General features: G+C 40.5%; 1 protein-coding gene and 1 non-coding gene across 2 annotated transcripts; both read left to right on the forward strand.

Annotated features, from left to right (window-relative positions):
- Positions 1-4335: 4335 nt before the first annotated feature.
- Positions 4336-4442, forward strand: LOC149005258 (small nucleolar RNA R71). The gene has a single exon (XR_016170020.1). It is a non-coding gene; the product is annotated as a small nucleolar RNA R71 (small nucleolar RNA).
- Positions 4443-17995: 13553 nt separating this feature from the next.
- Positions 17996-37349, forward strand: LOC149005259 (protein SRG1-like). Its single transcript, XM_089169202.1, has 4 exons — positions 17996-18244; positions 36037-36284; positions 36378-36702; positions 36791-37349. The coding sequence occupies exons 1-4, from the start codon at positions 17996-17998 to the stop codon at positions 37052-37054; spliced, it is 1086 nt and encodes a 361-aa protein (XP_089025328.1). The 3' UTR covers positions 37055-37349.
- Positions 37350-72089: the final 34740 nt, after the last annotated feature.

The following is a 72089-nucleotide window of genomic DNA, read 5'->3' on the forward strand; positions in this document are numbered from 1 at the left end:
AAGCTCTAAGACACCTTTCCCTTTGATGGAATATGATCTCCTTTTATAGAGTTTACATGAGATATGAAGCACGGCTGAATTTGAATAAAACTCAGGGTTTCTATCTGACTCAACCAATTAGGGTTTTGGTGTAGTAATCGCGCTAACTTAGAGAGATCAGATGCATAATTCCACTGTTGGATTGGAGGTTTAAGTAGTCGTGAAGATCTCCTCCAAAAATCAGCACGATCGGACATCAGATGACCGTTCGATGAAGGGTTTGATCAAAACTGGACAAAGGCATTCAAAACGGGATTTTTCCTCTTTTTTTTCTGAATATAATTCTTTTTCCTCTTTTTCTTTCTTTAATTAAATCCAAGATAGGAAATAAGATATTGAGGTATGCAAGGACTCTTTTCCATTTGGACTCTCTCAATAATATCTCTATAGATTTGATTTAAAATCTCAACCGTAGATCAGATTTGCCTTCTTTATCTCTTCAATATTTCGTAGTTGGCCCATAATCACACATCTATAGCCCATCATGCTCCAGATCAGGCCCATTTTCGCATTTGAGAATTTGAATGAACTTCTTGACGTGTAAAATAGCATGATTCAAGCCCAAAACTCCAAATATTTGCTTAAATCTTGAAAAGTCCTAAAATCTGCAAAAACAACATAAAACCCAAGGTAACTCCACTCTAAGTGTATAAAATGCATGCTTTATGCCCTAAGATTTCACACATAAATGTGCTCATCAGATTCCCCCACACTTAGACTAAGCTTGTCCTCAAGCAAAAATTAAAGAAAATTCAAATGCAAGTAAGAAACTAGTGCAACAAAATAAATCCTAACTCACTTTCGTAAGAATCACGGTTACACTTAGCATGTGCAACAGGCCTTTAAACCACTAGGTTACCCCTAGAGGACGAGTTTTGTCTCGTGGATGTTTGTAGTGAATGTACATCCAAAATTCCAATTTTAGCTCAAAATAAAACATTGCAAATTCCAACTCTAACAATTGGTAAGTACTCATACAAGATCAATAGCTATGACAATTTTTCTCACCATTGATTTAAGATGCCCCACACTTGAATTTTATTACCCCATATTGATTCTTGAGACTTAACATATATCTTAATCAAGGACTCACCTTATATCTTTCAAGTACACCTCTCCTTTAAGCAAAACCACTCATAAAGTAAGGGGACCAAGGACTAAGGTTTTGAAGTATTTTTGACCAAACAATTTTACCAAGGCATTGATGACACTTGTATTTATTTCTCTTTTTTTTTCTTTTGAGTAGTGAACTCTACATTACTCCACTACGGTTGGCTTGAATGACATGGTGGAGCAGACACCCACATAGACAGTGATGCGAGAGTTCTTTTCAATAATCTCCTTCCTAAGAGTTTTGATCAAGTCACCTCGATTCCTGAGTCGGAGTGCCCTGTCTAGTTCCAAGAAATTCAACTTTTACTTTCTACTCTATTTTTTTTTTTTTTTTTTTTCTTCTTCTTCTTCTTCTTCTTTTGTCATGCCATACACAAAATTGATCTCAACTTCTAGCCAAAGAAATAAGGACCCACAAAACTCATAGATGGTTCAATGCCTTAAGTTAAAGGCCTTTTATTTTTCTAAGGAAAGTCTCATCTCAACATATATACAAGTTACCTTCCTCTCAACAGGGTTTTTATGTGTTCATGATGGGTACCAAAATCACTCTCATTTCACACATCATAACAATTGAAAGAATATGTATAATAACCAAAAGTCAAAGTTAAAATCTACAACGCAGCTATACCCCCCCCCCCCCCCACACTTAAGTAATGCAATGTCCTCAATGCATGTATGCTAAACAAAGAAAACAAATGAGGGGTATACCTTTCAGTCAAGATGTGCTTATCATGGGAAGCTTTAGTCTTATCTTCAATATCAATGTATGATGGGGAAGGCACTCCAAATAAGAAAAATTGTGAATCGAAAAATCATCTCTAAAGATCTCAAGAAAAACATTCACAATGTTAAAAAAAATTCTCATCATACGTTGAGGTTCTCTAGAAGGTTTTGCATCTTTCATAAGATGAATATGATGTTGTTCAATGGAAGAGCTTAGACCTTTGATATGAGTGACAAACCAACCCAATGCTTCTCTATTATCATTCAACAATGTGATCAACTCTTCTACTTTGTCAGAAGTTAAATCAGAGACAACAATAACAGGAAGATGATTATCTTGTCTCAGGAAAGCACACTTTAAATTAGAAGGCAACTCTTTTAATTCTAGCTTGGGGGGTTCAATTATTGAGGGCTTGGGAATGGAGATGGAGATGGATAGAGGATTAATAGGCTCTAAAGGTGTGTGAAAATTTAAGACTTCGCAAAAGAAAGTTTCACTATCATCATCCAACATATCCATACATTCTTGAAATTTAGAATCAAAATCAATCTCAAAGTTGGTAATCACATCATTAGGAAAATCAAAAGATTCCTCAAGCATATTGATCTCTTCTTCTATTTGTGGTTGTTTCCCTATCCTGAACATATTAAACTCTACAGTTTGATTTCCAAAAGATAATCGTAAGAGGCCATTTCGACAATTGATTAATGCATTACTAGTAGCCAAAAATGGTCTTCCTAAAATTATTGGGATTTCATCCTTGATTGAAAAAGGTTTAGTATCTAGCACAATGAAATCAACTGGAAAAATAAATTCTCCCACTTTCAGTAAAACATCTTCAACCATCCCTTTAGGAATCTTAACTGACCTATCTGCCAACTGAAGAGTAGTTCTAGTTGCTTTCAATTCTCCCAATCCTAGTTGCTTATAAACATGGTAAGGCAACAGATTTACACTTGCACCAAGATCAAGTAAAGCATGTTCAATGTGTGTATTGCCTATGACACAAGCTATGGTGGGGCTCCCTGGATCCTTATACTTGGCTGCTACAAAGTTGAGTAATTATGGAACTAATGTTACCTCGCCAAGAACGCCTTTTTGGGAATGCTAGTGATTCTTTTATGAGTGCATAAATCTTTCAACACTTTTGCATAGGCGGGGATCTGAGATATGACATCCAAAAGAGGGATATTCACTTCTACCTTTTTGAAGACATCAAAAATTTCTCCATAGTTGCAGTCTTCTTCTTATTCACTAGACGACTAGGATAAGGAGCCTTAGGAACATAAAAACTCTCATTTGAAATTTGCTCTTTTCTCATAGTTTCTGATAGTGGTTCTCCAAACTTAGGTACTGCTAAAGCAACTGGCTCATCCTCAACTTCTATGGGTTTCTCAGACAAACCCTCATTAGGAGATACTTGAACATTCTCCTCATCACAGTGGTCACTAATCTCGCTCTTTTCATTAATATGTGATTCACCTGTTAGATACCCTTTCCCACTTCTCAATGCAGACACAGAATTAATTGAAGCTAAAGAAGAATGGGATGATTCAACTTGGTTGACTTGATTTGGTGGTCTTTGATGAATTTGAATCCTAGGATTTAACTCAGGTTGGCTAGGCATTTTACCTTTTTCTCGCTCAGACAAAGCACTTGCAAGAGTGGAAATTTGTTTTTCCATATTATGCATAGAAGTCATGAAGGTACTGGAAAGTACTTCCATATTCTTCTCTAAGGAAGAGAGATGAGAAAACTCTGGATTGTTACCTCTGTTGAAACCTGGTGATGATTGATTTTGTGCAATGTGAGGCATATAAGGCACAATAGGTGGATTGACAGGCCTAGCTAAATTGGCATTCTGGAAATTTGGGGCTTGAGGGAATTGGATATTTGGATTATAAGAAAATTGGGCATTTTGCTTTTGAGGGGCACCAAAGTGATTTTGTGTGGAATAATTGCTTAATCCATTTTGGTTTTGCCCTTGAGACCATGAAAAATTAGGATGATTCTTCCACCCAGGATTGTACGTGTTACTGTACGGGTTTGGAAACATCGCACTGACATTTTCATGTTGGCCTCCAGAATAGCTAGGGCATTCCTCAATTACATGTGTAGGAGACTGACACCATGCACACATAGCAATAGATTTGTCAATAAAATGTGTTTGACTTGGTGGTGCAGCTTTAACTACCAAAGTCTCTAACTTTTTCAAAATGTTATCTATTTGTACTTCCTTATGAACTTGGCTATCAACAAAATATCCCCTACTAGTCCTTTCAGACTCTTGGGTTGACTCCCATTCTCTAGTTCTATCTGCTAGGTCTAAAAGAAAATTCCAAGCTTCGGAATCATCAGTGAATGATATAAATCCTGTGGGGCACATTGATTCCAAAAGTTGCTTTGTTTGGTAATCGATACCCTCATAAATTATTTGGCATAAATGCCATAATTCTATACCATGGTGAGGGCATTCTTGGAGAAGGCTTTGAAACCTCTCCATTACCTTAGCAAAGGACTCATTGGGTTTCTGACGAAATTGAAGAATATCATTTCTTATTTTGTTCGTCTTAGAGAAAGGAAAGAATTTCTTCAAGAATAGAACAGTAAATTGTTCCCATGTGATAATGCTATCCCTAGGTAAGCTATAAAGCCACTTTTTGGCTTGGTCCTTTAATGCAAAGGTAATAAACCGTAGTCTTACGGCATCATCAGTAAGTTGTTGTACCTTCATAAGGACACAAACCTCCTCAAACTCCCTAAGGAACAAATATGCATCTTGATCAGGTAGCCCATGAAATTGGGGTAACATAGATAGATAATGAGAATTGAGCTCAAAATTATTCCCCCTCACTTCAGGTAAACGTATACAGGAAGGTTGTGCAGATCAAGTAGGATAAAATCTATCCCTAAGACTCTTAGGTGGAGGTGGTGGAGGTGGTGGAGGTAGACCTTCCATGGTCAAGGTAGACACTCGGACAATTCTATTTGTAGAATCACAAGTCCAGACATACATGCACTAACCACTTAATGCAATTAATGGCTCTTATGAAAGAATGAGATTTTTTTTTAAATAAATAAATAAATAAAGTACTAAAGAATAAAAGAAAAGAAAATAACAAAAACGAAGGGAAAGTAATGAATTTCCCACCACAAAGATTGAAACAATGATTCCAAAGCTGTAAGGTTGCCGTATAGCTGAGCGCTTATAGGTTTGACAGCAAAGGAATCCGTATAGTCTTCAAGGCCACCTACAATCGAATCCTGGGGATTCTGCAGTAGAGTGGGGACTACTATACGTTTTTGTTTCTACTCAAGCTAAGAGTAATATCTTTGAATTTTATTTTTTTATTTTTAAATCACTTCGATTTACCTAAGAATTAGAAAAACAAAGTGGACTAATACCTCCCCGGCAACGGCGCCAAAAACTTGTTTGTGAATTTTAGAAGTAACCGCAAGCGCACGGTATCGTGTAGCTAACGGGTCGATCTCAAGGAGATATGCCACTTATAATTCAACTTCTTAATAGTAATGCGAGAGTGGGATGATTCAATTTTTGTTAACTAATTAACTAAACTAAACGATCCTAATCTATACGTCTAATGCAATCGAATTGAAACGAAAAATAAATTAAACACAATCAATGCATAAATAAAAGACAGAAAAAAAAAATGCGAACAATAAAAATAAAAAGGAAAAAAAAAAGTAAAACTAGTTAGTATGTTAAAGCAGTCAGTAAAATTTAGTTCATAGCTAAAATGCAGATGCAACACCACCCGTCACCAGAAGCAGAGGCACGACTGTAGGCTTGCTCCGATTATGTGGTCCGAGATTATGAATGAATAGGCAGAAAATAAATAACAGAAATTAAATAACAAAGCAATAAACAAAGCAATAAAAGGAAAAGGAAACCTTAACCAAAGAGAGGCACGACTGTAGGCATCTCTGATCAAGGATCCAGGGGAAGGGAGAACAATAAATAATGCTGAAAGTAAATCCTAAATTAAGAATATGGAGGGATAGATAGAAGCGGGAATGGAGGGAGGAGTGGAGATTAATAAAGAAGGTTACTTACTTGCGAATTGAACAAATGATTCGAATCTCAACCAACCCTAACAACCAGATCTAGATCTAGAATGATCTAAATCTGCAATTGCTAGACCCAGAGAAAAACGAATCTAAAAAAATTGAAACTTGAACTTGAAGCTTGAACTTGAATTGCATTACATAAAAAGATTAAACCTAAACATTGAATTTAGAAATTTAAATCTCACTAATACAAGCAAAGAAAACTAGAGAAAACCTTAATAAACTAAAGAGAGAAGAAAGAATGCTTCTACTAAGCTCTAAGACACATTTCCCTTTGATGGAATATGATCTCCTTTTATAGAGTTTAGATGAGATATGAAGCACGGCTGAATTTGAATAAAACTCAGGGTTTCTATCTGACTCAACCAATTAGGGTTTTGACGTAGTAATCGCGCCGACTTAGAGAGATCAGATGCATAATTCCACCATTGGATTTGAGGTTTAAGTAGTCGTAAAGCTCTCTTCCAAAATTCAGCACGATCGGACATCGGATGACCATTCGATGAAGGGTTTGATCGAAACTAGACAGAGGCATTCAAAAACGGGATTTTTCCTCTTTTTCTTTCTGAATATAATTCTTTTTCCTCTTTTTCTTTCTTTAGTTAAATCCAAGATAGGAAATAAGATATTGAGGTATGCAAGGACTATTTTCCATTTGGACTCTCTCAATAATATCTCTATAGATTTGATTTAAAATCTCAACCGTAGATCAGATTTGCCTTCTTTATCTCTTCAATATTTCAGAGTTGGCCCATAATCACACATCTCTAGCCCATCATGCTCCAGATCAGGCCCATTTTCGCATTTGAGAATTTGAATGAACTTCTTGACATGTAAAATAGCATGATTCAAGCCCAAAACTCCAAATATTTGCTTAAATCTTGAAAAGTCCTAAAATCTGCAAAAACAACATAAAACCCAAGGTAACTCCACTCTAAGTGTATAAAATGCATGCTTTATGCCCTAAGATTTCACACATAAATGTGCTCATCAATGGCCCATAGTTGGCTTCTTCCTTTACTCCGGGTCAGAGTTAGGGTTAGGATAGGGCTGGATTTCACAGATCTACTCATTGATGCAACTGCAGGTCACAAGATGTTGAGTTTTATGGATGCCTACTCGGGGTATAATCAAATTTTGGTTTTAGCTTATTTTATCATTGAGAGTGTCTCCACCCATGGATCGAGGATGTGAAATCCCGCCTAATCCTAACCTTGCTACTGTGCCAAATCCATACCTACCATATGCATTATTCGATTTATTCTCTGTTGTATGAGTTGCCTAGTTTCATTGGGTGGAAGTTTATCTCGAAGCTGATCTTTTTCCCCTTCTATTTCTTCCCTTTGATGAGCGGGTGATCATAAGTCATTTCCATGACTGATCCTTCTAGCCCTGCTGTTCTAAAGAGGATCTCCATACACCCTATAACCTTGTGAACTCTTCACATGATGATTTCGAAGAAAAATCAAGTGTGATCTTCATGATTTGTTACTCCTTCTAATTGTTCCAAGAATTTAAACTTTTCATCTCATGTTCCTTAATCAAAGGTTAGTAATCTCTCTTGTGTTGTATTGATTTACTCTTACTATGTTTTATTCTTTATGATTGAGACTTAGAAGAAGATGCCGCATTCTTGCAACCATCTCTTCTACAATCTCCTGTCATTCTTATGGTTTTATGATCTTCATATTGATCTTCGCCATGATCCTTGTGAAGTCTTCATGAAACCATGATCATAGTTTTGATTTGATTTCAAAGCATGTTAGATTTATTCCTTGTTTCTTATAAAAGACTTATAGTTATTTCTTTTCCGAATATTTTGGGAGAAGAAAGGTCAAGATAAAAGCAATGTCCTCCATCTCTTAGAAGCCTAGTAGTCTCCCAATTTCGAGGACGAAATTATTTTAAGGGGGGGAGAATGTAACATCCAGCCCAAATCTAGCCCGGACACCCTATTTATTTTGGGATAAAGAAAGACTTGTTCAATGTTAGACCTTAAAAGTTGGACGCTAATTTCAATATTATTATCTTAGAAAATCTTAGGAAGCCATGTCAGACCTTTCCCTTAGAGTAGACCTGTAATATCTGGCCTTATCCTAACCTTGACCCGGCCCTGGACCTGTTATGTTTATAGGTCCGAAGACCCAAAGTGGGGGAAAAGATGCTTGTGGACCCTTTTGATTGATGATTTGGTGTCGGAACCCAAGCCCTTGGACATTGACGATGATGCCCCTCACTTGAGAGCATTGTTAGTGTTAGTTTTGAATCTGCGCACCGAAGAGGGGTGAATTAGTTGAAATACCAAATGAACTCCTGTGCTCAATCCAATTATATTTCCTGAAACTAGACTTCTAGATGGACTTGTAGGAGAAAACCCCACTCCATTTGACCCCATATAGCCCTCCAAATCCCTGTCCGAAGTTGCTGAACTATGTCTGGCAAATCCTGCTTGCGCATCAAAGAAGGTGAGCTTAATTGGTGGATCTAATGAACTTCCATGCTTGATACAAAGGTATTTATGGAAACTAGACTTCTTGATTGACTTGTAGGAGAAAACCTCAGTCAATTTGACCTTGTATAGCCCTCCGAATCCCTGTTCGAAGTTGCTGAACTATTTCTGGATTTTCTGCTGAAACCTGTTACCTGTTTTGGTCGATCCTTTTGGTCGATGCCATCAACCAAAACCATCGACCAAAGTTGCCCAGAATCATGAAAAAGATGCTTTTTGGATATTCCTTCATCTATTTAAGTTAAACCTCGAACCTAGAACGATATTTTACTCATTTCAACACCTGAGAACTTGGGAAGGCTCCTCTTAGGCTCTTCTTTGGCTTGGGTGATGATCTTCTACAATAATCATTGTCTCTTTCCTCCAACTATCATCTTCCAAGGTATGATTCCTTCTCTTGCTCTCTATCCTACTCACTTCCCTTCTTCTTTTACTGATGAGACCATGGCCAAGGTGCTGCAACCTTGCAAACACCTTGCCATGAACGTCTCTTCCCATTTTTACTTGCTTTTCCTTCATTCTTGCTATGCCTCACTTGCATCTTGATCCTTACATATACATTACCATGATTCCTTGCTTAACAACTTGATTTCTTATACTAAACTGAGATGTGGAGTATGATTAGTCTAATCTTTGGCTTGCAAATGATTGTAATCATGTTCCTAACCTATTCCCCAACTAATTCTCTAGCTTCCCTTTCAATTACATCAATTTCTCATGAATGCTAGGATTCTTGTCTTTAGAACATAAGACCTCAATTTGGGGGTTTTCATTTGGACCATTGGATTTTGATAATACTTGCTAGGTAGTGTTCTTACATTGTTATTAATCATCCCTCCAAGTTTCGGATCAATCCGAGCCCCGGTAGACCCATTTCGGACCAAAATCCCCAAAATCCATTATTCTGTCCCGAAGGAAATTTTGGTCGATCCTTTTGGTCGATACCATCGACCAAGACCATCGACCAAACTTGTTGCTGACAGCAACCTTGGCCAGTTTTGATCCAATTGACATCCGATCTTCCCGACTTCCTCTCTAACTTATTATTGATGTTTGTTTAGGGTCTTAACAATTCTTTTGGACTATTTCTTGGTATTCTCAATTCATCATCAATTCAACCTAAGGTAAGGATGGTCATCTCCATAAACATATAGATCATCAACTTATGGTTTATGTTCTTATTTATGAATAGAATCTCTTGATTTCTTTTAATCGTTATAAGACTGTGATATATGTGTTAGAACAGTAGTATTGAAATCTTTATACTCCTGTCATGTTACATTACTATTCTTGTTTACTTATGTCTATGATGATTCATTTCAATATCATGATTTAACTTGTATTATGAAGATGTATTGGATGCATGAGAAGTGATGAATTTGAATATGTGATTGCCTACGTATAACTTGGGATTGGGGAGTGTCCTATTGACGCTTCTGTCCTTGGGCACCGGAGGGAATAGTATGGGATGTTCTCCGAATGTGCCTATCGACTCTTTCCCGGGTTATTGGATGACATACATAGGATTGTCTAGTTGTTTGGCTAGGATGTCCCTGTCGTATCAGACCCGAATCGGAAGGGCATTGAGACCGAACGACCCGTGGTAGCAGTGGGGATTTGTGGGCACTCAAGACCGGTAACCAACCCGTGAGAGGTCATAAATCTCATTGTGGGAGCCATTTATTGGGAGGGTTGCAAATGGATAGACTTGGGCTCACGGGCGCTCAAGACCGGTAACCAATCCGTGAGAGGACGTGAGAGCTTCTCGTTTACTATTTGTGGATGACCAATAGGGTTGATGAATCCGTAATCCGGGATTATGCTGACTCTAGTGTGAAGGATACCGGAAAGGATCGTCGGGGGGGAGGAATGGACATATCTGGATCTGAGATGATATGACTGAGTAGATGACTTGCACTGGGCTAGGCTTTATTGTGACATGCGCCAATACTTATACCAAATGGTGATGTGAGAGAGCGGTGACCGATCCCCTTACCATGGTTTTTGAGATGACTTTACCGATATTCCCCTGGCATTCCCAAGATATGGAATGGGAGAGTGACAAACGACCCAAAGAAGTATGGTGCTATGACTTAAAGCATGTCTACCTTAGAGACCAGCATTCATAGAGTTAGAACCATAGTTGCATCATGTGTTCCATATCATATTGCATTATATTATGGCTTGTATCATATGGTTTATATTTTAGAACCATAGTTGCATCATGTGTTCCATATTATATTGCATTATATTATGGCTTGTATCATATGGTTTATATTTTATGGAATGACTACCTTGCTGAGTTCTTTGAACTCACTCCTTTTTGCAACATATTTTGTTAGACTTTTCTACAGGTGCTACCACTGTTGACTGTGGCAGTCAACCCTCTGGAGGCCGAGTTGAAGACTTGTATCATACTGGTGGCGATGAACCAGTTGATAAAGACGAGTAGACCGAGATCGGGACTTGTTTGTAGCAGTTCAGTTTTATATTTGTGTGTTAGGGATGGGATGTCGCCTCATTCCCTTTTTAACCTTTTATTTGAATTGTCGAGACTATAGCTTAGTTGTTTCACTTGTTATTTGGTGAATTGGTTGTAACCTTTACTTTTAGTCATTTCATTTTCCGCTAATATTATAGGATGGGTTTCCTCCCTCCTTTTCACACTTGATTGTTTATACTAATGAAATCCTTTCCGCATTCTGATGTTATTTGTGAATCCTTCTGAGGTACTTTCTCGACTTTTATTATTAAATTATTTGAATACAAGGAATTGTTCTTGCTTTTGATTATATTATTGTGCTAAGTGACTATGATCGTTCCTAAACTTGATCGGCGGGACTGTAATTCACTCCCCGGGTAATCCAGATAGGGTATCCCCTTGGTGGATTTAGGGCGGGATGTGACAGAGGAAATCCTAGTGAAATTCCTAGTAGATGGATTCTCTATGTTGACGGCTTGAGTCACTTTCAGGGATTAGGAGCAAGACTAATTCTTCAGAGCCTAGCTGGTTTTATTGTCCAAAGTGCACTTCCTTTTGAATTCCACGCTTCTAATACCGACGCAGAATATGAGGCTTTGATTGCAGGACTCTATTTACCCAAATCATTATGCATGTAAAACATTGAAGTCAAAAGTGACTCTAAATTGGTGGTTAGCCATGTCCCAACAGCCTATGAAGAAAAGATGACCGTATGATCAGTTATTTGAGGGAGGTACTCGAATGTAAAGCATAGTTCACACAATTCCAAATACTGAGCATACGGAGGAAGCAAAACACCATGGCAGATTCCCTAGTAAAATTGGCCTCAGTAAAATTCACTTCTCTCCCGCAAGCAGTGTACATCGAAGAATTGAGCTCGCCACTTATTTAGAACCCAGAGATAATGGAAATTGATAGTGAGCCATCTTGGATAGATCCAATAATGGAAAAAGCTGAGACATTAAAGAGAAGATCAGTGAAACTTGTTCTAAAAAATGGATTACTCTACAAAATAACAATTATTGGTCCACTGCTGAAGTGTTTGGGATCATCAGACGCTCAATATGCATTGGCAGAAGTCCAGGAAGGAATTTGTGGAAGTCATATGGGAGGGAGAGCTTTGGCTTATAAGATCTTAAAACAAGGATTTTATTAGCCATGAATGCAGTATGATGCAATGGATTATGTAAAGAAATGTCATTAGTGTCAAATCCACGCTCCAATACAGAAGCAACCTACTGATCAATTAACCTCTATTCTCAGCTCAATACCTTTTTCTATGTGGGGTATGGATATCCTTGGTCCATTTCTCATAGCTTCAGGAGGAAGAAAGTTTATCATGGCAGTGATCGATTATTTTATCAAGTGGGTAGAAGCTGAGGTTTTAGCGACCATAACTACTAGTCAAACAAAGAAATTCTTCCAAAACAAGGTGATATTCAAGTTTGGTCTACCTAAAATCCTACTCAAAGATCATGGTAAGTAGTTTGATAATGAAAGATTTAAAGAATTCTGCGCGCATTACCACATAGAGTACAAAAATTCTTCTGTCGCCTATGCACAATGTAACTAGTAGATTGAAATAACAAACAAAACTCTTCTTCAAGGAAATAAGAGACAGCTGGATGAGGAAAATGCTCGATGGGTAGAAGAATTGCCATATCTACTTTGAGCATATAGACCTACTGCTTGAAGTCCTACAGGAGAGACACCTTTTCAATTAACGTACGGATCTGAAGCTTTGGCCCCAATAGAGGTAGTAGCTGGATTAGAAAGATCAGAAGAATTCGATCCAGTAATGAATGAAGAGGGCCTACGAGAAAATATGGAATTCATTGATGAAATCAGAAAAAATGCATTATACCAAAATATAGAATATCAACGGAGGACAGCAGTCTACTACAATGCAAAGGTCATGCCTAAATCTTTTAGAGTAGGAGATTTGTCAAGTTTAGATCCCAAAAATTGTGGAAAGTTGTTAGCAAACATGGAAGGCCAGTATGTGGTGGTCAAGATTGTCAGCACAAATACTTATTGGCTCAAAGACTTGCACGACCACCGATTAAGGCGACCTTGGAATGTTGTTCAATTGAAAAAATATTATCAATGATGTATGTGGAAGTCTTTTTTAGAAATTTATAACAATCTTGTATTCAAAATCATTGTCATGCATAATGAAATTTAAGACAAAGGCTTCTTATGAGCCAATTTTTTTCTAAAGGCTTCTTATTAGCCAAATTTTTTCTAAAGGCTTCTTGTCAGCCATGAAGGCTTCTTATCAACCAAAATTTTTCTAAAGGCTTCTCATCAGCCACGAAGACTTCTTATCAGCCAATTTCTTTTAAGGCTTCTTGTCAACCACAAAGGTTTCTTATCAACCAATTTCTTCTAAAAGCTTCTTGTTAGCCACGAAGGCTTCTTATCAGCCAATTTTTTTTCTAAAGGCTTCTCGTCAGCCACAAAGGCTTCTTATCAGCCAATTTTTTTCTAAAGGCTTCTCATCAGCCACAAAGGCTTCTCGTCAGCCACGAAGGCTTATTGTTAATCAATTCTTTCTAAAGGTTTCTCATAAGCCAAGAAGGCTTTCTTATCAGCCAATTTTTTCTAAAGGCTTCTCATCAGCCACAAATGCTTCTTATTAAGCCTATTCTTTTTAAAGGCTTCTCATCAGCCACGAAAGCTTCTTATTAGCCAATTTTTTCTAAAGGCTTCTCATCAGCCACGAATGCTTCTTATTAAGCCAATTCTTTTTAAAGGCTTTTTATTAGCCACAAAAGCTTCTTATCAGACAATTTTTTCTAAAGGCTGCTCATTGGCTAATATTTGTTTTCTAAAGGCTTCTCATTAGCCACGAATGCTTCCTATCAGCCATATGCCATTAAGACTTTTTAATAGGTCACTCAGACTTCCACAAGTCACAAAGACTTCAAGGCAGCCACCTAAACTACATTTCTAATTGGCCAATAATCTTTAGCAAAAATTATGTTCGGCTATCTTGCTTGAATTGTCAATAGAAGGCAGTACATTCATAAGGACAATGGCACAATTGCTTCCAAAGGAAATCAATAAACATAAATATTCTCACTTGTAATTTTTTTTTTTTTTTTTTAGAAAAGGAAGAGGTAGTGTTATACTACTATATCTGCAGAATTTTAGTAAAAATAATAAAAAATTAAAAAAATAAAAATAAAAATAAAAAAAGAAAGAAAGAAGAAGATTCCAATGTATTCAGGGTAGCAACAAGCTGGATTTTGATTTTTCTTTCCTTTTTTTTTTTAATTTTTTTAAGGGAATTCAAAAGAAAATTTTATAGCTGGACATCATCATTCTCTTCGTCTTCAACAAGATCTTCTTCAACATATTGGACTGATCACAAAGGCTCTGGCTAATCGTAGAGCAAAAGAATAGTGAATACGTAATTGGGAAACGATTCAGATACCTGATAGGTTGTACGTTCTTGGTTTATATAAATTTTACCTCTGATCTTCGTCCGTCGAATGAATTCTTGATCTCCTTCGGTGGTTGTCCGATCTTAGGGTTTTTCCCTAGATACTCGAGGATGCAACTAGTTACATAGTCTTAGCATGATTCCTTCACCGCTTTACTAATAGAGGCATTTTACAAGTCAGCTTCATCTACCGCGAAGTTCGGGAAGCCATACTAGATTGGTAACTGGAATACGGCGCCCTCATGATTGATTCATTAGGTTTTGGTAGGTCCCAGCCATGGTCTGACCGGGATGTGGACAGTGAAGCCGGTCCGATGGGTTTGGTACAATTTTCTATGTATCATGCAGGAACATGATAGGGAAGGACGAGCAGGATTTCATATCAACACTATGCTTTCCAAGAAATCGTTCACATCATATCAAAGCTGCAACACAAACCATGAGATACTAAGAGCCTTTATAGTCATTACAACCGTCAGAGAATCCATTATTATCTAAAGTTTTCTCATACCTAAGTTCATGGGCAGCAGTCAGCCCTTTTATAAACCCAAAAAAACTCAGCTTGCATACTCGTTTTAACACTCAAGTACCAATAAAATAAGAATATTAACTTAGCCTCAGAATCACGAATCAGCTCACCCACTCTTGCATACCTTTGATTGCCTAGAGCTGATCTATCAATATTCAACTTAAACCAGCCCTCTTATGGTATTCTCCGTATCACTTTTCTTGGTTCGCTCTTTGCTTTATTTGCACGAAGCCAGGCATTGAACTGCCTGTGTATTAGCAACACGTGGACTCTACCTTAGATGACGCCTCTTGCAACTCCCTCAAAACCGCCTTAAACACGCAGTCTAAAGCAAAAGAATGAAAAACAAAAGAACACGTATGCCGTTTTGTCTTGTTCCAAAGGCCAAGAAAAGATAATCTGTCTTATACCGCCCATCCACGCCACCAATCCTTCTCCCAAACCCCACGTCTTTTTAAATCAACAACACGATATGAGATTATTAATTAATCATTTCCACGTCTTGATTCAAGCTCATGAATCAAGATTTTCAACTCAATTGCAGTAAACAAAGAGAAACACTACTTCAATTGCTAGAAAAAACAAAGAGATACACCTACTCTAATTGCTAACCTTTTCTAAAAATGACTAGACTTTTATGTCTAAAATGCCCTTAAGCGTATCTAAATTAAATAATACTCGTAGATCATAACACATGTTTAATTAACTCAGTTATATATACAAACCACAAATGACCCCCTTCCCCAAAAAAAACAAAAAAAAACAAAAATTCAAACCCTAGTTGATGAACGCCTCCTTATCTGAGGAAGCTTGAAACTCCACCATGCATCCTTGGCACCTTCTCAGGTACCTGTTTCATGTTTCTTGATGATTTGCAAGTAATATGTTGAATTTGAACCTTCTTTCTAGTCAGCTTGGAGAAGGAGAACAAGTAGTTTGGACCATCAGACGTGAAGTCGTGGTTGTAGGTGTTAGGATTATCATAATATAATATGTGAGTTTGGATTAATTACTAGAATTAATAATTGATGGGGTCTCAACACATCGGATCGATGCACTGTAATTGGATTTGAGATGGACTAAACCGGTATATTGTGGAAGTAGACTAGAGTTTGGAATTGCTATTATAAATAAGGGATAATTACTATTGACCACTTGTACTTTGATTTTATTACTATTGTATCCCCTGTATTTTTCAAAATTACTGATCCAACCTTCAACTTTGTCTATAATTACTATTGCCCCTACCGTTAAATTCTGTTAGTTTACTGATGATGTGGCATCTTTATATTTTCTCAAAAATCCCAAAATACCCTTATACTTATCTCTTTACTTATTTATCCTTTTGTCAAGTTACAGTAGTACCCTTAATTAACTGTGAACAAAAAAATAATTATAATCTACTTTATTCTTAAAAAAAAAAAAACCACCAAATAAAGAAAGAATGATTGAATAAAACTCAAATAGAAACCGAAGAGGAAGGAAAATTGAATTCAACTCAAATTGGAAACTAAATATCACCTAAAATATTATCAAAATAAATGAATTTTAGTGAAGGTGGGGAACCAAATTGGATTTGGATTTTGCCAATTTCTTTAATTCAAAACAAATGAAGGTTAGTGAAGGCGGGAAACCAAATTGGATTTGGATTTTGCCAATTTATTTAATTCAAAATAAATGAAGTTTAGTGAAGGTGGGAAACCAAATCGGATTTGGATTTTGCCCATTTCATTAATTCAAAATAAATGAAGTTTAGGATAAAATTTACATTTAATTTGGTTTTTATAAGTGAGGTAGCATCGTCTTTTGATTTCTTAATTTTAATGAAGGGCAAATTAGAAATTACATATTCAAACTTGACGGCTACTTAACACCGTTATAAGAAGGGGGCAATAGTAATTTCGTAAAGAACATGGTTTTATTAGTAATAAAATCAAATTACAGGGAGACAACAGTAATTATCCCTATAAATAACTATGATAAGGTCTCTCCAATCACTTAAATTTTTTTGTTCTCTTCTCTCTCAACAAGAAAAATGTACAGTAGGAAAGACGAGGAGATTGGACAAGGCTTTGAGTACGTTTTGGCATTTAATATTTGGTTTAATCTTCTTTAGAATACATCTGGTGTAAGATATGTACAATTCTTTTAGGGTCTGTTTGGTTTCATGAATCCAAAGATTTCAAATCTCTAGATTCATGAATCTGAGAATTATACCCGTTTGGTTGTAAAAATCTATAGATTCATGAAATCTAGAGATTCACCTTTTTACACTAAAAACGTGAATCTGTAGATTTATGGGTAAGGAGTGAAATCCAGAGATTTCAAAAAAGCTATACATTTGCACGTTAACAAAAATCACGTCGATCAAATAGTTTTTTAGGATGAATCCACAGATTTCATTCTACAACCAAACACCTAATTTTATAAATTATAACTCCATAGATTTGAAATCTCTAGATATTTGAAATCTCCAGACTCATGTAACCAAACAGGCCCTTAAACACTATATTATATTATAATCTTATATGGAATTTGATTAAGATTTTGAGAAAAACCCGAAGTTACTCCAACAATTGGCATCCGAGCCAGTTTCTATAATAATTAAAGTTTCTATAATATGAACGTGTCGATCTTAGCGGAAGTAAATTTGAATCCACGTCCTCGAAATCGTCACCAATTAATTTCCACAATCACGCGGAAAGAAAATAGATTCCACAACCCAAATGCCGTGTGGATGAATAGTATAAGATCAAGATCCAAAACAAGGAGAGACAATCCTCAAAGGCTTCCTCCTGCGTTTCTTGGAGTGAGAGAGAAAGAATGAAAGCCGTTTTTAGAAAATTCACTAATGCCGTAATGCAATTCACACTCAAGTGACGCGGTAGTTCCCAAAATATATAACCGCCCAAAAGTGAGTTTACAGTTTCGCTCTTGGGCATATTATTATTAATAAATGCCAACAATATCAATGAATTGACAGCACTAAAACTAAAGGAAGTGAGAAAACCGACTATAAATTTCCCAACCCAGTCTTGGGTTTTCAGAGCGTATCAGCTATGGCAGCCAGGCCAGTCAGTTTGGGAGGATCTCTAGCTGTGCCAAACGTTCAGGAGCTGATTAAGGAGCCCATCAACACTATCCCACCTCGCTATATCCATCCTGATCTAGATTCTCCAATCGTATATGATGCTGCTTCTCTCCCTGCAGTTCCTGTGATTGACTTGCAGCTGCTAATCTCAGGAGAATCAATGGACTCAGAACTGGCGAGACTACACTCTGCTTGCCAAGATTGGGGTTTCTTCCAAGTAAGTGATTACTTTATCTCCGTATCTTCACCAAAAAAGATAACTGTCTTCGTATCTCTATGATTCATATGAGAGTTTTGGGAACTTTCAAGTAGGGTATCCTTCTACTTCATTCATGAAGCGATATGATTTTGTTCTCCTATGACGTAGAAATAGAACACAAACAAAGCATCTGATAAAATCACCAGTTGTTCGACACTTTTTGAAAGAACTGCATAACCAAAGTGTGCTTGTTTATTCCTGACGAAACACAAACCGGAATAATTGAAGGGAAATATTAAACCTAAGAATAAAGGTGTACCCTGTGTAGGGAGTCTAGGGACATCATGAATGATCGGAACAACATGTGACTGAAATAATTGATGGTGTGACCAGTGGTGAGTGGATTCTTTGATTTATTTAAACATTCAAAAATAATTCTATGATTTTATATTACTTAGTTACATTTTATATTAAATTATATTGTTATTCTTAATTAGAAAAAATTGAAAAAATTACATGATTATCTGTTTTTAGGTTTTTCCTTACAAAAATAGCCATTCAATGTTGCACTTTACAAAACTAGTTAAAATTGAGTTTACAATTATAAAACTAGTCAAAGTAGTGTTTTTTCAAATCTTTGGACATTTTTATCCATAAAATTGACCATATCAGCATAGGGATAAAAATGTTCAAAGGGTATAAAAAAATAATGACTTTCCCCTTTCAGACAAAATAGTGATTTTCTCGCTCGATGTGATTAATTTTAGGGGTAAAAAATATCCAAAGATGTGAAAAATCAATATTTTGGCTAGTTTTGAAGTGCAAAATCAGTTTCTAATTTTGTAAAAGTGAAACATTGAGTGGCTATTTTTGTAAGAAAAAAAAACCTAAAAGCAGCTAATCACATAATTTTTCCAAAAAAAAAATTCAAATTAAACATTTTTTTTCTAATAAAAATAAAGAGAGAAAAGAAAATAATAATGTCATTTTCTTCTCTTACCTTGCAAAAGGAAAAGGAAAATGCGTCTTTCAAACCTAAAACTGTGATCTAAAATATAAGATAATAAAAAAATAATAATTCCTTTTTCTTAGGTTTTATTTACTTATTTTCCAATATGGTGATATTTTTTATTTTTTTATTTATTTTTAAATTTTGACGTTATTAATTTTAGGAAGTTGTTACTTCAATAGGATTTTATTAATTTACTTTTTGATTGAATGTTATCAATTTTAGGAAATTCCTATACAATTTTTTTTTCCCTTTTTTTGGGGTATCCATAATCATAAGAATACATGTGTGAAATTGGTATTTCATATAGATTTTTCTTATTGGTGATAATATTGTTTTTTTATTTCTTAATTCTAGAAGAACAAAATAGACATTAAACATTGAAAATAATAACAGTCTCTTAACACCATTAGAATTGAGGGGGGCAACAGTAATTTTATAACGATGGCCCCTTTAGTAATTAAGCTATAGTATAGGAGCCAATAACCATAAATCTTTTTATTTGAAAGGAATTTGTGAAAAGCAAAGTCTCTTGGAGATTGAAATCCATTAAATACATCATCGTTTTGAACTACTTTCTAATGCCCATGAGGGCAACCTGTTGATTCATAATTATGGTCAGACCAAAAGCAAGTTAAGATCCACTCCAGTGGGCCTTTTGGTGGTACATGCAGGGGTAGAGTCAGGATTGAACATTGGGGGCGGGGGAATAATGAGAGTCTGGACTCTGGATCACCTCCCAGTTGAGCGAACACTAATGGCTTTGGAATGCAGATTGTGTGGGGCCCATATGAGACCTACTGCAAGGTCCCACTTCTGAATTATTTTATCATATTCATACGTTGGGTCCACACTAAAAATATAGGCAAATTATTAAGAGGACTAAAATATAGGTAGCACAATTATAGGTAAATTATTAAAAATATATTGGAATAAACCATAGGGCTAAGGGGGAAAATAGCACTACAATTAAGTAAAAGAAAGAATTATTGAAAAGATAAGATAGACAAAGAATGACACAATAAAGGCAAAAAAAAAAATCCTAATATGCAAGTGTCACAAGTGAAAAACAATATATAACATTGATGAATGAAATAAATTAACAGAGAATCTACTCAAACGAGAGAAAAAACAAAGAAAAAAATGTATGGGAGAGATTGTTGGAGAAAAGTTAGGTTTAGAATCCATTAATTAAATATGAAAAACAGTCCATTTCCATGATTAAGTAGAAAAAAATTCAATGGTTATGATTAGAAATGGTAAAATCAATTGTTGAAATTCCAAATGTCCAACTAGTAAAACTTAAAATTGAAATTGTTATTGGGAGGTGATGCGTCCAAAATCTGCTCAGCCCTTGGATCTCCACGTGATGTCCTGCAAAACGAAAGCGTCAGATGTGGCCCGACCGCTGGGGTCGGGAGTCCACCTCCGAAGGCTAAGTCAGTTGATGAACTTAATCACAAACGGCTCTGCTAGAAGCACAGAGCTAAGGAATGAAGAACTGGGAAAGGTGATCCAGATAGCAGATCGCTGATAGTTTAGGTCTATCAGTATGTATATGAACCTGAGTCTCAGATAGTATTCTTTTTGATCGATTGATCCGTCCCTCACCTTGTATGGTAGTGAGGTTTATATAGAGTGTACCTTCGAATCTCCTTCGTTGGATGCACTTGAGCCTTCTTCGGGTAGTCGTTGGATCTTATTAGTTAGATCCGTTGAGCGATAGACTTCTACTAGTTTGGGCTAGTAGAGGACTCCTGAGATAACCTCTAGGTTATGCGATGGTTATCCCTTCGATAATGATTATCCGCAGCCGTCGTTTGAGTCCGCCATCATCGTGGTGATTACCCTAATCCATAAGTAAGATTAGGGCACGCTTGCAGCCGAATAAGCTTTCTTCTTCAGCAAGCCATCTTCCGGATCCGGTTCGCTCGGGAGCGATTCGGTTTTCTCCGTCTCGACCGGGGTCGAAGGTCGGACCAGGTATGAACCCGGTCTGATCATAAACTCTCCATATCATGAGCCCCCCAGACCAAGCGTTCGATCGATCCCGAGGGCTTGGTTTTTAATCGGGTTCGTCGTCGGGTGATGATCTCTGCGTGCTTCATTAAATGTCATATCACATTTAATGCGGTGGTCACTTTTCCTCGAGCGTTGTGAGTGTAAGGCCACATATCTCGTTGCGTTGATCTGTCGTGGCTCACGTCATCCAAGCGACGGTTTCCGAACGCCTATTTCGGATTCGTGAGTTCAAACTTTCAAAACGTCTTTCAATCTTGATCGTTGATTTTGAATCAATCTCGATCGTTCAGATTCCCGAACACTCGTGCGGGAGTTTTAAAAGCAGTTCGTTGTCTTCGTAGGTTTCATTCTTCCTGTCTGGAATTTGAACCTTTGTTGTTCGCCTCGCGCCTTCCTGCTCTCAAGCTTCCGTCTCCTCGAATCAGTAAGTTTATTGGTCTTTTTCTTTTTGTAGTTTACTGAAACGAGTAATGGCGGACGATAGGGCTTCTTTAGTACCCCATGTTGGTAATAGCAGTGATGCTTTTGCTTCTCCTGCTCCCGAACAGTCGGATAGTGATAACAAAACCCTAACTGTCCTCTAGCAGGAGTTCGCTGAAGTTTCTCAAAAGGTTTTGAAAGAAAAACCGAAACTTCTCCTATCCTTCTCGAGTCTGGATCTTCCAAGATTGTCGAGTCTTCTAGGCAGCCTCAAACCTCCGAGTCCAATGGTGGACCTGGCTCTGTTCCCTCCATTTACAATGAGGAAACCCTTCTTTCAGCTGTCCAAGATTTTGATCTTCCTTCTTCATATCGGGTTAGGGCTCCCACACCACGATGAGAGGGTTGATTCATCCCTTTCGGGTGAATTTTCTCTGTATATAGATGCACTGGAAAGCGGGGTTCGCTTTCCCTTTTTTAATCCTTTGTTCTCCGCAGTTTTGAATCACTGGAACATTTGTCCCGGAATGCTCCTCCCCAATAGCTGGCGTCTCATCGTCGGCTTCTTGGGTTTGTGTTTTGAGCTTGGCATTACGCCATCTCTTTCTCTTTTTGTACATTTTCATGTTCTTTCTATCTCCCATCCTCCCGGATGGGTTTTTCTTTCCAAACGCAATAAGGTTGAACTTGATTGGAGGGGCAGCATCCTTGTCAAAGGAACTTGCCCTTCTAACCACAAAAGATGGCGCGAACGATACTTTTTCTGTCGAGCGCCTCCATCAGATCTTAACTTCCCAACCACCTGGAGGAGGTTTACTTCTTCGTCCGAGAGTAACCGGGGCCTTCCCTTGTCCAGAGAAGACGAGGCGGCCATCAGGAAGATCAAATCCATTCCGTGGTATCAAGAGATACATGGATATGAAGTGGAGTATAACTCCATCCTTCAGTATTGGGGCTTGGCTCATTGTGAGCTTCTAACCATCATCCTTTGATTTGACTGAAGTGATATGTTTTGAATTCTGACTCTTGTCCTTCTTCTTTGTAGTGCCTCCCGGAATGAACCCCGAAAGCCTCATGGTGAAGGCCGCTAGGGCCGTTGTGACAGCCGAGCAACGATCGCCCAGGGTCTTGACCGTAGATCAAGAGGCTTCTCTTCCCTCTCCCGACCCCTCTTATAGGGGTATCAGGAATATCAGGCCTGTAGCTGATGCTTCGGGTAACGGGAAGAAACCAATGGTGGAGAGGTCTAATGTCTCTTCCTCCGCCCGAACCAAGAGGAGGCATGACACAATTGATGCTCCCTCCAATAAAAAATCCAAAGCTTCGACGGATGGTGAGGAGGTCTTCACCCCCGAGTGGACCCTGAAGATGACCGACAAGGTTACTCGGGATCCCGAGAAAGCTGCAGAATGGAGCTCCCTCATTCTTGCTCCTTCTGATCGCCAGGAGTTTGAAGCCCTGGATGACACCTCCCTTGTTAGTCAATCTACAAGGTACCGGTCTTCTTGCTTACTTATGTTTTCATAATTTCTTATGACTTCTTATGATATCTTCCGCCTTCCCAGGAATGCTGTGTTGAGCTTTTATCAACACATGGAAGCATTGAGCCGGGTTGGTCGCACCAGCTCCTTGCTGCAAACTTGTGAAGAGAAATTGGCCAAGGCCAATTCCGAAATAGACCAGGCCGACCGCAGCTACCGTGGAGCTGCAGAAAAAGCATGAGGAAGAAGTGATCTCCCTCAAGGAAGCCCTCGAAGCTTCGAAAATTCGTGTCACTGCTGCCGAGCGCGAGGCTAGGAAGCAAAAGGCAGCTGCCACGTTGTTTGGTGATAGCCTTGAAATCAAAAGTAGGGAGCTCGAAGAACATCTGAAGTTGGCGATCCCTAGCAAGCCTGAGCATATAAAGCCAGAGCTTCGGAAGGAGGCATTCGGAAATACCTGAACAGCGTACCTTTCTCCGAGTTGCTAGGTCTCTACAACATTCAAGCTTATCGCATGGGACAGAACGACGTTTGGGAGCGAATCCTTGGATCGATCCCTGACTTCGACACTGCTCCTTTTCGCGAGGTATGCCACCAAGAGGTCTTCGGGAAAGTTGGTATGGATCTCCCGGATTGGGCCCAGGGAGAAGATGATCCTTTTCCAGCTGACCCTCAATATGAGGCATACCTAAATGACGAGCCGGCACTTCCAGAGGAGAAATCACAAGCCGAGTCTCAAGTTGTTGTTGTAGAGGATTCAGCCGATGCCACTCTTGAGGAAGGCTCTTCTCATGGTCCTGAGAAAAGTCCTCCCGACCAAGGTCCCTCGGGCAACAAAGAAGAAAAGGCTTAGGGAGTTGTCATTTTGTAAAGATTTACCCTCAATTTATTGAATAGACATTTCTTTTTTCATGTTGGCCTCTAAGTTTCCCCGTCTCCTGCCGGAATCTTGCCTTGAATATCAAAGTATTAATGATAAAACTTATCACTTAACTTTTCATTCCTCGCCGAATAATAATCTTGTAGAAATATTGTGAAGATGCGTTTCGGGAAGATGCATTAATCTTCCCCACTACTTCATTTATTGCAAAGTCCGCACGTTTCCCTTCTGCGAAGTTCAAACGTTTTCCTGCTTTTGTATACCATTCACTGTTTCCAATGAATCGAAAATACATCCGTTATTTTAATGGCGGTGCGACGATTGGAGGTATCTCTGCATCAGGTGCTCGCTTCCACATGTTTCCATGTGGCATCCCTTCGACCGTTGATCTTGCTTTTTGCGGATTTCGAAGCGTCATTTTGATCTAGGTCATCGGTTGTCCTTAGCCTTCAACCGTCGTCTTATACCTGAGGCTATTTAAAGCCTTCGTGGGTACTCTCCATCTATCCTGACTTCTGCAAGTTAGATTTGCTAAAGTGCCAAAGCGACCTTTCGTCCTTCGGCCTGCTTCCGTATTCCTCGTACTCCAACAACAGCTCTATCAACTTCTGAACAAGTGAGTTTTTTGATTATTCATCTCTTTCCCCACTTCCCCCTTGAGTAAACAGCACAGTAGTTACACTTGGGGTTTAGTTTGTGGGTTTGTCGGAAGCTTTAGAAAACTAGGGTTTCCCCGCTGTTGCTGTCATTTATTTCTGTACTGATACGGCTGGTTTTTTTGTTGTTTTGCATAGTGGCTCCCAAGATCAACCCGAACTTTATCAGAGCAAAATCTTGCAAGAAAATCGTTCCGTCGGTGGTGGTTGGGGCCAGTGCGGTGGTTTCAGCTAGTGAATCCTCCAAGCGTAAGGCGGCTCGGGCGGTGAATCTTCAAGTCGATTCCCGCAGTTTCTATTGATGCCGTCCCTGCGCCTTCTTTGCCCGAAGTGATCGCTCGTCTTTCCCAGGAAGATCTTGATCACTCCGTTGCCGATGGTGCTGCTGGTGAGCCTGTTGGTGCACCCATCGAAGGAGACTCTTCGGGCATCTGAGGCAACTATGTTGGCGTCTGATGAAGGTGTGGTCCCAGCAGGTGCTGCTCCTATTTCTAACTCTAGTGCTTGTTTGGCATCCTCGTCCTCTCCTTCTGAGTTGGAGGATTTTGCCACTAGGAAGCGCAGTCGGGTGACAAGTGATGAAGCTCATCCTTCTCTTGGTGTAGTTCATCCTTCTCATCCTTCGCCTGAATTAGTGTCAAACGAGTTTGACAGAGTGTTGGAATGGTGTCTTGCCGCTCGAATGACTTCCGAGAGCGCAGCTTCTTTCCAAACTTCCAGATGAAGTCTTTACAAAGTCACTGGTGATGTAAGTCTTTCTTCATTATCCTCTAATTTTGAAAAATTACTTTTCTGCTCCTCGCTAACTCGGAAGTTGTTTGCAGGAATCTTGTTGGTAACTTCCACAACCAAGTGGAAGCAGTTACTAGACTCAGTAGGTTGAGCAATGAGGTTTCTAGGCTTCGGAAAATCTATGAAGCTAAAGATGTTGAGATTGCTCGCCTTCGGAATCTAGCTTGGGAGGTGGCAGGAGAAAAAAATTCGATGATTGGTCGTCTTCGGTCGGACTTGGATGATGCCAGGGAGAAGATCCGGCGAATGGAGCGAACAGTTGGAAAGTCGGAGCCAAAGGATCTGAAACGTTACCCGAAAGGCAAGCTGTCGTTCCTTTGCCCGAATCCCTTCCAATCTGATGTTCGCAGAGCTGCGTCTTCAAGTATTTACACAGTAAGCCTTTTGTTGATATGCTGAATGCTTATAACTTGCAGGCGTACCGGGATGGTGAGAACGAAGTATGTGAATCAATATTAAGGAAGGATCCTCATTTTGATACGACTCCCTACAGTGCTGTTTGCCATCCTAAAGTATTTACCGGCCTGGGTATTCCTCCTCCCGACTGGACCAAGGATAAGATTGATCCTCCACCTTCCGATCCAGATATTATGCAATATCTGGAAAATTCTCCCGTTTATTCTCCGCTAGGAGAAGTCAATTATGACGAGCTTGTACTGAATGCGAGTTTGGTCGAGGACCATTCTTCTCCTGGACAAGCTGGACAAAGAGTATGAAATTGCGGAGGATTTTATGCATACCGAAATATTTTTGTAATCCTCATTTCTTCTCTTCTTTTCCTTGAATCCCCACCAATGGTTGACTCATATGTTTGTTCTAGCAAAGTCGCGTCGATCTTGTATAACTTGTTAACAGTCACCTATAATGACTTTCTTCTTTGATCGAAGATTGTATCCAGCTCTTGTAATTGTTTTGATACTGGCCTCTTTGGATCTTTTGAAGAAATAAGAAATTACTTTATCTTGAACTTTGCTAGCCACTTGAATCGTCGTTGTATTAGGTCTTAGTTGTCTGAAACAATGCCTTTACTTAAGGATTTCCGGAGAAATACAATAAGTCTGAGAAGGAACTCACTCGGGTTTTAAACCGATGCCTTTACTTAAGGATTTTCGGAGAAATACAATAAGTCTGAGAAGGAACTCACTCGGGTTTTAAACCGATGCCTTTACTTAAGGATTTCCGGAGAAATACAATAAGTCTGAGAAGGAACTCACTCGGGTTTTAAACCGATGCCTTTACTTAAGGATAATTCAAAAATTCAATAAGTCTCGAAGGAACTCACTCGGGTTTTAAACCGACGCCTTGCAAAAGGAACTCACTCGGATTTTCATCCGATGCCCCGACTTAAGAAAGTTCGAAAAATTTCCATAAGTGTTGAAGGACCCATACGAATTTTCATCCGATGCCTTATAGTTGGATCCTGTTCTTGAATGTGGTGTATGATGCCCCTCAATCAAAAGATAGTTTGTTGAAAGCCAAAAATTGCATTGATTGAGTTGAAAATGATTACATCGCGAACAAAATTGAAATCATCCTCAAGGATAAAACCTTTTGAGATGCCTAGCATTCCACGAACGATCCAACTCTTTTTGGGAATCGATGTTCTTCATCCTGTAAGCTCCTGAACCGACCGGTTTCACAACCATATAAGGTCCTTCCCAGGAAGGGTCCAACTTTCTTTGGTGACGCGGGTCGGAAGCTAGGGTGTTTCTCAACACCAAATCTCCGGCTAAGTACCGACGATTCTTCACTCGAGTATTATAATGAGACGCTATCCTTCTTTGATAATGTTGAGTTCTTGCTATTGCCTTGGCCCGAACTTCGTCCAACAAATCAAGATTATCAAGCAGTCCTTGTTCATTTGTTTTTTCCTCGAACTCACGATCCCGTAATGTCCCCGCCATTATCTCCACTGGTGCCAATGCTTTGGATCCATTTGCCAACCTGAATGGAGTTTCTCCTGTAGGTGTTTGAACCGTAGTTCTATAAGCCCATAGTACATTATGTAGTTCTTCGACCCAAGAAGCTTTGTCAGCTTCGAGTCTTCTTTTTATTTCTTCCAGTAGCGTTCGGTTAGTAACCTCTACCTGGCCATTGCTTTGGGGGTATGCCACTGAGGACATACGATGCTCGATCATATATGTTCCACAGAATAGTTCAAATTGTGGACAGTCGAACTGAGTACCATGGTCAGTGACAATAATCTTTGGAATTCCAAAGCGATATATGATTGATTCAAGCACAAATTTCTCCACTTTTTCTCGGTAATTGTCGCCGATTGCACGGCTTCTACCCATTTTGTGAAGTAATCAATTGCTACTATCGATATTCCCGTCCGCTTTGATGCCTTGGTGAATTTGCCCATGATATCAATTCCCCACATTGCAAAGGGAATGGGATTTAGAATTGAAGTCATAGTTTCCGCCGGGCGCTTCGACATCTTGTAGCATGAATTTGACAAGTTACTACATCGACGAACTTAGTCCATAGCAGCCTCTTGGACCTTAGGCCAATATAACCCAAGTCTTAGAATTTTGTGGGCCGGGGCTCGGCCACCCATGTGAGCTCCACAAATTCCTTCATGAACTTCAGCCAAAGCTGATTTTGCTCCTTCGGGCCTATACATCTCATAAGGGGTCCAGCATAAGATCTTTTGTATAGTCTCCCATTCTGAATGACAAATCTAGCTGATCGAATCTTGATCAACCTTGCCTCTACTGGATCCTCGGGTAATTTGTCATCCCTTAGATACTCGATTATTGGATCCATCCAAAGAACGTTCGCTTCAATATAAGAAATTTCTTTCTCATGATAACTTGGAAAAGTTATCTCTTCAATGTAGACCGAAGGGTCTAGATTCTTTTCCTTGGCATTGGCTAGTCGGGATAGCTCATCTGCCACTGAATTTTCATTCCTCGAAATCTGAGATATCTTCAAATTCCGAAATTGGTTTTGAAATGCCTGCACTATCTCCCGATATTTTTGCAAGCGTGGTTCTTTAATGCCACACTCCCCCTGGACTTGGTTGACTATAAGCCGAGAGTCACTATAAATAGTAACATCTGCAATAGCTAATGCTTTTGACAACCGAAGTCCTGCTATCAGGGCCTCATATTCCGCTTCGTTATTACTTGCATCAAATGCGAATCTCAAAGCATACCGAATAATAAATCCTGCTGGACTTTTTAATAGAATTCCAACGCCTGCTCCATCTTTATTACTCGAACCATCCACATATACCTCCCAAGTGGTTGGTATAATGGGATCCTCAATGGTGGGCTCCACTGGTGCAGTAGTTTCTACTACAAAGTCGGCTAATGCCCGAGCTTTGATTGCAGTTACGGGCTTAAAGCTCACTTGGAACTCACTCGAGCTCAACCGACCAGGACACCATTCTTCCGGACAAATCAGGTTTGTTAAGAACTTTACTAAGAGGAAAAGTTGTAAATACCTCAATTGGATGAGCTCGAAAATATGGCCTTAGCTTCCTGGCGGCCATCATGAGAGCCGAGCAGCTGCTTCTCAATCTGCGAATATCTCGTCTTCGCATCTAGCAACACGTGGCTTACATAGTAAATCGGCCACTTGTTTCTTATCTTTCTCCCGAACAAGTCTTGCACCGACCGCCGAAAGGGACGTTGCTAGATATAGCTGTAATATTTCCCCCTTCTCCGGCTCCGGACAGGATCGTTGGTTGTCCAAGTGCTTCTTTTAATTCCTCGAAAGCTTTCCGACACTCTTCATCCCACTTTGCTTCCTTCTTGCTCTTCAGGTCTTTAAGTGCCTTGAAGAAAGGCAAACATTTTCTCTCGGACTTGGAGATAAATCGATTCAGAGCAACAACTCTCCCCGTCAAACATTGTACATCCCGAACGGTTTTGGGAGCCTCCATATCAATCAGAGCTTGTATTTTGGCAGGATTAGCCTCAATTTCCCTCTGTGATACCATGAAACCCAAAAATTTGCCCGAGGAAACTCCAAAGGCACATTTTTCCGGGTTTAGCTTCATTTGATGTTTCCCGCATCTTGAGAAAACCTCAGTCAAATCTGCAATATGATTTTCTTTTGTAAAGCTTTTCAGTAGCATGTCGTCAACATAAGCTTCAACATTCTTTCCAATCAGCTCTTTGAAAATCTTGTTGACGGCCCTCTGATATGTTGCTCCTGCATTCTTCAGGCCAAAAGGCATGACCTTGTAATAATAGCTCTCACGATCAGTCATGAAAGCCGTATACTTCTCATCCTCCTTATTCATAAGGATCTGATTATACCCTGAGTAGGCATCCATGAAACTTAAAGTTTCATATCCTGCAGTCGCATCTATCAAGAGGTCAATCCGAGGCAACGGGTAGCAATCTTTTGGGCAAGCTTTGTTTAGATCTGTGTAGTCTGTACACATCCTCCACTTCCCATTCGCCTTTTTCACCATCACCACGTTGGCCAACCAAGTTGGGCACTCGATTGGTTCTATGAAACCAGAATTCTTAAGTTTTTCAACTTCGCTTCGAACGGCTTCATACTTTTCAATAGAGAAATTTCTTCTTTTCTGTATCACTGGTTTCGCCTTAGGGTCTATCCAGAGTTTGTGCTCTGTAATGGCCTGATCGATCCCAGGCATGTCCTCAGCAGACCATGCGAATACATCTTTATTCTGTTGAAGAAATAACTTCAACTCATCTTTAAACTCTTCCAGCTGTTCAGACCCGATATAAGTAATCTTTTTCTCGTCTTTGGTACACAGCTGGATTTGCTCCAGTTTCTCCACTAGTTCGGGCCTTTGCATCTCTGTCTCTTCCCGATCATCTCGAACTTCTATGGGGAGGGCAGTTACCTTCCTCGGACCCTCCTTGTCTTTTAAATAGGCAATATAACACCTGCGAGAGATCTTCCGGTCGGAGGAGACTTGACCAATTCCCATATCAGTCGGGAATTTTATCTTCAGGTGTTTTGTCGAAACAATAGCACCTATCTTAGATAAAGATGGTCGCCCGAGAATCATATTATAGGCTGGTAGTTCCCGAACCACCAAAAAATTGATTCGGACAGTTGTTTCCTTAGGAAAACTTCCAATGGATAAATCCAACTGAACCGATCCTTCCGCTACTGCAGATGACCCTGCAAAGCCATATAGGTGTGTAGATGAAGGTTTCATCAAGTCCTGATCCACCTTCAATTTTTGATACACTTCGTAGGAAATTAGGTTAGCTGCAGATCCTGTATCAATCAAAACTCTATGCACTTCCCGCCGTGCAATCTCTACCTTGATGACTATAGCATCATCATGAGGTAGACATACGTCTCTTTCGTCTTCCTCGCTAAAGGTGATAGAATCTTCACCATTCAGCTTCTTCCGCTTCTGCGCCTCTCCGGCTCCAACAAATTTGGATTTTGTTTTTAGACTCCGGAATGATTCTGGCTCTGGTCCCCCGAAGATGGTAAGGATCGGTGACCGAGTAACAGCTTCAATCACCTCCTTGCCTTTCTTAGACTTCGGGGCCTCCCTCGATCATTCTGAACTAACCGAACGATCCCTCTTTGGAGCAGCCGCACGTGGCCCACGTGGCTCCTCCCTTCTCCTCGCTAACAAACGCGGACAGATGTCCCCGAGATATCAATCTCTCAATATCTCCGCCTTGAGATGACGACGAGTCATTAGTATAATGACCATAGTCCTTGTGGAATCGGCAATACTTTTCCCGATCCTGCTGCTCTCCGGGTTTCAAAAGAATTTTAGGCGGCCACTTTAAAATATTTTTTCTTTTGAGGATATTCAAAATATCAGCCCGAGGAGCATTCAATGGAGTGTACTCACTTTTACCGGGGGACCTTTGGCGCCAAGGCTGGGATTTTCCAACTCGATCGCGAACATTTTTCTTTGGCTTCTCGTCGCCAGGGAGCCTTTTGTTCCTTATTGGAGACTTTATTATCTCCTTGGCGTGCATCTAGAATCTCCATGACTTCAGCCTCGCTTCCGGCATCTCTGTACCAACTCAAGCATAAGTCGCAGGCATATCCTGTAGTAATAACTCCAGGAGTTTCCGATTAGTGAGTCCCGTGAATAGAGCGATTCGGCTACTTGTTCATCCAAGTTTTCTATCTCCATCGTCACTTTGTTGAATCTTTTCGAAAACTCTCCGATCGATTCGCTCTTTCCTTGTTTGACAGTAAACAAGGTTTCTTCCGTTTTCTTGACCTGTATCCCACTCAGGAATCGCCCTATGAATTGGCGTGCCAATTCGTCAAAGTTTACAATCCTTCCAGAGGGGAGGTTCGAAAACCACTTTTGTGCTTTGCCCGATTAGAGATGAACCAAAAACCACCATAAAATTTCATCGAAATTACCCGAACTGCCATGGTCTGTTGGTAATAGCCGATGTGAGCTGTTGGATCTCCGGAGCCATCGAATGTTGAGAAGGTAGGCAAACGGAAGTTATGGGGAAACCGATATCCCGCAATTGGCTCAAAGAAAGGAGTCTTCCGAATGACTGAGTAAATATCCTCAGTTATTCTTCCCTTAGCCAACTGCCCTAATTTCTCATTGATGTTGGCCAATTCTTGACCAATCTGGATCGGGTGATCGTCAGCAATATGATCACGACCTCGATTAACACGATCATCCCGTGCTACTCGATCATCACGAACAGCCCGTCCTTCCCGAGCATTCCTCTCGTCACGAACTGCTCGATCATCACGAACGGTTCTTCTGACAGTGGGTGAGTGAGTTGTTACCCCTGTATCCAACCTTGTATTTGAATCAGTTGTACTCTCTTGCGGTCTGTCGAACCGATCGCCTCGCCTCGGTTGATCATCGATCCTCCGAAGTCCTCGGTCTCCTTCACGGAAATTCAGATCAACATTCCGGTCTTCAACCATTCTCTGGTCACGTGGCAATGCACGTCTCCCTGAATCGCGTTGATCAGGCTCTTGTGGTAAAACCACTCGTCTGGTGAGCATGCGGAGTGCTTGGCTCACCTCCAAGAGTTGAATCTTTACCTGATCCAATTGATCTTGGATTGTATCAGGAGGAGGATTACGTCCTCCCTGGCCATTATCCACCTCGATAGGATTTTGGCTTTCCTGGGGAATATCCGGATTATTCACTCCAGGAATCTGAACACCGGAATTGCGTTGTGCAGCGGCTGCTGATCTAGTCACCATGCCTTTTCGAGTCGTTTCCCACAGACGGCGCCAAATGATGCGTCCAAAATCTGCTCAGCCCTTGGATCTCCACGTGATGTCCTGCAAAAAGAAAGCGTCAGATGTGGCCCGACCGCTGGGGTCGGGAGTCCACCTCCGAAGGCTAAGTCAGTTGATGAACTTAATCACAAACGGCTCTGCTAGAAGCACAGAGCTAAGGAATGAAGAACTGGGAAAGGTGATCTAGATAGCAGATCGCTGATAGTTTAGGTCTATTAGTATGTATATGAACCTGAGTCTCAGATAGTATTCTTTTTGATCGATTGATCCATCCCTCACCTTGTATGGTAGTGAGGTTTATATAGAGTGTACCTTCGAATCTCCTTCGTTGGATGCACTTGAGCCTTCTTCGGGTAGTCGTTGGATCTTATTAGTTAGATCCGTTGAGCGATAGACTTCTACTAGTTTGGGCTAGTAGAGGACTCCTGAGATAACCTCTAGGTTATGCGATGGTTATCCCTTCGATAATGATTATCCGCAGCCGTCAGTTTGAGTCTTCCATCATCAGGGTGATTACCCTAATCCATAAGTAAGATTAGGGCACGCTTGCAGCCGAATAAGCTTTCTTCTTCAGCAAGCCATCTTCCGGATCCGGTTTGCTCGGGAACGATTCGGTTTTCTCCGTCTTGACCGGGGTCGAGGGTCGGACCAGGTATGAACCCGGTCTGATCATAAACTCTCCATATCAGAAGTAGACATTGAAACCCTTTCAGAAGCAGCAGCCGCAACAACTAAGACGGAAAACAGAGTGGAAAAAACAACACCAGCGAAGAAGAAATGACACCAAGTAACCCTCATTCTCTCTCAGTCACTCTCTCTCACTCTTCCTGTTTCTCTATGGTGAGCAGCAGAAATCATCTAGGGTATATCTATGAACAAGAACAAGAACGAGCTCAAAGCTTTCAGGAGACTTGAAACTTGAAAAGTGAAGGGTTGTGAAGGGTCGAGTAACCGACCGTCAGCGACATGTCGCCGATTTCTCGGCGATATTATCGCTGACTTAGGGCAAAAATTATATCGCTGGAGGGTTTTGTATCGCCCTCCAGCGACTTGTCGAATAATCGCCGACATATGGTACCATGGGCAAAAGTTTATTCTGACACACCTACGCAACCAGACATTTAAGTGTTTCTTCCTTGCAGATTATTCCAGGAAACAAATGTATAGTTCAAGATTTTTTTTTGCTTATTTTTGTCTCTTGATTGATCCGAATCCTGTAGTCTTGTGGTTTGCATCAGTTGTTTCTAGGTGGGCATGGGTGACCTGTATGCTGTTACTCAAGGCCGCTAATGGTGCAGCACGTGGTACATATTTCCAATGCATACTCATTACTTTTTAAGTCTTTAAGAGTTAAAGTTATTAGTAGGAGTTTAGGTTATAAATAAGGGGGTAATACACCACAATTGATATCTAAGCTGAGTCTGTCGCGGATGACTTAAAGATCACAATTTTGAGAAGCACAGATAGGAATTGTCTTTTGTTGCACCAGCTATCACTTGTAATAGTATAAAAGTGGTAAAGGTATATTATATTGTATAAATACCTATAGACCTATTCTAAATAAAATCTCATCTGAATTAGAAACTCAACATCAAAGAAGTTCGTGATTTACTCATGCCAATTAATCACATCAAGTGGCCAATATCTCAAGTCTCAATTTTGTTAAACATACTAACTAACATTAAGGATGCAAACCTTAATGATTTTTCTGACACCATACTCCACCAGTGGCTTTTGTATTTGGCATTTAAGTCCTCTCTAGACTTTATAATGTCAAACATTATAGACCCTACTACATTATGTATTTGCTATCTTAATTAATATCAAGCTTTGTTTTAAGAAGAAGAAGAAGAAGAAAAGAATTAGAAACTCAACATGGTATTGATCTCTGTTTAGGGCAAGTGCCTTTTTTCTCATTTCTTGTTTCTGGGTTAATGGTGTTTCCGCCTGAACTTTCTCAATTGGCGAACATGGCTTCTGCCGCTGCTAATCAAGCCTCCGTTGCTGCTAATCCCGCCTCTGTCACCGCAGATCAAGCTTCTGCCGATGCTAATCCTGCCTTTGCCGCTGCTAATCCATCTTCTTTCTCTTCGTCTTCTGCGGTTGTACTGTCTTTGGTGACATTAAATTTTGGAGGTGGTTTACCTATTAAGCTTACCTCCACTAATTTTCTCATATGGAAGGCTCAGTTTCTTCCATATCCCAAAGGTTATGATTTAATTGGGTATATTGATGGATCATTTCCTTGTCCAAGATCTGATGGTGTTCTTGGCGCTGCTTCTTCCTCATAGTGGGATCTACAAGATCAGTTAATTTTGGGTTGGTTGATCTCGTCTCTTTCTGAGTCAATTCTACCTCATGTTGTTCAAGCTGCAACTTTGTCACAAGCCTAGGGTATTCTTAACCAAATCTTTGCTTCTTCTTCAAAGGCTAGGGTTCTTGATTTGAAGGATCAGTTGATTCATGTTCAAAAGGGAACGAATTCTATTTCCGATTATCTGCTTAAGATTTGCTCACTTGCAGATGCTTTGGCTGCAACGGGTTCCTCTGCTTCTAATGATGATTTGGTTTTGTCAACACTTAGATGGTTAGGCTTTGAGTTTAAAGATTTCTCGACTTCTGTTCTTCTGCGGGCAAATTTATTTTCTTTTGATGCTCTTTCGAGCCATCTCATAGCGACAGTCTTCGTCTACTTCTGTTGATCCTATTAGCACTGCTAATCTTGCGACTCAGTCTTCTCAGCTTGGTACTCAGTTTCACAACAATTCTCAGAATAGTGGTAATGCGGTTTCATCAAACAAATGTTGCAAATGGCAGAGGTGGTAACTACCGACGAGGCCGGAATATGAGAGGTGGTAGATCTCAAAATGGTTCTTGGAATAATCGGTCTAGGAACTTTTCTGATCGCAATAGTGACTATTTCTGCTGAGTCTTGATCCACTGAGGCTTCTCCCTCTTTTTTGCATGAGTATAGAATTTTTGATCGCAATAGTGACTCTATTTCTGCTGAGTCTTGAACTTTTCTGATCACAATAGTGACTCTATTTCTGCTGTGAGTTCTGAGAAGAGTTTTGTTCTTATTGGTGTGTTGTGTGTGCCTTATGTCAAATGTAATTTGCTGTCAAATCTCTCGGTTTGCAAAGGATAATTGTGCTTATTTTAAAATTTTTTTTCTCATTACTTTCATGTTAAGGATCTACAGACTCGAGTATTGTTGAAGGTGATGTGTACTAATGGGCTCTACACTGTCTCATTTTCTGTTGCTTCTGTTTTTTCAAAGCAAAGTTTGAGAAAGGAATAGACCATAGGAAATAACTTCTTGTTCCTCTGACCATGACTAAAATTTGCTGCAGCTGATAAACCATGGAGTCAGCTCTTCACTAGTGGAGAAGACAAAATTGGAGATTCAGGAGTTCTTCAAGCTACCGATTGAAGAGAAAAAAACGTTCTGGCAGCAACCAGGAGATTTGGAGGGCTATGGACAGGCCTTTGTCGTATCTGAGGAGCAGAAACTTGACTGGGCAGACATGTTCTACGTGGTAGCCCAACCAAAATACCTCCGGAAGCCCCATTTATTTCAAAAACTCCCGCTTCCTTTCAGGTTAGTTATCTATCCCCTCTAATTGCGATGAATTTCAGTAGGTTTCACAAATGATTATCTGCCTATTTATATGCTAAACGCCTCCTCAAGCAGAGACACATTGGATGATTATTCGTTGGAGCTGAAAAACCTGGCAATGTTAATATTAGAACAGATGGGGAAGGCCTTGAAGATGGAGACTGGTGAGATAACAGAGTTATTTGATGATGGGATGCAGGGACTTCGGATGAATTACTATCCTCCATGTCCTCAACCAGAGCAAGTAATTGGCATTTCACCGCATTCGGATGGCGTGGGTATCACTATTCTCCTTCAACTGAACGAAATGGAAGGGCTTCAGATAAGAAAAGATGGGAACTGGATTACAGTTAAGCCTCTTCCTGGTTCCTTTATAGTCAACATTGGAGACATCATGGAGGTAAAAGTTACATAAATACTAATTTCTGATCCTCTTGGTAGTCTTCAGCCATTCACATGAATGATTTCAGGTTTGTTTCTTATTACAGATTGTGAGCAATGGGACATACCGAAGCATTGAGCACAGGGCAACAGTGAACTCAGAGAAAGAGCGGCTCTCCATGGCAGCATTCTACAGCCCAAATCATGCTAAAGAAATGGGTCCTGCAAGAAGCTTGATTGGTCCTAGTAGACCAGCATTGTTTAGAACAATAGGCGTTGCAGATTTCTTCAAGGAACTCTTTTCTCGGAAGCTTGATGGAAAAGGTATCCTTGAAGTCATGAAGATTCAAAATGGGCGAGAGATGGCATAAAAACATAAATACTAAGTAAATTGTTAGATGCTAATAAGTATCTAGTAAATAAAGGAGAAAACTTGTTTAGGAGATTTTATTGCCCAGTTCCACACCTCGTGTGAAAGGTGGAAATCCCAATCCTGTGATGTTTCTCCACCTGTTCTCGTCACCTTTTCTGTGATAGCAGGGTTGGAGCTCCTCATGGAGGATGCTCGTCTGTTGATAATGAATCTCGATCTAAACTTGGAAATGTGTTGTGATGTTAAATTAAAAGCTGGGGTTTGTTATGCTGAGAATTTAAGAAGAATAATGTGTTATGGACAATTTATAATAGACCTAACTAGGTCGACCAAAGAAGAACCGGACCGACCTTGACCTGGTAGACCTTGAACTCTATAATTGTTGCTAACTTCCTAGAGATTGGAATCTTATCTACCAAGAAAGTATTACTTGGATTGTAGTTGTGGAGTCTGACCTGAACTCTAAGAACAATTCAAAATACCTGACTTGATCGGAATCCTTATCCCTATCTTTAAGGAGGTTGGATATGATTCAAATTGTACACGTTGCTTTGTGCATTTGTTTTATTCGTGGTCCGACCAAGGTTTGATCGGTCCGGTTCTTCTTTGGTCGACCTAGTTAGGTCTATTATAAATTGTCCATAACATAAGCCCCCAAGTCACTTGGTCATGTTAATTCCTTGTTCGGGGCCAAGAGACTAAATTTCTATCGATCAAGCTTTGATTTGGCTGGGCAGAGTTTGGTTTGGTGATTTTGCTCGACCAATGCTGCAAGCGGTGCATTTATGGGAATAAGATCTTTTGTATCATCTCCATTTAAGCTTACGTTCTGGTCGAATGCATTTGAATTTTCATAGTGCTCAAACCATTGATCTGGTCAAGCAAAAGCTGGTTTCAGTTTTGAATATTGAACATAAGTGTCACATCTTCCCAGCCGGTACCCTATCTGGCATACCCGAGAGTGTGATCCACAGCCCTAAAGATCAAGTTTAGGAACGATCATATCCATTTCGCACAATAACTTAATCAAAAGCAAGAACAAATCATAATGTTCAAGTAATTTATAATAAAAGTCAAGAAAGGATCTCAGAAGGATCACTATAGAATATCAGAGTACGGAATAACAAGATACCAAATCAAAAGACAACTGTAGAGTATAGCGGAAATATACCCTACAAACACATGCGGAAGGTAGATCGAAATCTAAATAAAGCTCTAAGCTAATACAAGTAAAGTAAAAGATAAGTCTAGAAGAAACAAAGGAAATCTAATCCACATCTTCAGTCAGCTCTTCTTGTTCTTCGCTCTTCATCTTCTTCACCTTGCGCTTCCTCATACGGGCCGTCAAAGAAATACAAACCTGTAGAGAAGGCTAACAACAGATTGCACAAAAAAAGGAATGAGTTTCGAAAGAAACTCAGTAAGGCAAGTTAATCCATAACAACATAAATAACATGGAAGCAAACCATAACAAGATGCAATGCAATATGAAACAAGTAATGTATGTATGCATCTAACTCTATGTATGCTGGTCTCTATGGCGTACATGCTTTAAGTCATAGCACCGTACTTCTTTGGGTAGGTCCGCTCACATCCTCAACCATTTAAGATATCTTGGATTCCCTCCAACCATTTAAGATATCTCGGGCGACCGATTGGTAATGGGTCCTGCATCCTTCTCGGACAATTTCCATGGTAAGGGGTTAAGTCAACACACTCTCTCACAACCGTTTGGCATAAGTACCGGCGCATGTCAGGGAAAAGCCTAGCCCAATGAAAGTCATCTAGTCAGTTATATCAACTCAGTTCCAGATACGTCCATTCCTCGTCCCTGACGATCCTTTCCGGTATCCTTCGCACTAGAGTCAGCGTATCCTATGGCACCGACCAACTCGGACTACGGACTCATCAACCCTATTGGTTATCCACATATGGTAAATGGGAAGCTCTCATGTCCTCTCACGGATATAACTCACCGGTCTTGAGCGCCCATGAGCCCAAGTCTAGCCATATGCAACCCTCCAATAAATGGCCCCCACAATGTGATTCCCGTCCTCTCACGGGTTGGTTACCGGTCTTGAGCGCCCGTGAATCCCCATTGCTACCACGGGTCGTTTGGTCTCAATACCCTTCCGAATCGGGTCCGATATAACAGGGTGTATCCTAGCCAAACACTGCTAGACATCCCTAGGTATGACAACCATTGATTCGGGAAAGTGTCGATGGGCAACCCCGGAAACATCCCATACTATTTCCGATAATGTCCAAGGACAGAGTGTCAAAAGGACACTTCCCAATCCCAAACCAAACTTAAGCAAACACATTCTCAGATCAGTCATGACATACACAACCAGTAGTTCATCATATAAAAGAGAATGTAAAAGCAACATCAGATTAAGTAGTAATAAGTAATTCATATAACATAAACAATGAAAAGATGATATAAATAAGTGCTACTGTTCCTACAGTAGGAGATCAGAATTAAAATACAATAACAGTAGGTAATCTCATAGTTTCATAAAGTAGAAACCAGAGAACAAGCAATCTATGTAGTTAAGGAATCAACTGTCCTTACCTGATTATCGCCGAAGATAATCCAAAGATCAAAGAGAGAGACACCAAACATGGCAAATAAACCCCTAACAAGCATAGATACAACATTAGGAAAGATACCTAAAAGATCAGAGAGCAAACGAATCAAATCGAGCAAAAATTGAAGCTACTGACTTCATTGGTCGATTGCCTTGGTCTACTGACCCAGTCGACCAATCAGTCGACCAATCGAAGTCAAGATGCGGAATAGTGAAAACTGTTTTGGCCATAACTTCTTCGTTTGAAGTCGGATTGATCCGAAATTCGAAGGGGAACTTCCTAGGATGTATTAGAATCATATGGGAAGATAAAATCATCAAGTCATGGTAAAAAGATGGGTTCTTGATTTAACCCAAGAAATTAGGGTTTCAACCTTTATGGCTCTCATGAAAAGGTTATGATCACAGGAAGAAAGGGAATGGTTGCAATCAAGAACATAATAAGAAAATCTTGTTTAGGTTAATAGAAACATTATGGGAAGATAATCATGGTCAAAAGATGGGTTCTTGATGTAACCCAAGAAATTAGGGTTTCACCCTTATGGTTCCCATGAAAAGGTTATGATCACAGGAGGGAGGGAATTGATGATTGGCCAATTACAACAAGAAGAATTAAAGAATATTGAATTTAGATCAACCTCCACATTACCCATGAGGTTTCCCTCACATGGGAGGTTACCAAAAAGGTTCTCAGATAATCACCCAGGTTAGGGTTTCAAAGGATTAGGGTTAGGGTTTCGAAGATTTCACTGGCTGAGGTTGAGATCATGATGATGATCATAGATCTCAAGGAACAAGATGAGATCATGGAGTGGATGGTTGCAAGAGTGCATCATCTTCTTCGATGCGCAAGCAGGATTTGACAGACATAGTTCAGCAACTTCGGACAGGGATTTGGAAGGTTATATGGGGTCAAATTGAGTGAGATTTTCTCCTACAAGTCCATCAAGAAGTCTAGTTTCGGGAAATATAATCGGATTGAGCACAGGAGTTCATTAGGTATTTCAACTAATTCACCCCTCTTCGGTGCGCAGATTCAAAACTAACACTGACAATGCTCTCAAGTGAGGGGCATCATCAACAATGTCCATGGGCTTGGGTTCCGACACCAAACCGACAACCAAAAGGGTCTACAAGCAACAAGCTAAGATCAAATCAAGGTCCAACTTTAAGGTCAAACATTTAAACTAACCCTTCTTTACCCAAAACAGATAGGGTGCCCTAGCTAGGTTTGGGCTGGATTTCACAATAAGGGTAGTTTTTTTATGCCTAATTTCTTAGGTCTTACTCTTTTTGATGCCAAGGGACTTAGGTCTTTTTATTTTTGATGCTTATTTTCATAGGTCTTACTTAGGAAGCTCGAAGACTTTAATGGGTCTTACTCATTTGTAAAGCCCATTTTCTTCCCAACGCTGGTCGAGCAGATTTATTGTTCTGGTCGACTCATAGTGTCACATCCCGCCCTAAATCCACCCAGAGGGTACCCTATCTGGGTTACTCGGGAGTGATCCACAGCCCAACAGATCCAGTTTAGGAACGATCATATCCACTTATCACAATAATATAATCAAAAGCAAGAACAATTTATAGTATTCAAGTAATCTAATAATAAAAGTTAAAAAATGATCATAGAAAGATCACAACGAACATCAGAGTGCGGAATAACAAGTACCAAATCAAAAGACAACTGTGCGGAAGGTAGATCAAAATAAGGTAAAGGTTACAACCAAATCTCCAAGGAAGGAAAATAAAAAGGTAAGCAACTAAGTTACAGTTTCTTCTAACTTATACAATGTTTCCTCAATAACATAATCATAAGAAACTAAGCCAGGCCGGATCTACTCCTGACAAATATGAGTCTTGAACTGATAGCCTTCACCGATGTAGTCACCGTAGCCAAAGTGGTATGAGTCACAAACTTAGTCCTCAAAGTGTTGACCGTCACGATCCAATAGGAGTACCTGGAGAAAAGTCTAACAAAATATGTTGCAAAAAGGAGTGAGTTCAAAAGAACTCAAAGAAGGAAAGTTATTCCATAATACATAAGCCATATGATATCAATCATGAACCGATGCAGATGATATGAGACATAAGATGCAAATATGATTCTAACTCTAAGTATGCTGCTCTCTATGGTAGACATGCTTTAAGTCATAGCACCATACTTCTTTAGGTAGTCTCGGTCACTCATCACCGGGGGAAGTTGGGTCCCGCATCCCTCTCGGACAAATCCATGGTTGGGGGTTTCGGTCACCACTCTCTCACATCACCATTTGGTCTAAGTATTGGCGCATGTCCGGGTAAAGCCTAGCCCAATGCAAGTCATCTACTTAGTCATATCATGTCGGTTCCAGATACGTCCATTCCTCCCCTCTCGGGATCCTTTCCTGGTATCCTTCACACTAGAGTCACGGATATTACTCACCGGACTCATCAACCCTATTGGTCATCCACAAATAGTAGACGGGAAGCTCTCACGTCCCCTCACGGATCATTTCACCGGTCTTGAGCGCCCGTGAGCCCAAGTCTAGCCATTTGCAACCCTACCAATAAATGGCCCCTTTTGGGTAACCGCAATGCAATTTATGTCCTGTCACGGAGTGGTTACCGGTCTTGAGCGCCCACAAATCCACACTACTACCACGGGTCGTTCGGTCTCAATGCCCTTCCGATTCGGGTCTGATATGAGAGGGGCATCCTAGCCATACATCTAGACAAGTCCTATGTATGTCATCCAATGATCCAGAAAGCGTCGATGGGCATCTTCGGAGAACATCCCATACTATTCCCTCTGATGTCCAAGGACAGAAGTACCAGTAGGGCACTCCCCAATCCCAAATCATACCTAAGCAATCACATGCTTATTTCCATCCATTACATATCAACAATACATTATCATATTGAAAACATGTCATAACATCTCATAATACAAAGATATAAATAAATGACAAGAATAAGTAAACATGATAAATCTAGTAATTAAGCATGGTGTTACTGTCATAAGGTAACTACGGTAGTCATATGATGTCTAAAATCAATTAATAAGTTAAGTCTACTAAGTTACCAACAGTAGTGTAAAAGTCATACAGTCTGTGTTATATGGCAATAACCATCCTTACCTCAAATTGTGAAGAAGATGATCCGAAGTCACAAGAGAATGGTCCAATTATAGTCTTAAAGCCCTAAACAAACATGGGGGGAGGGGGAGAGGGGGGAGGGGGGGGGGGAGACCCAACCCCCCCGCCCCCCCCCCCCCCCCCCCCCGGGGGGCCCCCTTTTTTGGTTTTGGGGGGGGGCCCCGCCCCCAAGGGGTTTGGTTTAGGAACGATTATATCCACTTATCACAATAATATAATCAAAAGCAAGAACAATTTATAGTATTCAAGTAATCTAATAATAAAAGTTAAGAAATGATCACAGAAGGATCACAACGAACATCAGAGTGCGGAATAACAAGTACCAAATCAAAAGACAACTCGTGCGGAAGGTAGATCGAAATAAGGTAAAGGTTACAACCAAATCTCCAAAGAAGGAAAATAAAAGGAAAGCAACTAAGTTACGCTTTCTTCTAACTTATACAATGTCTCCTCAATAACATAATCATAAGAAACTAAGCCGAGCCGGATCTACTCCCGACAAATATGAGTCTTGAACTGATAGCCTTCACCGATGTAGTCACCGTAGCCAAAGTGGTATGAGTCACCAACTTAGTCCTCAAAGTGTTGACCGTCACGATCCAACGGTAGGAGTACCTGGAGAAAAGTCTAACAAAATATGTTGCAAAAAGGAGTGAGTTCAAAAGAACTCAGCAAGGAAAGTTATTCCATAATACATAAGCCATATGATATCAATCATGAACTGATGCAGATGATATGAGACATAAGATGCAAATATGATTCTAACTCTAAGTATGCTGCTCTCTATGGTAGACATGCTTTAAGTCATAGCACCATACTTCTTTAGGTAGTCTCAGTCACTCATCACCGGGGGGAAGTTGGGTCCCGCATCCCTCTCGGACAAATCCATGGTTGGGGGTTTCGGTCACCACTCTCTCACATCACCATTTGGTCTAAGTATTGGCGCATGTCAAAGTAAAGCCTAGCCCAATGCAAGTCATCTACTTAGTCATATCATGTCAGTTCCAGATACGTCCATTGCTCCCTTCTCGGGATCCTTTCCGGTATCCTTCACACTAGAGTCACGGATATTACTCACCGGACTCATCAACCCTATTGGTCATCCACAAATGGTAAACGGGAAGCTCTCACGTCCCCTCACGGATCATTTCACCAGTCTTGAGTGCCCGTGAGCCCAAGTCTAGCCATTTGCAACCCTACCAATAAATGGCCCCTTCCGGGTATTCGCAATGCAATTTATGTCCTGTCACGGAGTGGTTACCGGTCTTGAGCGCCCACAAATCCACACTACTACCACGGGTCGTTCGGTCTCAATGCCCTTCCGATTCGGGTCTGATATGAGAGGGGCATCCTAGCCATACATCTAGACAAGTCCTATGTATGTCATCCAATGATCCAAGAAAGCGTTGATGGGCATCTTCGGAGAACATCCCATACTATTCCCTCTGATGTCCAAGGACAGTACCAGATAGGGCACTCCCCAATCCCAAATCATACCTAAGCAATCACATGCTTATTTCCATCCATTACATATCAACAATACATTATCATATTGAAAACATGTCATAACATCTCATAATACAGTATATAAATAAATGACAAGAATAAGTAAACATGATAAATCAAGTAATTAAGCATGGTGTTACTGTCATAAGGTAACTACAGTAGTCATATGATGTCTAAAATCAATTAATAAGTTAAGTCTACTAAGTTACCAACAGCAGTGTAAAAGTCATACAGTCTATGTTATATGGCAATAACCATCCTTACCTCAAATTGTGAAGAAGATGATCCGAAGTCACAAGAGAATGATCCAATTATAGTCTTAAAACCCTAAACAAACATATATGAAGGATTAGAGAAGAAATCAAAACAATCGGAGATCGAACGGATCAAAACTGGGCAAAAGTTTCTGATAGCAACCTTGTTGGTTGATACATTGGGTTGATGGTATCGACCAATAGTATCGACCAACGAGTCTTGGACAAACAAAATGGGATTTTTGGGTTTTGGCTCAAAATGGGTCTTCCGGGTCTCGGATCGATATGAAACTTGGAGGGATGCTTAAGAACAATAGCAGGAGACTACGTAGAAAGAATTAACATGATCCAATGGTCAAATTGAAAACCCCCAATTTGAGGTCCTAGGTTCAAACTTGCAAGACCCATGTTCTTCAATGAAAACCATTACAATTGCAAGAGAACTTAGGAATTTAATCAATAGAATGATGAGCAGCAGAATATAGACAATTACTAACATATAATCAGACCTAATTGAAAGAGAAAATCAGATTAAGAGATGAATTCATGTTGTAAAGAAGAGGAAAATCAAAATAAGAAAGCAAGAACATCATGTATGAGAATCATAGCATGGAAAGAATGAAGAGAGGTTTAATCAACCCAAGAGAGCTTGTAGAAGAGGTGGTTGCAAGGTTGCAGCACCTTCTCCACGAACTCAGTAGCAAGAACAAGATGAGGTAGAAGTAGATTAGAGAGAGAGTGAGAGATTACATACCTTGGAGAAGAGATTAGAGAAGAGAAACAATGATTCTTGTAGAAGATCATCACCCAAGCCAAGGAGGAGGCTTAGAGGAGCTTTCCCACGTTCTCAGATGTTGAAATGAGTGAAATAATGATTTAGGTTCGAGGTTTCACTTAAAAGGACAAAGGAATATCCAAACAGCATCTTTTTCACGATTCTGGGCTTGTTTTGGTCGATACCTTTGGTTGATAGTATCGACCAATAGTATCGACCAACAGCAGTTTCAACAGAATTCTCAGGAATAGTTCAGCAACTTCGAATAGGGATTCGAAAGGCTATACAAGGTCAAATTGAGTGAGGTTTTCTCCTACAAGTCAATAAAGAAGTCTAGTTTCCAGAAATACCTTTGGATCAAGCATGGGAGTTCATGAGGTCTAACAACTAAGCTCACCTTCTTCGATGCGCAAGCAGGATTTGCCAGACATAGTTCAGCAACTTCGGACAGGGATTTGGAGGGCTATATGGGGTCAAATTGGGTGGGGTTTTCTCCTACAAGTCCATCAAGAAGTCTAGTTTCGGGAAATACTTTTGGATTGTGCACAGGTGTTCATTAGGTCTACCAACTAATTCACCCCTCTTCGGTGCGCAGATTCAAAACTAACACTGACAACGCTCTCAAGTGAGGGGCATCATCGTCAATGTCCATTGGCTTGGGCTCCGACACCAAATCATCAACCAAAAGGGTATACAAGGACTTTTCCCACCACTTCGGGTCATTGGATCAACAGACAATACAAATTCCGGGCCGGGTCAGGGTAAGGATAAGGCCGGATATGGCCTCCTAAGGCTTTCAAGGATAACAACATTGTAATCAAGGTCCAACTTCAAGGTCTAACATTAAACAAGTCTTTCTTTATCCCAAAAAAAATAGGGTATCTCGGGCTAGGTTTGGGCTGGATGTCACATTCTCACCCCCTTAAAATAATTTCGTCTTCGAAATTTGGAGAGTACTAGGATTCTAAGGAGATGGAGGACATTGCTTTTATCTTGACTTTTCTTCTCCCAAAATCTTCGGAAAACAATTAACAGTAAAACTTTTGTAAGAAAACAAGGGATAAATCTAGCATGCCTTGAAATCAAATCAAAAGTATGATAATGGCTTCATGAAGACTTCACAAGGATCATGGCAAAGACCAATATGAAGATCATAAAACCCTAAGAATGAAAGGAGATTGTCGAAGACATGGTTGCAAGGATGCAGCATCTTCTTCATAGTCTCAATCACAAAGAATAAAACATAGTAAGAGTAAAGTAAGATCATGGCTTTATGAAGATTTCATAAGGATCATGGTAAAGATCAATATGAAGATCATAAAACCCAAAAAAAATGAAAAGAGATTGTAAAGAGATGGTTGCAAGGATGCAACATCTTCTTCTAAATCTCAATCACAAAGGGTAAAACATAGTAAAAGTAGATCAATACAATACAAGAGAGATTACTAACCTTTGATTGAGGAACAGGGGATGAAAAGCTTGAAGTCTTGAAATAATTAGAAGGAATAACAAATCATGAAGATCACACTTGATTTCCCTTCGAAATCATCATGTGGGGAAAACACAAGGTTATAGGGTGTATGGAGGTCCACTCTAGAACAGCAGGGATAGGAGGATCAGTCATGGGAATTACTTAAGATCACCCTCCTATCAAAGGTAAATAAAAGGCACAAGAAGAAATTGAGAGGAGAAAAGATCAGCTTCGGGGTGAACTTCTACCAAACAAAACTAGGCAACTCATACGACAGTCGACGAGAATAAATCGAATAATGCATATGGTAGGTATGGATTTGGCACAGTAGCAAGGTTAGGATTAGGTGGGATTTCACATTCTCACCCCCTTAAAATAATTTCGTCCTCGAAATTGAAAGCACACCTGGGCTTTCAAAAAGATGAGGAAACTTCTTCAGGGGTTTGATTGTTCCACCGCATCTTTACCAAGGGGACGGAAAGTACAATGAAAATAGGTTTAATAGGTAAAGAACAATGGACTCTTGGCTGACTTCTTAAATAGATGATAGGAACTCAAAACAAATGCTGATGTTAAGAATGCAAGAGATGCATAGGTGACAATTCGAGCAAAGATAGGAACAAAGGCTTCGAATAACGAACTTGAAGTAAAGTTTTCTTCTCAAAAGGTTCAAGGGTTCCAAAGGTCTTCCATAAACATCACACTTCCAACAAGTCAACCACACTTAAATCAGCTACACAGGTCATTAAAGTCCAAACAATGCATCAAAATCCACTTTTTCCCAAAACTGCCAAAAACAGCAAAATCTGCCCCCTGCCTGCAAAACAGCCTAAAAGGGACCACTTTCTCCATTTCAAACACACTTCAAACACTTCTAACTTCGAGTCTGGTTCAGGGGAAAAGGTTCTCTAGGGTTCCTAAGGTTCCAAGACTTCAAGAGGCTTCAACAACTTCACACAAACTATCAAGATCAACAACACAAGAAAACCTTCATTCTTACCTTTCTTTCTCTTCAAATTTCATTACCAACAACATGATTTTCTTCAAAACTGAGAAACGCTTGCTAATATTGGTTAGAAACATGCCTAGTGGTGTTTAGAAACATGCTCCAACCAATTCCTACATAAGCCAAGCTTCAACCAAAAAGATTTCCCACACTTTGCACCAATTTCACTATTCACATTACAAAACCCAACTTCACAAACACTTGCCCCATTTTCAAATCAAAAGGAATTTTGACACCAAACCAATTCCTACATGACTGTTTCAACATGAGGAAGGTGCTCACACACTTCGTTTGGCCAAAATCCAACTTTCCAAAAATCACAAAACCTTGCCCAAAAGAGGATTCCTTCTTCTAAAGTTGCTGAATTTTCACATCCACACTGCAAAATTGATAGATTTTCTTCAAACAAACAATCCCAGCATGTTTATCCAAGCCTTATGCACATGCTAGAATGTTCGAATCGCAATTTAGACAAAATTGAAATTTTTCGAAAAATTACGAAAATGCCACTCTTCCATTCAAACAAGCACAAGAACCAATCCAAATACAAAATTCTCTTGACTCAATAGGTTCACTATGCCTAGGGGAGGTAGGAGGGCTGATAGAGATCGGGGACACGTTCTACGGCTAGTAGTTCTATAGGAGGGATCTTCCACAACTTTCATCCTTGCTACAATTTTCCAACATCCAAGGGTTTCGATGGATCTTCTCCAAATAAATCTTCTTAACATGTTAAACCAACTCTTGTACACATGCTAACAAGTCCAAATCGCAACTTCCATCGAAAACAAAAAAAATTTCCGAAATTTTACCAAAATACCCTTCTTCACAAACTATTGCATACTTAACTTCCTTTACTCATGAAATGCAAATTTCAACTTGTCTCTTCAGATTCCCATCAAACCAGCACGAAGAAAACATTTAAGGGTTAGGAGAGGTAGGGATGAGGATCAGAGTACAATTCCAACGCCACAAGTAGAGGTAATGCAAGGATAAGGAGACAACAGTCCAGACTACAAATGAGGTTCAAGATTAGGACGAAGATGATGAGGAGATGAGGATAATGAGGATGAGACTCAGGATCAAAAGGTTCAGGAAGCTGAGGAGGAACCTATTCCAGCTCGATAATTTGAGGACGGAGGTCCATTGTATACAATTTTCGAGGCACCGGGTGTGGTTTCTCAGCTGTCAGCAATAACTTTCACACAAAAGAGGATAAAGAAACACGTATGCTTTTAGAAGATTGATTGACACGACTGAAGAGGATAGAGTTCTTATATGTATACATTGGGAGAGAAATTTGCACGACTGAGAGAAGGAATTCAGATCTAGGAGGGATTAGAAAGATCACCGGAGTCGATCACCTAGATAGATAGTGCTAGGAGTTTCCTTTTATGCTTTCACAGATATATTCTCTTTCAGACTTGAAAAAATCTCTTATGCGATTAATGAAATTTAGTTTATTTCACTTATGTTATTGTACATTATGCAATTCTTTTATTGCATTAGAAGTTGTAAATGTTTAGTTATGACTTATAACTCATGACAACTACTCACGACCATTACTCCCAACAACAACACCCGACTCACACTCATACGACGACACACGACTCAGACTCATGACAACATACGACGACAACCCGACTCCCAACTGAGACTCACTAACAAGGAAGACTCACGTCGACAACTTCCAACTCAGGACCCAACTCAAGACTCAACACATATACCCATTAACCCAAAACTGACAACTTAACTCTAATCATGACTACAACCCAAGTACAAGTCATAAACTTTAATTATTATATATTATTCAATCAAGATGTATTATGCTTCATTTACTCAGGTTTCTAATCCAAGTTTTCTATTATTCACTTCTAAGAAAATTTGAGTCACTTCTGGGTCTATGACTCAAAGATGCTTTCATTACTGTGTTCCATGGTTATGATTGTCCGAAAACTTGGGCTCTGATACCATCTGTCACATCCCGCCCTAAATCCACCCAGGGGGTACCCTATCTGGGTTACTCGGGAGTGATCCACAGCCCAACAGATCCAGTTTAGGAACGATCATATCCACTTATCACAATAATATAATCAAAAGCAAGAACAATTTATAGTATTCAAATAATCTAATAATAAAAGTTAAGAAATGATCACAGAAGGATCACAACGAACATCAGAGTGCGGAATAACAAGTACCAAATCAAAAGACAACTGTGCGGAAGGTAGATCGAAATAAGGTAAAGGTTACAACCAAATCTCCAAAGAAGGAAAATAAAAAGGTAAGCAACTAAGTTACAGTTTCTTCTAACTTATACAATGTCTCCTCAATAACATAATCATAAGAAACTAAGCCAGGCCGGATCTACTCCTGACAAATATGAGTCTTGAACTGATAGCCTTCACCGATGTAGTCACCGTAGCCAAAGTGGTATGAGTCACCAACTTAGTCCTCAAAGTGTTGGACCGTCACGAGTCAACAAGAGGAGTACCTGCAGAAAAGTCTAACAAAATATGTTGCAAAAAGGAGTGAGTTCAAAAGAACTCAGCAAGGAAAGGAAAGTTATTCCATAATACATAAGCCATATGATATCAATCATGAACTGATGCAGATGATATGAGACATAAGATGCAAATATGATTCTAACTCTAAGTATGCTGCTCTCTATGGTAGACATGCTTTAAGTCATAGCACCATACTTCTTTAGGTAGTCTCAGTCACTCATCACCGGGGGGAAGTTGGGTCCTGCATCCCTCTCGGACAAATCCATGGTTGGGGGTTTCGGTCACCACTCTCTCACATCACCATTTGGTCTAAGTATTGGCGCATGTCCAAGTAAAGCCTAGCCCAATGCAAGTCATCTACTTAGTCATATCATGTCGGTTCCAGATACGTCCATTCCTCCCCTCTCGGGATCCTTTCCGGTATCCTTCACACTAGAGTCAAGGATATTACTCACCGGACTCATCAACCCTATTGGTCATCCACAAATGGTAAACGGGAAGCTCTCACGTCCCCTCACGGATCATTTCACCGGTCTTGAGTGCCCGTGAGCCCAAGTCTAGCCATTTGCAACCCTACCAATAAATGGCCCCTTCCGGGTATCCGCAATGCAATTTATGTCCTCTCACGGAGTGGTTACCGGTCTTGAGCGCCCACAAATCCACACTACTACCACGGGTCGTTCGGTCTCAATGCCCTTCCGATTCGGGTCTGATATGACAGGGCATCCTAGCCATACATCTAGACAAGTCCTATGTATGTCATCCAATGATCCAGAAAGCGTCGATGGGCATCTTTGGAGAACATCCCATACTATTCCCTCCGATGTCCAAGGACAGAAGTACCAGTAGGGCACTCCCCAATCCCAAATCATACCTAAGCAATCACATGCTTATTTCCATCCATTACATATCAACAATACATTATCATATTGAAAACATGTCATAACATCTCATAATACAGTATATAAATAAATGACAAGAATAAGTAAACATGATAAATCAAGTAATTAAGCATGGTGTTACTGTCATAAGGTAACTACAGTAGTCATATGATGTCTAAAATCAATTAATAAGTTAAGTCTACTAAGTTACCAACAGCAAGTGTAAAAGTCATACAGTCTATGTTATATGGCAATAACCATCCTTACCTCAAATTGTGAAGAAGATGATCCGAAGTCACAAGAGAATGGTCCAATTATAGTCTTAAAGCCCTAAACAAACATATATGAAGGATTAGAGAAGAAATCAAAACAATCGGAGATCGAATGGATCAAAACTGGGCAAAAGTTTCGACAGCAACCTTGTTGGTTGATACATTGGGTTGATGGTATCGACCAATAGTATCGACCAACGAGTCTTGGACAAAGAAAATGGGATTTTTGGGTTTTGGCTCAAAATTGGTCTTCCGGGTCTCGGATCGATATGAAACTTGGAGGGGATGCTTAAGAACAGTAGCAAGAGGCTACGTAGAAAGAATTAACATGATCCAATGGTCAAATTGAAAACCCCCAATTTGAGGTCCTAGGTTCAAACTTGCAAGACCCATGTTCTTCAATGGAAACAATTACAATTGCAAGAGAACTTAGGAATTTAATCAATAGAATGATGAGCAACAGAATATAGACAATTACTAACATATAATCAGACCTAATTGAAAGAGAAAATCAGATTAAGAGATGAATTCATGTTGTAAAGAAGAGGAAAATCAAAATAAGAAAGCAAGAACATCATGTATGAGAATCATAGCATGGAAAGAATGAAGAGAGGTTTAATCAACCCAAGAGAGCTTGTAGAAGAGGTGGTTGCAAGGTTGCAGCACCTTCTCCACGAACTCAGTAGCAAGAACAAGATGAGGTAGAAGTAGATTAGAGAGAGAGTGAGAGATTACATACCTTGGAGAAGAGATTAGAGAAGAGAAACAATGATTCTTGTAGAAGATCATCACCCAAGCCAAGGAGGAGGCTTAGAGGAGCTTTCCCACGTTCTCAGATGTTGAAATGAGTGAAATAATGATTTAGGTTCGAGGTTTCACTTAAAAGGACAAAGGAATATCCAAACAGCATCTTTTTCACGATTCTGGCTTGTTTTGGTCGATACCTTTGGTTGATAGTATCGACCAATAGTATCGACCAACAGCAGTTTCAACAGAATTCTCAGGAATAGTTCAGCAACTTCGAACAGGGATTCGGAAGGCTATACAAGGTCAAATTGAGTGAGGTTTTCTCCTACAAGTCAATAAAGAAGTCTAGTTTCCAGAAATACCTTTGGATCAAGCATGGGAGTTCATTAGGTCTACCAACTAAGCTCACCTTCTTCGATGCGCAAGCAGGATTTGCCAGACATAGTTCAGCAACTTCGGACAGGATTTGGAGGGCTATATGGGGTCAAATTGGGTGGGGTTTTCTCCTACAAGTCCATCAAGAAGTCTAGTTTTGGGAAATACTTTTGGATTGTGCACAGGTGTTCATTAGGTCTACCAACTAATTCACCCCTCTTCGGTGCGCAGATTCAAAACTAACACTGACAACGCTCTCAAGTGAGGGGCATCATCGTCAATGTCCATGGGCTTGGGCTCCGACACCAAATCATCAACCAAAAGGGTATACAAGGACTTTTCCCACCACTTCGGGTCATTGGATCAACAGACAATACAAATTCCGGGCCGGGTCGGGGGTAAGGATAAGGCCGGATATGGCCTCCTAAGGCTTTCAAGGATAACAACATTGAAATCAAGGTCCAACTTCAAGGTCTAACATTAAACAAGTCTTTCTTTATCCCAAAACAAATAGGGTATCCCAGGCTAGGTTTGGGCTGGATGTCACATTCTCACCCCTTAAAATATTCGTCCTCGGATTGGGAGAGTACTAGGATTCTCGGGAGATGGAGGACATCGCTTTTATCTTGAATAGCCTCCCAAAATATTGCACGGGAAAGGAATGAGTTCAAAAGAACTTTTGTAAGAAAACAAGTGATAAATCCCACCACCATGAAACCAAACAAGATAATCATAAAATGGCTGATATGAAGATCACAGGATCATATAATGCAATATGAAGATCATATTCCTAAGTATGTTAGGTCATCTGTCATAGACATGCTTTAAGGATCATAGCACCATACTTCTTTAGGTAGTCTCAGTCACTCATCACCTGGGGGAAAAATTGGGTCCCGCATCCCTCTCGGACAAATCCATGGTTGGGGGTTTCGGTCACCGCTGCTTCACATCACCGTTTGGTCTAAGTCTTGGCGCAATTCGGGGTATAGTCTAGCCCAATGCAAGTCATCTACTTAATCATATCATGCCAGCTCCCGATTCTTCCATTCCTCCCCTCTCGGGATCCTTTGGAGTATCCTTCACACTAGAGTCACGGATATTACTCACCGGATTCATCAACCCTATTGGTCATCCACAAATGGTAAGGGAAGCTCTCACGTCCCTCTCACCGATCATTTCACCGGTCTTGAGTGCCCATGAGCCCAAGTCTAGCCATTTGTAACCCTACCAATAAATGGCCCCTTTCGGGTAATTTTTTTCTCCCCCCCCTTTCTTCCCCTCTTTCTCCAAAAAAAAAAACCAACAACCCCCTTTTTTTCCTTCTCCCCTTTCGTTTTGGCCCCCAAACTAAAACCCACCATTTTTTCTCTCCCCCCCGGGGGGGCCCCCCCGCCCGCCCCCCCCCCACCACCCCCCCCCCCCGCCCGGTCGCCCCCCCCCCCCCCCCGCCCCGGCGCCGATTTTAGAGGGACACCTGCCTCATCTAGACAAATCCTATGCATGTCATTCAATAACCCGGAAAGCGTCAATGGACACCTTCGGAGAACATCCCATACTATTCCCTCCGATGTCCAAGGACAGAAGCACCAGTAGGGTACCCCTCAATCCCAAGTTATATTTAAGCAATCACATGCCCAAGTTCATCATATCAGTTCACAAGATACAACGTCATAATAAACATTCAATTCATGACATTGACATAAGTCATCATATATTGAAATTGATAAACATGATAAAACATTGAAGTAATATAATGTAAACACAAAGCTACTGTTAAAAGACATATGTAGCAAGTCTAACATGATAAGAATATGAAATAGAAACTATATGTACTAGGTTAGGAATACCAAGTCAAGATTTCCATATCCTAGGTAATTACATCGATAACTATCCTTACCTTGAATCGGAGAAGAGAATGGTCCAAGATCACAAGCAGTGGCCCAAATAGTCTTAAAGTCCTAAACAAGCATATATGAAAGGTTAGAGAAGAAATCAGAACAATCGGAGATCAAACGAATCGGAAGCGGGCAAAAGTTGCTGACAAGAACTCTCTTGGTCGATACATTTGGTCGATAGTATCGACCAATAGTATCGACCAAATCAATTCCGAACAGCAAGTCGGCTTTTCGGATTCTTGCCCAGATTTGGTCTTCCGGGTCTCGGATTGACATGAAACTTGGAGGATAGTCTAAGCACAACATGGGGACACTAATTATCAAGAAACTTTCATAATCCAATGATCCATTTGGAAATCCCCAAATTGACATATTAAGGTTAAGAGTTGTGGATCATAGCATTGGCTATAACTCAATGCAAATTAGGGGAAAACATGGGGGATTAGGTAGGGAATCGTTTAGAAGTAACATGGAGCACATATGCAAGGTATAGATTAAGTAAATCACGAGCTTCATCTCAGTTTTGGTAAACAAAGCAAGTTGGTAAGCAATAAATCATGGAAATGTGTAGTCAATGATCATGAGGTGAATCAATCATAGTCCTATCGGTGAAAACATCATTGTATGGGGTTTAGAAGGTTCATGGCAAGGTGTATGCAAGGTTGCAGCACCTTGACCATGGTCCCAACAGTAAAATAGAGAAAAGATGAGTGAGAAAGTGATTAGGAGAGAGAGTCATACCTTTAAAGTGGAACAAGAAAGTAGGAATAAGTGGTTGGCAATGATTGATGAAGAAGATGCTTCACCACTACCAAGGAGGAGTTCTTGGGAGGCTCTCTCACGTTCCCAGATGTTAAAGACGCGAGAATAGGGCTCCAGTCTCGAGGAATAAATAAATAGAAAAGAATATTCCAAGAATCTTTAAATCTGGGCTCAGCAAACTTGTTGGTCGATACCTTTGGTCGATGGTATCGACCAATAGTATCGACCAAAACAAACTCTGCAGAATTTTACAGAATAGTTCAGCAACTTTAGGTGCGGACTTGGAGGGCTATACAAGGTCAAATTGCATGGGGTTTTCTCCTACAGTTCACTCAAGAAGTCTAGTTTCAGGGAGTACCTTCGGATTATGCACAGGAGTCCGTTTGCTATTTCAACTGTCTCGCTCTTCATCAGTGCGCATATTCTAACTTAACACTGGTAATGTGCTCAAGGAAGGAGCAGCATCATCAATGTCCATAAACTGGAATCCCGACCTTACGTCATCAACCAGTAGGGCCCATAAGTCCCTCCTACCACCACTTCGGGTCTTTGGACCTACAAACATAACAATGACCGGGTCGGGTCAAGGTTAGGTAAAAGCTGGATTTTACAGTGTTGATGCCGAGTGACCCGTGGTAGCAATGTGGGTTGGTGAGCACTCAAGAACGGTAACCAACCCGTGAGAGGACATAACCACATTGTGGAGGCCATTCATTGATAGGGCTACATATGGTAGGGTTGAGCTTATTGGCACTCAAGACTGGAGTGAGAGGACATGAGAGCTTTCACCCCATCATATGTGGATGACCAATAGGGTTAAGAGGAGGCAGTAGAGTTGCTTGCAGCCATAGGATACGTTGATTCTAGATAGGGAAGGATACTAAACCAAGTGCTTGGTGCCATGGGGAGGTATCTGAGCCTAGAATGATGTGCCTAAGTATATGACTTGGATTAGGCTAGGTATTATCCCCTAACACATGCCAGTGATCATGCCAATTGTCGTGGTGAGAGAGTATGGCCCAAATCCTCAGCCATGGTTGATGAGATGACTATTATCCCTATACCTCGGTCATGACACCCAATTTGGTTGGAACCGTTGGTTTTTGTGTGAGACTATCCATAGGAGGCTAGTGTCATTTTTTAATATGTGTCTTTGTAAATAGAGACTTGCATTGGTTTGAGTATAGGAGCATTATCTAATTGCATTAGATGTCATATCATATTATCACAAGTTTTCTCATGTTGTGAATGGTGAATATGCATATTTAAACTACTCGTTGAGTTATGTTGAACACATTCTTTGTGGTATGCTATTTTAGATTTGTAGAGCAAGATGCCTCAATGTTTCAAGATCATGAGACACCGGCAACCAATGCATATGATACGGATTACTGGAGTGACAACGTGCATAATAACACGTGTGCATGTCTTGACTGTGCATATAGAGATTAGTCCTATGCTTTGGAAGACAAGACTATTCAAGAAACTGAGACATTTGAGTTTAATATTTACCATTTGGTTAAAGATACATACTTGATGTAAACCTTAGGAGGTTTGACTTCATTCTAGTTTCACTTTCTAGTTTTGACTTTCCTTCCGCCTTGTTTTGAGATCCATCTAAGATCCTTGATTATTCTTTTTACTTAATATTATTTGATCATTTGATTCCATTATTGATCCTTGCTCATGATTATGTTACTATGTAGTGTGATTAACATGAAACTTGATATTGTGACTGTGGATCAGTTCCTCATCTATTCGGGTGGATTGAATACCGGCTGGGTGGATGTGAAAGGTACGAATTTTATGATCCAACTCTTGGCCGATCATACATCTCTAGAGATGTTCTTTTTTATGAAACCAAGTTTCCTTTTGCAACTCAACCTCCCAACCACCATTCCCCTTCTCACTCAGACCCACCATAGTTATAGCCGATAATCTACTTCCTAATTCAAATTTAAGTTGCTCACTTTCCCTCCTCACCCAACCCACCTGAAATTCCTCCATCCCTACACCTACCCAAAAATTTGCCACCCACTCTTTATCCAACACCCCCACCCGAAACCCTAGTACCTAGTGTCACATCCCTCCAGCCGGTACCCTATCTAGAATACCCGAAGGTGTGATCCACAGTCCTGAAGATAAAATTTAGGAACAATCATATACACTTAGCACAATAACAAAATCAAAAGCAGGAACAAATCATTGTATTCAAGTGAATTACTAATAAAATCAAGGGAGGATATCAGAAGGATCACAAAAGAACATCAAAGTGTGAATAATAAGATACCAATTCAAAAGATAACTATAGAGTATAGTGGAAATATACTCCACAAACAATGCGGAAGGTAGATCAAAAATCTAAAGCAAGATCCAAGCTATATAAAAGTAAAAGTCTAGAAGAATAAGAGAAATCTAATCAACAACTTCAATCGGTTCTTCTTCTTCTTGCATCTTCATCTTCTTCACCTTAGGGTTGTGCTCTTGTAACTTCAAATCAGCATCTAGCTCACTATTCCATTGGCAAATAAGACGATGCCAACTACCATCAATAGTAGCCGTCAATGCAGTCCAAACCCAAGTACTGGTCACACCATTTGTCATGACCTTCTCCATTGACTTCCGAAGCTAAACCAAGTAAGGAAGGGTCCTCCATACCATAGCACGGGTTCTCTTCCGATTTTGCAAAAGCATTTAAAACAAGTCCCCCGAAGGGTAAGCTCAAAAAGAATTTAGCAAGTAGTCCAATCACAATAAACATCTTCACACACAATCCAAGGCAAACATAAATGCAATGATAAGAAACAATAAATGCAAGTATGCTTCTAATTCTATATATGTATGCTGGTCTCTATTGGCAGACATGCTTTAAGTCATAGCACCATACTCCTCTGGGTAGGTTTCAAATCACTCTCCCTCAGCCTTCCTAGCATCTTGGGTTCTCCATTGGTAATTGGGTCTTGCGTCCTTCTTGGACATTCTATGCCTGGGGTTTAGGTCACCACTCTCTCACATCACCATTGGTCTGAGTATTGGCTTATGTACAAGGTTAATCTTAGCCCAATGCAAGTCATCTACTGAGTCATATCTACTTAGGGTTAGATACATCAATTCCTTGCTTCCCGTGATCCTTTTCGGTATTTTTCCCACTAGAGTCACTATCTCCTTCCCGGTTACGTAGACTCTTAACCCTATTGGTCATCCACACATCGTAAACGAGAAGTTCTCATGTCCTCTCATGCTTCCTAGAATCTCGATCACCCATGAGCCCAAGTCTACCACATGCAAGATGCAACCCTACCATTGAATGGCCCCCACAATGTGATTCATGTCCTCTCACGGGTTGGTTACGGGTGACTCGGTCTCAATTCCCTTTTGATAGGGTTAGATATGACAGGAGTTTCCTAGCCAAACACTTCTAGACATGCCCTAGGTATGTCAATCAGTAGTCAGGGAAAGAGTCAAGGGGCACCATAGGAAAGCGTCCCATACCACTTCCACTGGTGTCTAAAGATAGAAATGCCAAAATGGTATTCCCCATTTCACAACTACAACCTAGGCATTCATATCATACCATGATTCCATACATATCACATTCACATTCACATCATAATCCAAATCACAATCACATTACTCACTAATTAATTCTATTATGTACATCTCAATATGAACATGCTACTGTAGTTACAGAAGTAATATAATGTAAACAAAGTAAAACAACAGTATTTAATTCATGCATTTGAATCATAACACATCAAGGATGTAAATATGCATATTGTGAGTGAATGTACTCACCTCGAATTCCGAAATTATAACCTTCAAGTGAGAGATCAGAGATCAAGACCAAAATCACCTTAACAGGCTTAAGAAAAAATGTATAAACCATAAGAAGTAAGTCCAAAAGATCGGATTCGAAATCCAGACAAAACAGGGAATTCTACTATTAGCAACTCCTTTGGCTGATGCTCCTTTGGTTGATGGCATCAACCAAAGAGGATCGACCAAACAGAAACAGTATTGACATAATACACTAATTTGGTCATAACTTCTTCGTTTGAAGTCTGATTACTTCGAAATTCAAAGGGAAGTTCCACAAAAACATACCAAGACTATCTATGAAGGTTTAAACATCTAATATGGTCAAAGAATAGAATTATGACAAAACCCTTATTAGGCTAAAACCACAGATCATCACTAAAAGGCTAGAATAAATGGGGATTCATTCAAAGAGATAGAAGAAAGTAGATCAGTCATATAAAACTAATAAGAAACAAGTCTAACATAGATTAGAATGGAAAAATACATTAAGAATATATCATGATAGCAAAACTAAATCAAAATCATGAACCTCCTAGCCACCAATATTGAAGCCCATCCTGAAACCAAACCCACCTCATATACTACTACCAGTAAGGACCCCAAATGGAGGCTTGCTATAAGTGAAGAATTTGATGTTGTCTTACACAATGGTACTTGGAGTCTAGTTCCTCATCAACCACACATGAACTTGGTTGGAAATAAATGGATTTATAGGGTCAAACGAAATAGTGATGTCTCTATTTCGCATTATAAAACTCATTTGGTCGCCAAGGGATTTCATCAGCTTGAAGGAATTGAATACTTTGACACTTTTAGTGTAGTTGTAAAACCTACTATCTGTAGTAGTTGCACAAGGATGGACTCTTTTCCAATTGGATGCTTAAAATACTTTTTGAATTATCTGAAGAGGATTACTTTTTTCAACCGCAAGGTTTCATTGATCCAGAGAGACCTAGTTATGTATGTGTGAAATCTAGCCCTACCCTTGACCCAAAAACCTTGTTGTTTGTAGGTCCAAAGACCTGAAGAGAAGGAACAAGTCAACTATGGGCCATCTCAGTGGAAGACGTGGTGTTGGACCCAGAACCCATGGAAGTTGATGATGGTGTTCCATACTTGGAAGCTTTGGCAGATTTGGAAATTAAACTGCACCTTGATAAAGATGAGATTAGTTGATGACCTAAAGCCTAGTTGGACATGATTTGAAGGCATTCCTCTATACTAGGTAAGTCATATGTTGAGTTGGGAGAAGCCCATTGGATTTGGAAGAGGTTTGGACCTTGATATCCCTATTTAGGCCTTGCTATCATGCTTGGTCGACTGCCCAGCCAATTGACCAACATGGACCAAATCTCTGAAGATCCTCTGTTTAGGTCTTTTGTTGCTCTATATATTAGAACTACGTGTTTCTTAGCCTCTTTTGTTTCTTAAACCCTTAGAGAACGTGAAGAACCCCTCTTAAAGCCTCTCTTGGTGTTGAAGAAGATCTATTTGCAAGTTCACAAGTTTTTCATCTATTGTTCCTCAATCAAGGTTAGTAATCTCTCATACTTGTTATTGATTTACTCTTGCATGATCAAATCCTTATTACAGTGATTATGAAGAAGGTCTGCATCCTTGCAAATACCTCTTCTACAATCTCTATGTTGAGAATGAATCTCCATTCATTCCAATAATGCTATGGTCTTCATACTTGATCATAGCCATGATTCTTATGATTTCTTCATGAAGCCATGATCATTCCTTTGATTTGATTTCTCTAGCATGTTAGATCTGTTTTCATGTTAGACTCATGTACGATCTACTGTTTATGTTCTACTAGAATGAGATCTTATCATCTCTAGTTCCTCTCTTCAGTTCATAGTGTGTTTTCGTCAAAAACTATGTTCTTATAAAATTAATAAGTATTGATTTTGATCATTGTTTGGTGTCTAAGCTATGCTAGTTAGTCTTAGAATATTGTTCTTAATGTTCCTTTGAAATTTCGGAATGTTTTGACTCCTGGAAGATGAGTTTCTGATGAAAATTCTGAATTCTGCTGTGTACTGTTCATTTGGTCGATTGGACAAAGATACCACCCAATCAACCAAGGCTGGCAATAGCTTTGTTCTTCGTCTGATTTCATCCTTTTGACCTCTAATCTTCTAGGCCTTTTTCCCAAGGATGTATTTATGCTTGTTTAAGGTTTATTTAATTTTGGAACCATTCCCTTTGATCTCCGGATTTTTATAGAAGCTAATTAAGGTAAGGACAATTGTTTCCATATTAACTTAGACTGTGTGAATCTTAGTTTCTAATTTGGGAAACTCATGGATTCCTACTGTTATCGCATTTTCTAATTATGATGTTACTGTTGTAAGTACAGTAGGACCTACTCATTTATTTCTTTTACTACTTGATCATATACGAATACTTATTCATGTATGTTACTTATTCAATTGATCATGTCTTTATGTATTCTTCTATATGATGAGATATCAGTTGTGTATGTTATGACTGAATTGGGATTGTGATTAATTAGGTATGATTACGGATTGGGGAATGTCCTTTTGACATTTCTATCCTTGGACATCAGTGGAAGTGGTATGGGACATTTTCGATGGTGCTTTTTGACGCTTTCCCGGATTAATGTATGTCATACCTAGGGCTTGTCTTGCGGTGTTTGGCTAGGATGTCCCTGTTATATTAGACCCGATTCAGAAGGGTATTGAGACCAAGTAACCCGTGGTAGCAATGTGGGTTTATGGGCACTCAAGACCGGTAACCAACCCGTGAGAGGACATGGATCACATTTTGGGGGCCATTCATTGGTAGGGTTGCAATTAGTAGACTTGGGGTCATTGGCGCTCGAGACTGGTGAGTTATATTCGTGAGAGGACATGAGAGCTTCCCGTCTATTATTTGTGGATGACCAATAGGGTTGATGAATCCGTAGTCCGAGTTGATTGCAGCCATAGGGTACGATGACTCTAGGGGGAAAGGTACCGGAAAGGATTGCCCGGGGCGAGGAATGGAAGTATCCAACCCTAACTTGATATAACCAAGTAGATGACTTGCATTTGGCTAGGCTTGACCTTGACATGCACCAATACTTAGACCAATGGTGATGTGAGAGAGCGATGACCTAAACCCCAGCCAAGGAATATCCAGAGGGATGCAAGACCCAATTACCACCGGAGAACCCAAGATACCGTAGTTGAGGGAAGGAAAGTGATTTGAGACCAACCCAAAGAAGTATGGTGCCATGACTTAAAGCATGTTTGCCAGTAGACCCAGCATACACAGAGTTAGATTCATACATACATTGTTTGTCTCATTTCATTTTGCATCATGTTATGTTGTGTTATCATGTTTACTAAGTTGCTATGGATATAACTTGCCTTGCTGAGTTCTTTTGAGCTCACTCATTTTTGTGCAAATATCTTTGTTAGACTATTCCACAGGTACTGACGACTATGACAGCCAGTACAATGAAGCACAAGTCGATGATGCATACTACTCTCAAGGTGCTAGCGGTTACAAAGATTACGGTGAAGTTCCTTGTGTGATCATGCGACGTACCAGGATTAGACCTACCTTGGAGTGGAAGCAGCCATGTTTGATTTCTAAAGTCTATGGTTATGAAGATATTCTTTATAAGTCAGAAGAGACCTTAGTTTAGTTTGATTACTTTTTTTCTTTCCTTTATTTGGGGAACTAGTTGTAATCTTTTCTTTTACTTTCGACCTACTTTTCCGCCGTAGTTGTGGAGTGACTTTCTGCACACTCTACATTTTGATTATTATATCGGTATCATTCTTTCCGCTCTTTGATTATATTGTCATTCTTTTCTTCTTACCTTGATCTCTTAAATTATATAAGGTTGCATTGATTATATCTTGTTCATGATTATGTTATTGTATATGTGAGAGGATGATTTCCTTGATACTTGATTTTCGGGGCTGGGGATCACACACTCGGTTATGCCAGGTAGGGTACCGGCTGGGTTGACGTGATAGTATGTCACCTCCAGAAATATTTATATGGTTTAAAATAGTCTCCTCGAGTGTGGTCTCATCATCTTGGTAGCTATTTACTATATCTAGGATCCTCACAATCTTTATCTGACACGACACTATTTTTTTGTAATTCATCAAGTCACACTGTCTATCTTCTTGTGCATGTGGATGGCGTTGTCCTCATTGGATCTAGTTCCTCTAAGATTACTTCTTTATTACCACCATTGAGGAATTCGCCATACAAAGATCTCAATGACTTAAGCTACTTTTAGGGGTGGAAGTCAACTAGTCACCTCAAGGTTTACATTTTTGCCGTTCCCAATATTCTACTGATCTTTTATAAAAGACAAATATGCATGAGGCCAAATCAATTGCTACCCCTACATCCATCACCAAAGTAACAACCGAGGACCTTCCCCTTCATGATGATCCGTCCACCTACAAAAGTACAGTGGGTGCACTTCAGGGAAGACATTGTCCTCATTGGATTAAGTTCCTTTGAGATTACTTTTGTTATTACCACCATCAAGGAATTTGCCATACAAAGATCTTAGTGACTTAAGCTACTTCTAGAGGTGAAAATCAACTTATCACCTCAAGGTTTGCATCTCTCCTGATCCCAATATTCTACTGGTCTTTTGCGAAAGACAAATAAACATGAGGCTAAATTAATCGCAACCCCTGCATCCATCACCAAAGCAACAATCGAGGACCCTCCCCTTCATAATGATTCATCGACCTATAGAAGTACAGTGGGTACACTTCAGTATTTGACTTTCACACACCTTGATATAGCAATTGCTATTAATAGGGTTTGTCAATATATGCATCATCCTACAGTTTATGAATGGTTGCAGCTAAACAAATTCTTTGTTATGTAAAAAAGACCACATACCATGGGATTCTATTTCAGCTCACAACTTATCTCTCTCTCAAGGCCTTTAGTGATGTGAACTGGGTGGTCCAACTGCTGATCGACAATCTACAAGTGGCTATTGTATTTACTAAGGGCCTAACTTTATCTCTTTGAGTTCCAAGAAACTACCCACTGTGGCCGGCCGGCTCCTCTATGGAGTCTGAGTACAAAGGGGTTGCTAATGCTATTGCTAAGTTACTTTTGTTACCTCAATTACTACCTGAACTAGGGATGGTTACACTTGCACCAACTCTTTATTGTGATAATATTGAAGTAACTTACCTTGCTGGTAATATGGTGATATGGAGAGTTTATGATCTGACTGGGTTCATACCTGGTCCGACCCTCGACCCCGGTCGAGATGGAAAGAACAGACTCGCTCCCGAGCGAACCGGATCCAGAAGATGGCTTGCTGAAGAAGAAAGCTTATTCGGCCGCAAGCGTGCCCTAATCCTACTTATGGATTAGGGTAATCACCCTAATAATGGCTGGCTCAAATTGACGGCTGCGGATAATCATTATCGAAGGGATAAACATCAGATAACCTAAAGGTTATCTCAGGAGTCCTCTACTAGCCCAAACAAGTAGAAGTCTATTGCTCAACGAATCTCACTGATAAGATCCAACGACTACCCGAAGAAGGCTCAAGTGCATCCAACGAAGGAGATTCGAAGGTACACTCTATATAAACCTCACTACCATACAAGGTGAGGGGATCAAAAAGAATACTATCTGAGACTCAGGTTAAGATACATACTGATAGACCAAAACTATCAGCGATCTGCTATCTAGATCACCTTTCCCAGTTCTTCATTCCTTAGCTCTGCGCTTCTAGCAGAACCGTTTGTGATTAAAGTTCATCAACTGACTTAGCCTTCGGAGGTGGACTCCCGACCCCAGCGGTCGGGCCACATCTGACGCTTTCGTTTTGCAGGACATCACCCGGAGATCCAAGGGCTGAGAAGATTTTGGACGCATCAATTGGCACTGTCTGTGGGAAGCGACTTGAGAAGCCATGGTGACTAGATCAGCAGCCGCAGCAGCAACTGCACAACGCAATTCCGGTGTTCAAATCCCTGGAGTGAATAATCCAGATATTCCCCAGGAAAGCCAAAATCCTATTGAGGTGGATGGAGGCCAGGGAGGACGTAATCCTCCTCCTTATACAATCCAAGATCAATTGGATCAGGTAAAGATTCAACTCTTGGAGGTGAGCCAAGCACTCCGCATGCTCACCAGACGAGTGGTTTTACCACAAGAGCCTGATCAGCGCGATTTAGGGAGACGTGCATTGCCACGTGACCAGAGACTGGCTGAAGACCAGAATATTGATCAGAATTTCCATGAAGGAGACCGAGGACTTCGGAGGATCGATGATCAACCGGGGCAGGACGATCGGTTCGACAGACCGCAAGAGAGTACAACTGATTCAAACACAAGGGTGGATATAGGGGTAAGAACTCACTCACCCACTGTTAGAAGAACCGTTCGTGATGATCGAGCAGTTCGCGACGAGAGGAATGCTCGGGAAGGACGGGCTGTTCGTGATGATCGAGTAGCACGGGATGATCGTGTTAATCGAGGTCGTGATCATATTGCAGAAGATCACCCTACCCAGATTGGTAAAGAATTGGCCAACATCAATGAGAAATTAGGGCAGTTGGCTAAGGGAAGAATAACTGAGGATATTTACTCAGTCATTCGGAAGACTCCCTTTGCTGAGCCAATTGCGGGATATCGGTTTCCCCATAACTTCCGTTTGCCTACCTTCTCAACATTCGATGGCTCCGGAGATCCAACAGCTCACATCGGCTATTACCAACAGACCATGGCAGTTTCCTGTAATTCGATGAAATTTTATGCGGGGTTTTTGGTTCATCTCTAATCGAGAGCAGCACAAAAGTGGTTTTCTAACCTCCCCTTTGGAAGGATCGTAAACTTTGATGAATTGGTGCGCCAATTCATAGGGCGATTCCAGAGTGGGATACAGGTCAAGAAAACAGAAGAAACCTTCTTTACTGTCAAACAAGGAAAGAGCGAATCGATCAAAGAGTTTCGAAAAGATTCAACAAAGTGACGATGGAGATAGAAAATTTGGATGAACAAGTAGCCGGAATCTGCTCTATTCACGGGACTCACTAATCGGAAACTCCCGGAGTTATTACTACAGGATATGCCCGCGACTTATGCTTGAGTTGGTACAGAGATGCCGTAGCAGTGCTGAAGTCATGGAGATTCTAGATGCGCGCCAAGGAGATAATAAAGTCTCCAATAAGGAACAAAAGGCTCCTCCGAGCGAAAGCGCCAAAGAAAAATGTTCGCGATCGGGTTGGAAAATCCCAGCCTTGGCGCCAAAAGTCCCCCGGTAAAAGTGAGTACACTCCATTGAATGCTCCTCGGGCTGATATTTTAAATATCCTCAAAAGAAAAAATATTTTAAAGTGGCCGCCTAAAATTCTTTTGAAACCCGGAGAGCAAGAGATCGGGAAAAGTAATGCCGATTCCACAAGGACTATTGTCATTATACTAATGACTGTCGTCATCTGAAGGCAGATATTGAGAGATTGATATCTTAGGGACATCTGTCTAGTTTTCTTAGCAGGAGAAGGGAGGAGCCACGTGAGCCACATGCGGCTGCTCCAAAAAGGGATCGTTCGGTTAGTTCGGAACGATCAAGAGAGGCCCCGAAGTCTAAGAAAGGCAAGGAGGTGACTGAAGCTACTCGGTCACCGATCCTTACCATCTTCGGAGGACCAGAGCCCGAATCACTCCGGAGTCTGAAAACAAAATCCAAATTTGTCGGAACCGAGAGACGCAGAAGCGAAAGAAGCTGAATGGTGAAGATTCTATCACCTTTAGCGAGGAAGACGAAAGAGATGTTTGTTTACCTCATGATGATGCTATAGTCATCAAGGTAGAAATTGCACGGCGGGAAGTGCATAGAGTTTTGATTGATATAGGGTCTACAGCTGACCTAATTTCCTACGAAGCGTATCAAAAATTGAAGGTGGATCAGGACTTGATGAAGCCTTCATCCACACATCTATATGGCTTTGCAGGGTCATCTGCAGTGGCGGAAGGATCGGTTCAGTTGGATTTATCCATTGGAAGTTTTCCTAAGGAAACAACTGTCCGAATCAATTTTTTGGTGGTTTGGGAACTACCAACCTATAATATGATCCTCGGGCGACCATCTTTATCCAAGATAGGCGCTATTGTTTCAACAAAACACTTGAAGATAAAATTCCCGACTGATATGGGAATTGGTCAAGTCTCCTCTGACCAGAAGATCTCTCGACAATGTTATGTTGCCTATTTAAAAGACAAGGAGGGCCCGAGGAAGGTAACTGCCCTCCCCATAGAAGTTCGAGATGATCGGGAAGAGGCAGAGATGCAAAGACCCGAACCAGTGGAGAAGCTGGAACAAATCCAGCTGTGTACCGAGGATGAGAAAAAGATTACTTATATCGGGTCTGAACAGCAAGAAGAGTTTAAAAATGAGTTGAAGTTATTTCTTCAACGGAATAAAGATGTATTCGCATGGTCTGCTGAGGACATGCCCGGAATCGATCCGGCCATTGCAGAGCACAAACTCGGATAGACCCTAAGGCGAAACCAAGGATACGTAAAAAGAAGAAATTTCTCCATTGAAAAGTATGAAGCCGTCAAGCGAAGTTGAAAAACTTAAGAATTCTTGTTTCATAGAACCAATTGAGTGCCCAACTTGGTTGGCCAACGTGGTAATGGTAAAAAAGGCGAATGGGAAGTGGAGGATGTGTACAGACTACACGGATCTAAACAAAGCTTGCCCAAAAGATTGCTACCGGTTGCCTCGGATTGACCTCTTGATAGATGCGACTGCAGGATATGAAACTTTAAGTTTCATGGATGCCTACTCAGGGTATAATCAGATCCTTATGAATAAGGAGGATGAAAAGTATACGGCTTTCATGACTGATCGTGAGAGCTATTATTACAAGGTCATGCCTTTTGGCCTCGAAGAATGCAGGAGCAACATATCAGAGGGCCGTCAACAAGATTTTCAAAGAGCTGATAGGAAAGAATGTTGAATCTTATGTTGACGACATGTTAGTGAAAAGCTTTACAAAAGCAAATCATATTGCAGATTTGACTGAGGTTTTCTCAAGATCTTGGAAACATCGAATGAAGCTAAACCCAGAAAAATGTGCCTTTGGAGTCTCCTCGGGCAAATTTTTGGGTTTCATGGTATCACAGAGGGGAATTGAGGCTAATCTTGCCAAAATACAAGCTTTGATTAATATGGAGGCTCCCAAAACCGTTCGGGACGTACAGTGTTTAACAGGGAGAGTTGCTGCTTTGAATCAATTTATCTCCAAGTGTGGAGAAAAATGTTTGCCCTTCTTCAAGGCACTTAAAGATCTGAAGGGCAGTAAGGAAGCAAAGTGGACTCAAGAGTGCCGAAAAGCTTTCGAGGAATTAAAAGAAGCACTTGGACAACCACCGATCCTGTCCAGACCAGAGAAGGGGAAAATATTACAGCTATATCTAGCGACGTCCCTTTCGGCGATCAGTGCAGTACTTGTTCGGGAACAAGATAAAAAACAATGGCCGATTTACTATGTAAGCCACGTGTTGCTAGATGCGGAGACGAGATATTCGCAGATTGAGAAGCAGGCTCTGGCTCTCATGATGGCCGCCAGGAAGCTAAGGCCATATTTTCAGGCTCATCCAATTGAGGTATTTACAACTTTTCCTCTTAGTGAAGTTCTTAACAAACTTGATTTGTCGGGAAGGATGGTGTCCTGGTCGGTTGAGCTCAGCGAGTTTCAAGTGAGCTTTAAGCCCAGAACTGCAATCAAGGCTCAGGCATTAGCCGACTTTGTAGTAGAAACTACTGCATCAGTGGAACCCACCATTGAGGATCCCATTATACCAACCACTTGGGAGGTATATGTGGATGGATCGAGTAATAAAGATGGAGCAGGAGCTGGAATTTTATTGAAAAGTCCAGCAGGATTTATTATTCGATATGCTTTGAGATTTGCATTTGATGCAAGTAATAACGAAGCAGAATATGAGGCTCTGATAGCAGGACTTCGGTTGTCAAAAGCATTATCTATTGCAGATGTTACTATTTATAGTGACTCTCAGCTTATAGTCAACCAAGTCCAGGGGGAGTATGGCATTAAAGAACCACGCTTGCAAAAATATCGGGAGATAGTGCAGGCATTTCAAAACCAATTTCGGAATTTGAAGATATCTCAGATTTCGAGGAATGAAAATTCAGTGGCAGATGAGCTATCCCGACTAGCCAATGCCAAGGAAAAGAATCTAGACCCTTCGGTCTACATTGAAGAGATAACTTTTCCAAGTTATCATGAGAAAGAAATTTCTTATATTGAAGCGAACGTTCTTTGGATGGATCCAATAATCGAGTATCTAAGGGATGACAAATTACCCGAGGATCCAAGAGAGGCAAGGTTGATCAAGATTAGATCAGCTAGATTTGTCATTCGAATGGGAGACTATACAAAAGATCTTATACTGGACCCCTTATGAGATGTATAGGCCCCAAAGGAGCAAAATCAACTTTGGTTGAGGTTCATGAAGGAATTTGTGGAGCTCACATGGGTGGCCGAGCCCTGACCCACAAAATTCTAAGACTTGGGTTGTATTGGCCGAAGGTCCAAGAGGCTACTATGGAGTACGTTCGTCGATGTGGTAACTGTCAAATTCATGCTACAAGATCGAAGCGCCGGCAGGGAAACTATGACTTCAATTCTAATCCCATTCCCTTTGCAATGTGGGGAATTGATATCATGGGCAAATTCACCAAGGCATCAAAGTGGACGGGAATATCTCGATAGTAGCAATTGATTACTTCACAAAATGGGTAGAAGCTGCACCGGCGGCAATTACCGAGAAAAAAAGTGGAGAAATTTGTACTTGAATCAATCATATATCGCTTTGGGATTCCAAAGATTATTGTCACCGACCATGGTACTCAGTTCGACTGTCCACAATTTGAGCAATTCTGTGGAACATATATGATCGAGCATCGTATGTCCTCAAGGCATACCCCCAAAGCAATGGACAGGTAGAGGTTACTAACCGAACGCTACTGGAAGGAATAAAGAGAAGACTCGAAGCTGACAAAGCTTCTTGGGTCGAAGAACTTCATAATATACTGTGGGCTTATAGAACTACGGTTCGAACACCCACAGGAGAAACTCCATTCAGGTTGGCATATGGATCCGAAGCATTGGCACCAGTGGAGATAATGGCAGGGACGTTACGGGATCGTGAGTTCGAGGAAAAAGCAAATGAACAAGGACTGCTTGATAGTCTTGATTTGTTGGACGAAGTTCGGGCAAAGGCAATAGCACGAACTCAACATTATCAAAGAAGGATAGCGTCTCATTATAATACTCGAGTGAAGAATCGTCGGTACTTAGCCGAAGATTTGGTGTTGAGAAACACCCTAGCTTCCGACCCGCGTCACCAAAGAAAATTAGACCCTTCTTGTCACATCCCCCCAGCCGGTACCCTATCTGGATTACCCGGGGAAGTGATCCACAGCCCAAAAGATCAAGTTTAGGAACAATCATATCCATTTAGCACAATAACATAATCAAAAGCAAGAACAAATCATTGTATTATAATAAGTTAATAATAAAATTCAAGAAAAGATCTCAAAAGAATCACTAAGAATATCAAAGTGCGAAAACATAATACCAAATCAAAAGACAACTGTAGAGTATAGCGGAAATATACTCCACAACATATGCGGAAGGTAGATCGAAATCTAAGTAAAGCTCTAAGCTAATACAAGTAAAGTAAAAGATAAGTCTAGAAGAAACAAGAGAAATCTAATCCACATCTTCAGTCTGCTCTTCTTCATCTTCAGTCTTCATCTTCTTCACCTTGCCCTTCCTTATATGGACCGTCATCATATTTCAAACCTGCAGAGAAGTCTAACAAAAGATATGGTACAAAAAGGAGTGAGTTTCAAAAGAAACCCAAAGAAGGCGATTAAATCCATAATAACATAAATGGCAAGATTTCAAAACAAACATAAATGCAATATGATATGAGACAAACAAAAAACAAAAAAAAAAAAAACAAAACCCCAACCTACCCCACCCCCCCCCACCCCACCCCCAAACACCCCCCCCCCCCCCCCCCCCCCACCCCCCCCCCACCCCCCCCCCCCCCCCCCCCCCCCCCCCCCCCACCCCCCCCCCCCGGCCCCCCCCCCCCCCCCCCCCCCCCCCCCCCCCCGCCCCCCCCCCCCCCCCACCCCAGCAACCCCCCCCCACACCCACCCCCCCTCTTCTCTTATCTCACCCCCCCCCCCCCCCCCCCCCCCCCCCCCCCCCCCCCCCCCCCCCCCCCCCCGGCCCCCTACCCGCATACCCGAGAGTGTGATCCACAGCCCGAAGATCGGTATCGAGTGATCAACCTCCCACATAAGCAATAACATAATCATGAACAACCATAACAAGAGTGCGGAAGATAAATCATAGATCCAATAATGAAAGAATGAATCATAAACGAAACGGAATAATAGATATATAATCGTAGTGTCAACAGATAAGTAAAGTGAAGCAAAAATCCCACTTTACATCCAACTGGAAAAGTAGCTCGAAAGAATAAACTAGATAAAACTAATCCCAAGAACAAGTACATTGGGTAACTAAATTATTCTCCACTTTGTAGACGACATCCTTATAGGTGTAGATCTCATAAATAGCACAAGGACGCTTCCACTCAATGGTCGGACTAAGCATTGTACGGAGCATAACCACCCGCGGAATCTTCGTAGTAATTGTGGTAACCGCAATCACCTTCCCCGGAGATATGCCTCTTCGCCTTGCGCTTCCTCGTAGGGACCGTCATAGTATTCAGGACTCTGCAGGATAGTCTAACAACATTGTACAATAAAGGAATGAGTTTCAAAGAAACTCAAGAAGGCAGCTTAAAATCCATAATAACACAAATGGCAGGATTCCAGAACAATCATAAATGCAATATGATATGAGACAAACAATGAATGAATGATTCTAACTCTATGTATGCTGGTCTCTATTAGGCGATATGCTTTAAGTCATAGCACCGTACTTCTCACCTTAGGAAAGTCTC

This window comes from Hakea prostrata, chromosome 9 (assembly GCF_041222555.1).
Source record: "Hakea prostrata isolate BN-2017 chromosome 9, UWA_Hpros_2, whole genome shotgun sequence".
NCBI classification, from domain to species: Eukaryota; Viridiplantae; Streptophyta; class Magnoliopsida; order Proteales; family Proteaceae; genus Hakea; species Hakea prostrata.

Bases quoted from the DNA above. Each gene is read 5' to 3' on its own strand.
- LOC149005259 (XM_089169202.1), top strand. From the start codon at position 17,996: ATGGCAGCCAGGCCAGTCAGTTTGGGAGGATCTCTAGCTGTGCCAAAC. The intron at 18,245-36,036 runs GTAAGTGATTAC...AATTTGCTGCAG, and splicing joins AAGATTGGGGTTTCTTCCAA to CTGATAAACCATGGAGTCAG. The intron at 36,703-36,790 runs GTAAAAGTTACA...TTCTTATTACAG, and splicing joins ACATTGGAGACATCATGGAG to ATTGTGAGCAATGGGACATA.